The sequence below is a fragment of the Ixodes scapularis genome, unplaced genomic scaffold, assembly GCF_016920785.2.
Source record: "Ixodes scapularis isolate PalLabHiFi unplaced genomic scaffold, ASM1692078v2 PGA_scaffold8__174_contigs__length_109621045, whole genome shotgun sequence".
NCBI lineage: Eukaryota > Metazoa > Arthropoda > Arachnida > Ixodida > Ixodidae > Ixodes > Ixodes scapularis.
Window position 1 is genome coordinate 5,987,120 of NW_024609883.1, and position 71,610 is coordinate 6,058,729.

A 71,610-nucleotide genomic window follows, 5' to 3' on the forward strand; every position below is an offset into this window, starting at 1 on the left:
GCACATAGCACCTAAGGTGCAGGCGCCAGCTGCGGAGCTCGGGGTCCGTGGAGACGCCACTCTCCAAACACCTGCTTTCACAAGTGCTCCCTGCGGGGACAACATTCATGAGATTATCTATCTAAAACGTAGGCTGAATGAGCTAAGAAAGTCGACTAAAAGTCACTCCTAATTTCAGAAAGTAACAACAAAACATTGAGATCACTTACGACACTTCAGATTAAGAAATAAAAAGTATTTTTTTAGCAAGAGCTATGACCGCACTATGCACGAATATATCAAATCCTCACCCATACCTTCTCAAACTATATAAATAAAAGCATAAAAAGACCTACTCTAAGGAACCTACAGCAAAATTAGTAGATATAAAATGAACTTTGCAGCTGATAATTTGAACGAGAGATTAAATGCACACCCTAATAGCAACACTGTCGAGGCATTTGGAAACTTAATAGCTCCCAAACAGGTCCGTTTTGCGCTTATACTTGAATTAGATATTTAAAAAAAATGAAGATCCTCATGAAAACGCTTATATGAGCGAAAATGTATGCTGTAAAAATTAACAAGCACTTAAGCGCGAAACACATGTACGACGAAACCTTCCGATGCGACGTGCGGACTGCCGGAATGACCTTGGGGGGCGAGGGTTTTCGTAGCATCGGAGAGCGTTGAAAACCCTCGCCTCCGACCGTCGTACTGCGTGGTCGGACGTCGGATCGGACGGTTTCGTCGTACATGTGTTTCGCGCATTTTCAACGAGAGTCTGTGCCTTTCTATGGCGCCGGCGGAATACAAAAATGCATTAGTTACTTTTTTCCCCACGAATTCGGTGACAATTTTGCTATCTTAAAATTGCATGAACGTATTACGTGTACGTGCTGCAAACTCCTCAAATACATCAATTGTAAATTCGTGACAACATTTAGTGAGAAACACAGTATCATGTACACAGATAAGCACAACTCTAGAAAACTGCCAAACAGTTATGAACCTAATCGAACATCTCCACGAGCTAACCGTAAAAGATAGATGAATGCATTTTTTTGTGCATTTTAAATGTTATTTCAACCCGTTTCATGCGTCAAACCTTACGAACAAACCGGAATGTATTGCGAATGAAAACCGATGATAAAATGAATCAAAGGCTACGCTTGAGGTGATAATAAAATACACGGTACTCACCCACGCTGCGTTGTGTTAAGATGTCAATGTCTGGAACCGGAGTGACGTTTTAGCGCCCTTTCATTCTCATCAATTGCATTGCTAATGATATCCATAGTGTGTATATCACCGCGAGGTTCTACTAGCCTCCGATGATCATATATGAGGCATAATCTCTAAAAAAGGGTTATAGGCCAGCGTAATGACTGGCAAATGGCGCTCAGTTAACGTAGACTAACCTTTTTTTTTCTATATGTTTGGCGGAAAAGGCAAAGGGCATTACTTTTGGCATCCCAGAAAGTCTTAATCGTGTAAACCTGCTTAGAGTCAAGCAATATATTGTGATAGCGTTTTTTCTTGCAGCCGAGAAGGACCGGCTGAGAAAAAAACGGTCTTTAAGCTTCTTGCGACTGCTTAGGAGCTGATCCACGTCAGCGTATCCGGTCCTAAGCAGTCGCAAGACGCCTGAAAATCGGTCTCGTCTCAATCAGTCCTACTTGGTTGCAAGTGTGAGACCGGGCCTATAAATGTAGCTAAGCCCATGAAAAAAAAAATATGTTAAGAGAGCTTAAAATGTTTCATTTGTGAGCTGCAGCCCTTTGCATAGAAATCCTCGTAAACGCCGTAAAAAGTATGCTAATATAGTTTAGTAGGGTACGTTGTTGGGCTAGTTGGTTCATCTTAGTAAAACATATAAAATAGCGCAACAAAAAGACAAGGACAAGAAGTATACAGGACACGCGCTAACTTTCAACTAGTTTTATTCAGGAAAATTGAACACATATATACACACGTCAGACAAAGCAGCACCACGTAAAAGTTGATTAATTTTTCACCCGATCACTCAAAAACTGAAATTCATTACAATGAAGAACAATAGAAGTGTCGCTGACACATGCCGTCCCACTTTTTTTGATAAAGAAAGCTTCCAATAGTTCTCGAGCGACCGTCTCTCGGCTTCTTCCTAGTATCCGTATATGCTGAAGTTGCGGAACACAGCCACAGGTGTTGCAATGTATTGGCAAATGCGAGCCATATTTATTTTTTACTGATAATGCGTGCTCCCGTGCTCGGTCATTGATGCAACGCCCCGTCTGGCCAATGTAGACCTTTCCACAAGTCAGTGGGATTTCGTAGACCCAACGTCCCAACGAGGCAGAGAACAAAAAGACCAGAAGTCATTCCGTACATCCACAAGGTTGCACACAATCTGAAGAAAGTTGCAAGCAAGTACGATGTTCTCGTTGTATTCTCTGCCCCAAAGGAGTTGGCTGGGCGTTGCGCCCGCATCTCTGATGAGAAGGCAAAAGCACCGTGTGATAAGAAACACGTCACCCCTTACGTGGACTGCACAGTGGGTGTGGTCTACGAAATCTCACTGAGTTGTGGAAAGGTATACATTGGCCAGACGGGGCGTTGCTTCAATGACCGAGCACGGGAGCACGCATTATCAGCAAAAAATAAATATAGCTCGCATTTGCCAATACATTGCAACACGTGTGGCTCTGTTCCGCGACTTCCGCAGATAAGGGTTCTGGGGAGAAGCCGAGAGACGGTCGCTCGAGAACTATTGGAAGCTTTCTTTATCAAAAAAAGTGGGACGGCATGTGTCAGCGACACTTCTATTGTTCTTCATTGTAATGAATTTCAGTTTTTGAGTGATCGGGTGAAAAATTAATCAACTTTTACGTGGTGCTGCTTTGCCTGTCGTGGGTATATATGTGTTCAATTTTCCTGAATAAAAGTAGTTGAAAGTTAGCGCCTGTCCTGTTTACTTCTTGTCCTTGTCTTTTTGATGCGCTATCTTATGTTTTACTATGCTAATATAGCTGTTCTTTTTTAAAGTTAATGGCGATTACAACTCCCTGTAAATCTGAATTAGAGCGCAGTTCTTGAGGAGGAGGAGGAGGGGAGGGTATTCGTTTAGGTTCCCGTTTTTGGGTTGAGCGGCGTCGATGTCGGCCTCGGCGTAACCGGGCGTTGCGTTATGGGACATTCCCCATAATGACGTCACACGTGACGTCACACGTAAATTTCCCGCTAAATTGGGCGGAAAACTTTTCCCGCTAAATTTAGCGGAAAAGCCCCCCTCCCTAAACTTAGCGGGATAATGTTACCCTCGTGACGTCACACATGACATCATGTGTGACGTCACGTGACGTTTCGCCGACGCCGCTCAACCTCGAAACGTGCACATAAGAGTCTAACAGAAACATAGGTACTATCAAAAGTGCTTAAAAATAAGTCATTTGGTTCACCAAAGATTAGAAGGTACGGAATTTCACAGAGGGCGTCCCAGGAGAGCAGGCCTCTTTTTACCATTTATGATGGTCAAAAATTAGGGCACCTCAAATTGTCTGCCACTCCACCAAAATATTTTAGGTTCCTGTTTCTCGTTGTTTTATAAGAAACTGGAATAGGCTGTTTGCACTTTTTGATTTACACTAGTTTCATCTGTCATTTATATGAACATCGTTTTTTTGTCAATTCATGGGTTTGAGTGTTGTTTACTATTTAAGACATTGTGATGGGCCGTTTGCATCCTCGTTCGATAATCTCAAAATTAACATTTTTATTGTATCCCGATTCCTATTATAATCCCATTATAGGATGGGTGGCATTGTTAACTAAATAAACTTTGTGGCGAAATATGCTCATAAATATGAGGCAGTAGTGTTTCCTACACCGTCGAATAAGCACCAAAACTGTCATATAAAAACAAACAAAAAAACCTCACTACGATGATTTTAAAATGTTTGCGTTCAATACTTTGCTCCTCTTCTATTCACTGCTTCTCCATGTCAGCAAAATCTGCAAAAAAAATAATAACAATTCGCCACAATTTTTTTTTATTCAACACGATTTTTAGTTTTGCTTGAATGTGTTTCCTAGAACGTTTTAAATCGTGAGGAACCTTTTTAACGCAATAAGATCAAACAGCAACTATTCAAACTATATTGTTTTCATAACTTAAATGTGGGATGCTCCATCATGTCAACTTATGGACTCACTTAAAGTTTAAACAGTTAAAAACCATTATCGTAAGAAAATAAGATACCAGTTTTATTCCAACAAGACACTGCAATGGTGAAATTATGTCTTCATGTAGAAAATTCCTCGTTTTCTTTTTTCTTTATAACTGAAACTGGGGAAAAAAAAATAAAGACCATCCTGTGCAAGCCGCGATCCTTGTCCATGGGGTTGTGAAACACTTTCTGAGCATGGGCAGGGGCTCTCTCAGCCTGATTATCGATGCCTCTCATTATTTCACAGCCCGTGATCAGCGACCATAAGCTCTGTACGCTTCCAAATGCCTTGGCTTCCCGTAAGCTATATAGGATTAAATTCTCGCGATTTTAACACTCCTCAAATATTACGCGCTAATAAATGATTCCATGACCGCCTTTTTTGGTATCTGAGTTAGCAGAACACCTTATCGCTTTGGAATGTGTTGGGTCGATCATAACGCGTGTTCACCTTCGAGTATCGATAGATAACGCGTGTTGTCGACATTGTTGGGCGTCTTGCAACACTGCCTTGTAACGAACGCAATAATCTTAGCCATTCAATCAGGGTTCATTGTGCCGCCACCCACTTGAAATAGCGTATAAATATAGGCCCCTCCAAGAACGTTCTTCACAACCTTGTCACCTCTACGAGGGGTTCCAACAGCCACTGAAGTCAACATCGCCGTCGTCACACGCCCGGTTAGTACCCAAAAGCTTTTCTTTTCTTCTTATCACCAGATATTCTACCTATCTCAAGTTGCAAAGCAAACTGAGAAAAGGGTCCGAATTGGGTGATCGGCATAAATATTTGGATGGAAGGGAACCGTTCAAACGAACCTCACCGAGTAGTCAGCTGTAATCTTCTGCGGGAGTATGCCTAAAAACTAATCTCACTAAATGTGTTTCTGATAGCGTATCAAACTCGTTCCTCAAAAAAGATGTCTACAAAAAAAATCGCAGAATTTTGGGTGTCGAATTGACGCAAATGTTTTCCGTGCAATTTCAGAACATGAAAGACAGAATTTTCCCGCTTATTAAAATAGCTGAGAAATCTGGTTCAATTACTGATGATCTGCTACCTTCCGACGAGAGCCTCATTTGATTGGTTGACGAGAGCTACTGATTTAATTGGTTGCCATTTCCGAAGCAGGGATGCCATGTGTTCTCGCAATCGTTGCTACATGGAAGCTCTCATGATCTTGCTTGAAAATGCGTTCATTGATGCTACACTGGTACAACCGTCAGTCTTGCACACGGTAGTCAAATGGTCAAACGCTACTGTCTGGATAGGCCTTTAGCAGAAAAGCGAATTGAAGTCTTTAGCACGTTTCGTTCATACAGTCTTGAACAATAAATTTTGCTGCATGAGTAGATTTCATGAAAGTCTCACATCATAATCTCCATGTGCGCCGCTGGAAATTGACAAGCAGGAGGCACATGGTGCTAGCCAGTGCTGGCGATGAGACGCGACACTGGCCCAGTGACTTCGTCCTCTGTGGGTTGCGACACATTTACCAAGTCGCCGGTTTCCGTGCACCTGAAAGTCCCTGCGCCGTAAAACTGCAGCTCGTTAAACAGCGGGAGAATCGAAAAGACCAGCAGACGGCGACTGTTCTCACACTCCTCAAGCGACAGGGTCTGTGGTAGGCTGGCCCCCGTCGCTTTCGTAAAGCAGTTGAGCGCAAGAAGTTCGCAGTCGTTGAACACCTACGTTCGTTCAGCAAGTTTCTAAAACGACGCCGTAACACAGGAAGGTTCTTGTCTTCGCCGTGGTGCAGGAGACTATCGGTTCCGAGGACAAAACTGGCAAACTCGGTGAACAATGTGCCACCCACCGTAACACCCAGATACAACCTCGAGTCTCGAGGAAAAATCTCGAGATAGCTCCGAAGCTGCCTTGAGATTTTGGAGGAAATTATTCAGTATTTCCTCGGTCAAGTGGAGTTTCAAGGCGAGTTCGAGCCGTTCTTAATGAGATTTTTGAGTGCAGGGGGGCTAAGCTCGCCTCCGGCGGGAATCTCTCCGATGCCACGTCACGAGGGAGGGGAGGAGCTTCTTTTGACTCCTCCCCGGCGAGTTTCCCACTCCCCCTCTTACATTTCCGACCCCCCCGGCGGCGGCGAGTTCCCCAGCGTAGCTCCGATTTTTCCCTACGCTCCGCAGTGAAGGGTTTTTATTTTATTTAAATCGGGGGATCGGTGGCCGGCTGGGCTAGCGCACGCCAGCTCGGAGCACGTCGAGCGAAAGGACCGTTGCAGAACCCAGGATGCTGGGTTCAATCCCCACCCCTGCCCGTTTCGATGCTGATGAGCATCGTACCGGCGTGCAGTCGTGTAACACTACTGCGGGATGGACGTTAAAGACCCCAGGCTAGCGATTGTACGGCACTGCATGGCTAAATTTCTCATCTACAGCTGGGAGAACCTTCCCCGTTGAGGCAGAACAAGTTTTAGGCAGTATCAACATACATACAGCCCAATTTTTTTTATTTAAATCGTAAATGACAAATAAGAATAGGTAACAGCAGGGATGCTAATTATACAAACATTGCTTGGATGTGAGCTAGTTGACTAGACATTGTGATGGTTTGCTGCGCCACGTAGATGCAAGAAAAACGCACTTGATAAAGATATAAACTAAAGCAGAGTATAGACGAAAAACAACATACAGGAATGGCGCAGACTAACAACTGTGTAATTTCTTTCTCATCTTTCTCCCCCCACACCGCCACACAGCCACAATATATTTTTTTTTTTTTTTTTTTTTTCAGAATAGGGTGCACATGGAGCGAAAGCTCGCGCTGCAGAACACAGGATCGTGGATTCACCCCCACCCCTGCCCTTTTCGATGTTGATGAGCATCGTACCGGCATGCGGTCGTGTATCACTACTACGTGGTGCACGTTAAAGACCCTAGGCTAGCAGTCATACTGCACTGGCTAAATTGCTTATCTACAGTAGGTGACAATTGCGCAATGTTCTGGCATGTTCTCCTGCTGTATAAACAACTAACGGCCAATTTGTTTGTCAAAATACGGTGTGGAAGAAGAAAGATGAGAAAGAAATTATACAGTTGTTAGTCTGTGCCATTCATGTATATTGCTTTTCTTCTATCATCTGTTTTAGTTTGAATTTTATTAAGTGCGTTTATCTTGCATCTACGCAGCACAGCAACCCATCAAAATAATTGTAAAAGCCTGTAGGTAATGATAAATTGCGTTCCTGGTTGCAGATTACCGTAAAAACACATTTGTTTCTAGGATTCACTTTGTGGAATTTAGATGTAGGATTCACGACGGGGGCGACGGTTCATTCACGGCTCCATCGCCTCAAGCCCGGTTCGCCACGCAGTTAATCGCACAACCGCCTTACCACGTCTTTCAAGAGGCGAAAGTGTTGTTGAAAATGAACGTCGTCCATGTCAAACACATTGGCGTGGTTTAAATACCTATGCCGACGGCAAAACACGAACGAAAACGCTGCCATTTTGGACGCTTCTCCCTGATCTCGCGCCCAACTCGCCCAAACTCGCCTAGGTCGGAGCCGGCAAGCTTTTCCCATCGGCGGCGGCTTCTGCCACGTCACAGTGACGTCACCGCATCTCGCCGCGAGTTCCGAATATGCAACTCTCCGACCGCCTCAAACCCTCCGTTTAACGTCACGATCTAGGGAGTGTCTGCGCGTGTCGTCATGCAGGGCGCCGACCAATCGCGGCGGTCGGAGAGTTTGGCGGAGAACTCGCCTCGATCTCGCCGCGCCGAGCTTAGCCCCCCAGTTTCGAGTCTAGCAGCATTTTTGATTTCGGCCGTGAGCATGGATTAGACCGGTGCCTGATTGGACGCGAGAACCGCCTCAGCGTTCGGCGTGAACTCAGCTCGTGTCTGCATCCGAGAACTCAGTTCCAGTTAGACGCTTCGTGGCTAAGGCAGGGGGCTAAGCTCGGCGCGGCGAGATCGAGGCGAGTTCTCCGCCAAACTCTCCGACCGCCGCGATTGGTCGGCGCCGTGCATGACGACACGCGCAGACACTCCCTAGATCGTGACGTTAAACGGAGGGTTTGAGGTGGTCGGAGAGTGGCATATTCGGAACTCGCGGCGAGATGCGGTGACGTCATTGTAACGTGGCAGAAGCCGCCGCGGATGGGAAAAGCTTGCCGGCTCCGACCTAGGCGAGTTTGGGCGAGTCGGGCTCGAGATCAGGGAGAAGCGTCCAAAATGGCAGCGTTTTCGTTCGTGTTTTGCCGTCGGCATAGGTATTTAAACCACGCCAATGTGTTTGACATGGACGACGTTCATTTTCAACAAACCTATCGCCTCTCGAAAGACGTGGTAAAGGTGGCTGTGCGATGAACTGCGTGTCGAACCGGGCTTGAGGCGATGGAGCCGTGAATGAACCGTCGCCCCCGTCGTGAATCCTACATCCAAATTCTACAAAGTGAATCCTAGAAACAAATGTGTTTTTACGGCAATCTGCAACCAGGAATGCAATTTATCATTACCTACAGGCTTTTTCAATTATTGTGGTGGTTTGCTGCGCTGCGTAGATGCAAGAGAAACGCACTTGATAAGATTTAAACTAAAAGAGAATAAAAGAAAAACAATCTACATGAATGGCGCAAACTAACAACTGTGTAATTTCTTTCTCATCTTTCTCTCTCCACAGCGTATTTTGACGAACAGATCGGTCGTTAGTTGTTTATACGGCAGAACATGCCAGAGCATGGCAACATTGTTGCCTGTAGATAAGCGATGTAGCCAGTGCGGTACAACCGCTAGCCTGGGGTCTCTAACGTGCACCACGCAGTAGTGATACACGACCGCACGCCGGTGCGATGCTCATTAAGATCGACATGGGCAGGGGTGGGGATTGAACCCAGGCGACCCAGGCCCCTGGGTTCTGCAGCGCGAGCTTTCGCTCCACGTGCACCCGTTTCTGAAAAACATATTGTGGCTGTATGGCGACGTGGGGGGAGAAAGATGAGAAAGAAATTACAGTTGTTAGTCTGCGTCATTTCTGTATGTTGTTTTTCGCCTATTCTCTGCTTTAGTTTAAATCTTTATCAAGTGCGTTTTTCTTGCATCTACGTGGCGCAGCAACCATCACAATGTCTAGTCAACTAGCCCACATCCAAGCAATGTTTGTATAATTAGCATCCCTGCTGTTACCTAATCTTATTTGTCATTTACGATTTAAATAAAAAAAACTGGGCTGTATGTATGTTGATACTGCCTAAAACTTGTTCTGTCTCAACGGGGAAGATTCACCCAGCTGTAGATGAGAAATTTAGCCATGCAGTGCCGTACAACCGCTAGCCTTGGGTCTTTAACGTCCATCCCACAGTAGTGTTACACGACTGCACGCCGCTACGATGCTCATCAACATCGAAACGGGCAGGGGTGGGGATTGAACCCAGCATCCTGGGTCCTGCAACGGACCTTTCGCTCGACGTGCTCCGAGCTGGCGTGCGCTAGCCCAGCCGGCCACCGATCCCCCGATTTAAATAAAATAAAAACCCTTCACTGCGGAGCGTAGGGAAAAATCGGAGCTACGCTGGGGAACTCGCCGCCGCCGGGGGGGTCGGAAATGTAAGAGGGGGAGTGCGAAACTCGCCGGGGCGGAGTCAAAAGAAGCTCCTCCCCTCCCTCGTGACGTGGCATCGGAGAGATTTCCGCCGGAGGCGAGCTTAGCCTGCCAATGAGGCTTGATGGGGTTTCGACTTGTGTACGTTCAATCTCATCCTTTCTGCTTTCTAGGCTTCGTTCCTTGACACTGCACCATGAGGACAGTACTTCTAGTGCCATTCTTTCTGGTCGCCGTGCTGGCGAACCCCACCCCGGAGGACAAGTGCGACCCGGAGAAGTGCAGAGCGAGCGACAACTGCGTGTGTGCCAGCACCGACCCGCCCAACAAGATGAACGTCCAGGACACGCCGCAGTTGGTCATGGTCTCTTTCGACGGCGCCATCCACGAGGGAAACATGCCGTTCTACCGCCAACTTCTAGACGGCACCCAGAAGAGGAAGAACAAAAAGAGCGAATGCAAGATCGGAGCCACCTTCTTCGTGAACCATGAGTACCTCGACTACACCGCTGTTCACGAGCTCCACAACAGCGGCAGCGAAATCGGACTTCGATCCATCACGTACGTCGAAGTTTTTCCTTTAATTGTTGGCAGGCGACGTGCGCTACCAAACGCGTCGTTGTTGTTGGTATTCAATATAGAATGCCTCAATGTTTCTGCTGGTGGCCCTCGTGGAGTGGGTACACCTTTGTCGTCACCCACTTATACGTAGCCGTTTATGAGCTATTTACGCAGTCGTAGAGAATTACCACTTGTGAAGTGACGCGGAATAACCTTAAAAAACATCTGATACCCATGTTACATGAACACAATTAACTGCAATTACGCTAAGCCAAAGTCATGCCACTAGACTTTTGGACAACGTTATGTGGCTATGCGGTGAGAGCTATGGCGGCATGTGCTGTTGGGCATCTTGAGCGCCCATCAAACTGTGCATCCGCACTCTTCACTACTTCTGAAATAGCTGTCCGAGAGTAAAATTTGGTAATTGTGGTAACGCGTAACTGTAGTTAAATGGGATTTAACTGCGGGTTAGTGCGCTCGTGTTACATGGGTATAAGTGGGTTGGTTGGTTTTCGGCACCACGTCCAATATTAACGCGGTGATGTGCGCACGACTGCATTTGCGACGCTTCATCGTATTGCTGAGGCGAGGGGTCCAGATACTTATAAAATTTATGATGTCCTCGAAAGCACTTCTTAATTCGATTATTTTTAAGGGCAGAAGTCGATCCACCGGACTCAGGTACTCGCAACTCCAACGCCCTATAGGGGGCGGGGCTGTAGTTCCAAGATGGCGGAAGAGACGGGGGTGATTTCAGATAAGATCGACCAAAGGATGGCTAGTCGACATTTTCAAATCAACTGATGTTTTTATATGTTATTGTCTAGTGTCTGGTATGAACGAATCCAAACTTAGTTTTGACTAGAAAAAATACTTGGGGACAGGAAAAATCGTAAGGCATGAGGTGGTGGACAGTTGCATTAACGCGCACTGATGGAGGGGGCCCGTTTGAGAGTGAATAACTAAAGCGATAACATTAGGAGAACTCTAATACGTTTTAGGCGCAAACTATGGGTATAGCTTGCTTGTAATATAAAGTAATCATATTTATTTAAAATTTATTTATTTTTCTAAAAATTGACAAACATGCCTGCTCGAACGACAAATGGCAAACTTTGGAGGTCTGTATCTCATGAAATAATTTAATCATTATGATATAATTTGCAGATATTATTCTACTAATATATAGCTAATATTTAAAAATTAACTAAGGTATCTGTGTGATACAATAGTTAGGATATATTTAGTCAAACATGGAAAAAAAATCAAACAAAGAAAAATTCCGATGCGAATAAAAAAAAAACACCACCCTCGATTTTTTTAAAATTTAGGTAACCTGTTATACTCTATTTCGGCATTCATTTCAAATAAAAACATGTTGCATCATTTTATTGAGAAAGAAGATACAACTCCCCAAATTAGGGTCCTTTTTCAAAGCCTACACTTAGCAGTGTTTTATACAAGAACTGACTCTGAGTTCCAGTTTCATGAAACCAACACACATCTTTTATATATTTTTATTCAGATGAGGCCAATGATAACTAAAGAAATCGTTCACACACTTAAATTAAGGAGAAACTACTGTGTACAAAGAGGTATCATATTACGGACTAGTGATCCGAGAAAAGATCATGCAGCCATCGGCCACTAGGAACTTTGTTTACTTTATTCTCCCGCGACACTATATGCTATTCCCTCTTCCGCTCTACCTTCATCTCTCTCTCTTTCTCTCTCTCTCATATATATCCCTGATATATATCCAGAACAAAAACATGTTCAAGCATTCCCTTTCTGCGTGGTAGTGTTCTGCGGCTAGCAAAAATCATTTCCTAGCTAAGCTCACGATTATGGCAAAATAGTTGCCGGAAACCGCAGACGACACTCGTCGCTAGTTCTGGCAAAACGGCCGATACAATCTTTTTTTCGCATTTCCCCGCTCGCTGTCAAGGACAAGGGGGTTCGCTTCAACCAGCAAAACATGGCCGCCGACGCCTGTTTACTGAGCAGTCATGCCTGTCGCCACCTCACTCGCTGGCGTCACGGGCGATAATATCAGGCACAAAGGGGCACACCAACCGGCAGCATTATCCCCAAATACTCGAGCCTCACGTAAATACATAGAGTGTAAACGCTGTCGCCATGTTATCGTAGTAAGACCGCCCCCCCCCCTCCCCCAACGGGGGACTGCAGTACGCGACGGCGTACTAATACAACGGCGACGATATCGACATCGCGGGCTCCGAATTTTCCCATAGTTCTACTCCACGGGCATTTCTCGAAACGCTTGATATTGCGTACGCCCGCCTGGAAGGATTTCAGGCGCGTAGTTAAGATAAGGCGGTTCTCCGCGGCAAAAGAAAGCAATTTCACAAAAGCTTAAAAGCGGCGGCGACGCGTGTGCGGTGAACGCTTGTAGTTTTGTTGTAGACAGGGTGTGTGTGTTCTCGTTGTTGACACCAGCCGGCGATAAGGCACTGCAGGCGGTAGCTCAATACAGCAAGGGCTAATCCGAGTGACCATCAACGTAACCCCACCGCCAACCCCTCGCGAACCGGTCGCCGACATGGCTCAGGCTGTGTCATGAACCACGTGGTAAAAGCTGGGGTGCTTTCATATCAGCGCGTGGAGGGATGACAGTGCGATTCCGGAAAGTCTTTTTTGAAGGCCTCTGACCACAATACTTTGTCTGGAGACTTTCCCTCTTTCTTCCTTTGACGTGGATCAAGCTTTGCCGACAGCCTCAGTTGTGACCTCTCTTTTCAAATGTACGTTTGCAGTGAGTGAGCTCCTCAGCCTCGGACTTGTCACTTGTGCACCCAGTAATTCTTTCACTTGGCAATTATATGCCATCAGTTGGGGTTTAATTTCTATTATTTATGTATACATTATGAAGACGTCCTGGAGCTCCGAACGAGTGTTTTGTGCAGATTACTTTTGCAAACACAAAAAGACTATACCAAAGCAGCGGAATTTTCGAAGTGTTGGCGAGTTGGACCTAAACTCGTTGAAGCAAATTCTTCCGCCTGACTGTTCCACCAAAGTGAGTGCGACGGACTACCTGAGCTACCATTGCTTCATGCACATCACTAAGGAGATCTCGATGCGAAGCTCAGAGCAGTGCCCTGACATATTTGTGCCAGCTGAAGAAGCAATTGAAGATCTAAATCGCAGCATACTACCTACAGATGTGTCGCCGCTGAGACAACCAAGCGTCGTAAGAAGTCGGGACAGGCCTGCCTATGTCAAGAGAAAGCAGACAGAACTGGAGCAGGTTGCTGTCAAGAATATACGCTCAAGGCTACGTATTGCGTACGACAGGGACGCACCATCGGGGTCGTCCGAACCAACATGCTCCACATGCACTGAGTGGGTGGACAACTTTCGGCAGGCCTTTGGAACCGCCACCTCTCTCCGGGAACGTTGTCAACTGCTTACACTCCTGCCGTCAACACTGACGAAGAATGAGGTTCAAAAGATGATTCCACGGGCCTCAATGTACCTCATCAGTAAATCCCGAAAACTCAAGGAAAAGCATGGCGTGTGGTATGAGCCGGATCCTTACACGAGGTGCAAGGTGAACCCTGAGAACATGTCTGCTGCCCTAGAGTACTTCACGAAAGACGAGCTACAATGTTCGCGCCAAAGTCCCAACCAGAAGGACGTCATCTCTGTCATGCTCAACGGAGAGAAAACGTTCGTGCCAAAGCGCTTCATGACACGCTCAATACGAGAGGCCTTTCGTATATACAAAGACAAGCATCCCGATTCCGGCGTTGGGCTAACGAAATTTTATTCGTTGCGCCCTAGATGGGTCCAATGTATTCCACACCAGGAAGTGTGCGTTTGTGTGCGCTGCGCCAATTATTATCTTTGTATTGCCGCTCTAGAGAACGCTACAGGCTCAACATTCAACACTGGTGAAATGAACTCGGCATTTCTGTGCGACCCAGCAACAGAACTGTGCCTTCAAGGAGACTGTGATCACAGCCCAAAATGCCAATTTCTTACACTCCAGGAACTTGATATCCCGGAGGATGAAGAGATTGTGCTTGCAACATGGGAGTCCGGCGACCTTGTGAAAAAACCTTTGGAACCTGAGACTTTCCTAAAAGTCATCCAAGTGACGGTTGGAAGTTGGGTACTTCACAACCATATCCGGCAAACGCAAGGTAAAGCGATCTACGATAAAAAACAGTGCATGCAACGCGGGAGCATTGTCTTTCATTTTGACTTTGCTGAAAACTGGACCATCGTGCTTCCTGACGAAGTGCAAGCATATCACTGAAAAAAAAAAACAAGTTTTGATATTTACATGTGAAGTGACGACAAGAAAATCTACAAACAGCTTTGCCATCATCAGTGAGGACCTGTGTCACGACACCGCTCACGCTTGCTTGGCTCTAGAAAAAGTGAAGGAGTGGGTTGAAGACAACGTTGCGGTATACTCGTACGTGACGTACGTAAGTGACGGCGCCGCCAGTCATTTCAAGAATCGCTACCAGCTTTACCAATTTGCAAAGGAAGATTGCCCACAAGCCCAGTGGTTATTTTCTGCATCTGGACATGGGAAAAATGCATGTGACGGAGTTGGCGGACTCGTGAAGCACCAGGCCACGCTGAACAACCTGAGAGAACGTTCAGTAAGCGCAATTCAGACGGCCAGGACAATGGTGTGCGTTCTATCAAAGAAACTGAAATGCGTGCATCTTGTATATCTGGACGAAAATGAGGTTGTTCGGTATCGTGAACAAAAAAAAGAAGAGTGGCTGACGGTGCGCGCCTTCCCTGGCATTCAGTCTTGGCACGCGTGGCGGCTCAGCAAGTCATCAACAGAAGGGACCTGTGACGTATATGTAGCACGGACAGTCGGATCTGCTTGGAAGCAACTTTATTAAATGGGTACAGCGAGGAAAACCTTAGCGCAAAGTGCCGAATTCGATTTCCCAAGGACTGCTCATTTTGAATGCAGGGACATCTTATTTATCACATTTTTCTTCACGGGGTATTTAACCTACTGTTTTTGTTGGTGGTTACTAATAATTTTTATCTGATCACTATAAAAAAAGTCCCAAAATGTTATCCTCGAGCAGGATAAGATATATCGGCTTGCCACGATTCATTTATACACCGAGAGCATCGAAGCTGCTCCAGTTAGGCACTATGGCATCCGTCACCTGAAATTGTTTGTAATCGTAAATACACAGCCAACCTAAATATCTTACTATTATATCTTTGTTTTTGTGTGTGTGGAAGTAAAGTTATTTAATTTACTCTAGATGTAAAATATACCGGAAGGTACAACTTCACACTGCATCATCTTTTCTCAAATCATTAGTCTCTATTATGATACCACTTTGTACGCTTATGTAAAATGCTGTATATAGTTTCTCCTCCCTTTTACTGTGTGACCGATCGCTCTTTTTATCAATGACCTCATCTGAATAAATGTATATAAAATATTTGTGCAAGTTTCATGAAACTGGAACTGAGAGTCACTTCTTGTATAGGACACTGCTTAGTGTAGGCTTTGAAAAAGGACCCTACTTTGGGGAGTTGTTTCTTCTTTCACAGTGCAATGATGCAACATGTTTTTAATAGAAATGAATGCCGAAATAGAGTATAACAGGGTACCCAAATTTAAAAAAAATCGAAGGTGGTGTTTTTTTTTTATTCGCATTGGAATTTTTCTTTGTTTGATTTTTTCCCATGTTTGCCTAAATATATTGTAACTATTGTGTCACTCAGATACCTTATTTATTTTTTCAATAATAGCCATATATTAGTAAATTAATGTCTGCAAGTTATGTAATAATGATTAAATTATTTCATGAGATACAGATTTCCAAATTTGCCATTTGTCGTTCGAGCAGGCATGTTTGGCAATTTTTAGAAAACTAAATACATTTTTAATAAATATTATTACTTTATATTACAAGCATGTTGTACCCATAGTTTGTTTGTAAAAAGTTTTAAAATTCTCCTAATTGTATTGTTTTAATTATTCACTTTCAAACTTGCCCCCTCCATCAGTGCGCGTTATTGCAACTGTCCACCTCTCCCTGCCTTACGATTTTTCTTGTCTCCAAATTTTTTTCTGGTCAAAACTAAGTGTGGATTCGTTTATACCAGACACTAGACAATGTCATATAAAAACATCAGTTGATTTAAAAATGTCGACCAGCCACCCTTTGGTCGATCCTATCTGAAATCACCCGGGGATAGATTCTCCAGGATATCCCGTGCGCCTGCTCGCGCTGACGCTGTTCAGCGCGCTTAAAATGCCTTGTTTGTCCACAAATGCGAAGCGTTTAGGGAGGGATCATATTACAGGTGACGGAGATGCTAATGCACGTTAGGAAAACGAGCATGTTATTATTTAAAAGTTGCAAAAACCTCAAATTGCGAAGCTTTGTGGTGAGCGAGCGTGTTTTAGGCACCGGCCACGTTACTGTTTGTGGCAGAATATTTTTGAGGGTGATGAAGATATGTTTGCGCTTTGCCTGGCCATTAGTGCTCTAAAAGGAGAGCCGCGAACGGTGACCGCCAAGCTTCGGAAGAGCAGCGTTCACTGTATTGGTGTCTTCGCGTCACAGCCTCAGAACTCGCTGCTCACCGTCTCGGTTTTAGTGTATTGCAACACGTAATCAAACTGCTCTATGGTTATTGATAGAAAGTTTGTACCATTTTGTTACCTGCGGTAACAAAATGGTACACCGCACAATATACCGTGCGGTGTACCAATACAACCGCAAGCTCGCGCTGCGCCTTTGAAACGCTATTTTCAGTGCGCTCCAGGGGCGTTGCCGTGCTCATCACTCTAAAGAAAAAATGTTGTAGTTTTTACACCCCTTGTCACATATTCGACACCTCAAAACTTCAGGTCGCCGTGCAGCCCACTGACGTCAAACTGACGCCCCCAACTTTTACGAGAGGCTTGACGACGGCGCAATATAAGATATTAAACAGCTGAAGTACGCATCAAAAAGTACCGAAAAAAAAAAAAAAAAAGAAACACCAAGGTTCTGCAGTAGGGGAAAAAAAAAAAGATTCCTTTTTTTTTTGCGGTCATTTACATTTACTTAAACTCTTTTAATAAGTGGCACAACTCGGCTTTCAAGCCGCTCGTGAAAGTTGCTATAGCGCCGGTTGAACGCCAGTGCGCTGTACGTCTGACTGAAGTTTACAGGTGTCGTGCGCTATGCGAATACTGCCTATTAAAATAATCGGCGTGCTTAGGGGTTTTATTTATTGCTCTATTACAAATAAATATTTTAATTTACCGTACATTTTTTGTACCGTGTTATTGGCAACATTGCGGCCCCTCTGGCCAAAACTGGGCGTTCTAAGCTCTCGTCACGAACGGCTGGCTAACACAGACACACTTAAAATGCTTCGAGCATTTCTTTATTTGCTTTGTAATTACCTGAAAGCAAGTACGGGTATTCTGCCTTTTTAAAGTGCTTGGAATAAATAGTCATGTTCCTTGTAACGGCCTTAAAACACGAACCCATTCCCAATGCGTATTGCTCTACATATTGTGCGACGAGTTTTCTCCTACTTATGGCAAAGAATAGACTTTTCGTAGACTATACTATAGAGTTCTTCATCATTAGCGGGAGCGTTTTCCGTCACGTTGAGCACAGATTGAGCTGGCGGCCATGCACAAGACCAGAAATCCGCAGCGTATGCGATACACGAAAAGTCCCTAATGAAATTAGACATCCCGGTCCTTTGTGCAACGCTGTTGCAAGGCGGAGCACAAGAATTCCTTTTTTAACGCGCTCACTTTTGTTCGTTAAAACGGCTTCGCGCATCAAGGCCGACAGTCCCTGCCACCGTTTCCGCGCCGCCGCCGCCGCTGCTGTCCCCGGTCCTCTGGTTCTCCGTTCGTCCGCGGGAGGGCGAGCGGCGCGCTGGAGTTGCGAATACAAGGCCAACATACGTATCAGGGAAGGCAAAATCGTCTACGCGGCCGGAAAGTAAGCACTTGCCCGCCGAATGAATATTACCACTCTGATAAGGCGAAGCCAGCGAACATCATTGAGGCACTCTCCATTCCCGATTGGTAAAGCTATATCATATTTTGTTGGAATAATTTTGCTTTCATAGACGGAGGCGGAAGTCAAAACGTTGACGGTGTTGGTTGGAGAACGCGACAACTCCAAGCTTCCATCGTTTTTTTTACAGAGAGCGTGGGACTTGTAGTTCGGAAATGATGATAAGTAGCCAGGATCGCAACTCGTTACGCCACGGCAAGGCAAAACCGGCCTGTGAGTGACGTCACGAACGGACGGCAACTATTACAGCGCGGCACCAAAATATCTTGGCCATCTCGGCGCTAAAGGTCGGTGACAGCCCAGTAAAGATATGCTCCGCTTCGAGCGCGAGCTTCCCGCCTTTGGTAACATTTTATCGCACGAGAAGCCAAGCCTGGCGAAAAGCAACGAGCGCGTGGTGTAAGCGGAGCATTGAATTAGTTCTTAAAGTTGTCATCGGGGCCATAAAATGATTTTTGACTCGGTCCTTCTTAGCTTTAATCCTCAACTGAAAAGCGAATTAAAAGTGGTATGTGTAAGTTTATACAGTCGGAAGTGAGCCTGCTTTAGCAGGCGTCTGGTGCCTCAGGTGTAGATGAGCAACTTAGCCAGTGTGGTACAAACGCAAGCCTGAAGTCTTTAACATGCGTCACACAGTCATACACGATCGCACGCCGGTGCCAAATACTTTACTAAGAGGAATACATCCTACTCTGCTCATTTGCATTAGACGCCGCGCCTATTGCATGAATTACTACCCTCGCGGCTTGGACGTCTCGCCACGCCGGAAAAAAACACATTTTTGCTCTAAAAATGCTTAGAGAACGAGCCCCGACACACATTGAGCAAACAATTTCATCGAGCGAACGGCTAGCGGCGCGTCCGTCGTCACCGGCAGCGAATATCTGATAACCGCGACTTTGATGGCAGTAGGTGGCGCCTCCCACCACTCCCAATTCAATGTTGAAAAACACAAGGTTGCTGGTCATCCAGCCATTCAAACTGCGCGAAACCTGTCCGCGCCGAGGCCATTGTATCAACGGGGAGTAGGATGTAATCCCCTTTTAAAGTTTTTGTCGGTTCGATGCTCATTCAGATCGAAACGTGCAGGGGTGGGGTTGAACCTGTAGGTTGCCTAGGTTCTGCAATGTGAGCTTTCGCTTCAGTGATCTGAGTTTGTGTACGCTAGCCCACTCGGCCACTGATCCCCAAAGTGAATAGACAAATCACGCGGTCTGATATGGTTGGGCACCGCTGCGATTACTCCAAGCTTCCATCGTGCTCGTTAAGCAGACTATGGAACTTGTCATTCTCATGTGATGATAAATGCCGTCAGGGCCCTTTGGCCAGGAACGCGAAGCCACATATTTGTCGAAAGAATAGTTTCTGACGAGTGCACTGCCGAGTGACGCAGTTCTCATGTCCAATGCGTGAGCTGGAGTCGACTGACGTTCTTTGGGTACTGCGTATGTTTCACGGCGAAAAGGCGGAGTGCTTTCAAAGGAAGCGAGGCACAAAAGTCCGCTATATTATCAACTGTTTATGCCGAAAAGCAGTTTTTCATTTTCCTTCCCTTTTTTGGGGGGTCACTAAGCGATATGCGATTTGTCAAGTCCCAATCTAAAATCATTTATCCCAGCCCAGAAATTAATTTCATGGACCCTTTAAAAGGGCTCTGAAAGTGGACGAACAAAACAAAATGCTGCTTGGAAGGGCGCGCCCATTAGTGTCAAATGTGAGCGTTCAGTGACACCATCCATGTAGAGTGTCGGATAATGACGACATAAAATTCTAGTGGTAGGACTGGCTGAATAGGTGCACGTGACCCCTCTGAATCTTTTCAAGCGCCTGATTCTCACTCAACGTTTTGCTTGGGACACCCGTAAATTGGTGGGGCGTTCACAACCTCATAACTGAATGTTATATCGAAGGGTTAGGAACATCGTTTATAGATGTTGAACGCTCTTCTCGGTACAATAGACCTTTTGGCATAGTACCCAAGCATCAAAAGGAATGCCGGGTACGTAGGTACACGCGCTGCGCGTGCTGGCGTTTTCAGTTCCAACTGTTCGAAAGCAAAAATCTAAAACAAAAATGTACTTCGCACACGCTTTCCACGAACGCGTTATTTTGGTTATTTACATCAAGTCATTTCTATAGGGAAGACGAGAACGTGCAGCGTGAGTACCTACGTTCCCAAGATTCTGTTTGATGCTTGGGTAATTTAGCGAAAGGTCTACTCTCTATTGGTTCAGACGAATGACGTCATCAACATTAGAAAGTGTGCTCAAAATTCAAAGCTTCTTTAACCTATTATGTTCAAAATTCATCACATTTCTTCTTTAATATATTTTAATATGTTTCTAAAGTCCCACACACTAGTTCGAGCGAACGCGATGCAAATTAAAAACAAAATGGCCAAAAACGCTTTGCAGGGCGACAGGCCTCAGCCAAGTCTCTGTTCGTGCGGGCGAGTCCGTGCAAATGCAACCTTGCTACAGCTACGCTCACGCGCACGCAGTACGAGCTTGCGCACATGGGGCACCAGCAGCATTACTGAACCACTCAGTTGGGAAACTACCATAGAGGTAGCTCTGAAAAAGTGGCCCAGATCTGTCCTCGAGAACCGAGCTAATGGCAAACACAACGCCGCCATTGCTCCCGCAGCGGCCACTCGAGGAACCGCACGTGGCTTCTATTTTGGGGTTAATCCGCCATTTTGGCGCCGAAACAGATACAGTGGAAGAGGTTGTGCCACCCCCGTTTCCCCAGCGGACGCGCCGCGTCTTACTACCGAAGTTAAAATGGACCTAGGTCGGGACGCGCTACCTGAAAGCACCGCTGAGGCATGGTTGTATAAAAACAATATTTATTGTGCCGCAAAACCTTGCAATCTAAAGATTTTAAAAACATCACGCGCCCTTTATTTTGTACTAAACTACAATAAATTTCATACAAAAAGAGTCTTTTCCGTTTGTTTTTATGAAAAAAACATGCTTTCTATAAGCTCAAGGTAACCACAGTTCAGACAAATGATAAAGAGTGGCGCTGTTGTCGTATTTAGCTCGGTCTCGGTGGACGCCAGCGGCCCAGGTTTCGACGGCGAATTTCCCAACCGAGTGTTTTAGTAACGTTGGGCACCAGTCACGGCGCCATGCTTGCGCCGAGAATAAGGCTGCGAGTGTGTTTACACGTGCTGGCCGTGCTGGAGTCTACAGTAGAAATTGTTATAAAGCAAAAGCCTAAACAAAATTCATCTTGCACTCGCGTTCGTCAACGCCATATTTTGTTTAAACATTTCGACAGAAACCCCGAGACTGGGACAAAAAGGGACCGACAAACACAAAGTCTCAAACACAGCTGAATTTGATTTGACAAGGAAGGGTGCTTATATAGGCGTCAAATCCTACACAAATCAAAAGAGACGAAGGAAAGAGAGGGAGAAACCTTCACAAACAAAAGAGACAAAAAAAGAAGAAAAAAGAAAAAAGAAAACCCGTGCCACAAGCAGTACAACAAAAAACAAGCATTACAATAGAACTGAAAAGTTTATACAAAAACAAAAGCTAAGTAGAAGGACTAAAGTGCATTAGTCCCCAAGAGACCCCAACACTACAACAGGTCGTTTATACAGAAACAAAAGCAAAGTAGAAGGACCAAAAGAACAAAGAAAGTTTTTACAAATTTGATGTCTGCACGTCCTGTCAATCGATGTGTTGAGGCCTTTGTCCGATTTTAAGTCTTTTCGCTTTGTTGTTTCCTGGTCGTTGGTTCGTTGCGTCCTTCCTGTTATAGTGTTGGGGTTTTTTGAGGACTAATGCACTTTGGTCCTTCTACTTTGCTTTTGTTTCTGTATAAACGACCTGTTGTAGTGTTGGGGTCTCTTGGGGACTAATGCACTTAAGTCCTTCTACTTAGCTTTTGTTTTTGTATAAACTTTTCAGTTCTATTGTAATGCTTGTTTTTTGTTGTACTGCTTGTGGCACGGGTTTTCTTTTTTCTTCTTTTTTTGTCTCTTTTGTTTGTGAAGGTTTCTCCCTCTCTTTCCTTCGTCTCTTTTGATTTGTGTAGGATTTGACGCCTATATAAGCACCCTTCCTTGTCAAATAAAATTCAGCTGTGTTTGAGACTGTGTTTGTCCGTCCCTTTTTGTCCCAATCTCGGGGTTTCTGTCGAAATGTTTAACCACCACCAGCTCGTTTGCGCCCTTACCTTTTGTTCACCCATAGTTTGTTTATTTACTTCATATATTTAATACGGGAGAGGCGAGCGCGTGCGGCTCGTAGACCTTCATTTCTATGATTCTTCGTACTGCTCGGTTAAATTAGCAACAGGTTCATCGCTTCTCTTGGTTCCAAAACGTAGGAACTCATTTATGTAAAAAGAAGCATTGTTAGGAGTAACCAATGTTGACCTTTTTTGATCCGCCTTCCAGACTCAATGGTACTTCGGACTATTGGTCGAAACTTGACACTGATGGCTGGAAGGCTGAGATGGTCGGCGAGCGGGACCTGCTGGCAAACCACGCCGCAATCCCAGCTTCAGACATCGTCGGGATGCGGGCACCGCTCCTGCAGACCGGTGGCGACAATACCTACGATATGCTGAAAGAGAACGGATTCCTCTACGACTCGTCCATTCCGCACAACCGCGTCAAGAACGGCAGCACGCCCATGTTCCCATACACGCTCGACTACGGACTTCAGACTGAATGCATCATCGCGCCCTGCCCCGAGAACAAGTACCCCGGCCTGTGGACCATCCCGATGAACATGTGGTTCCAGGAAAACGACATCGAGGGTCTAAAGATGCACTTCCCCTGCTCTACCATCGGTGGCTGCGTACCACCGCCGGATACCGCAGACGAGACCTACGAGTTCCTCATGTAAGTGACCCAGGAGGCTTTGAGGGGGGCAGGACGGGGCAGGACGGGGCGGAGCGGGGCGGGGCGGGGGGGGGGGGGGGGGTAAAGGGGGGGCGGGGGGATGTTTCGCGACGTTGGAACACCGATTCCGCTTGGAATGTGAATATAATTTTCTGTTTGATGATGCGCAGCACTGTTATAACGAGGATTCTACGACAATTATCGCCATGGTCACCCTCTAGACAAACCACAAGTGCACGTACTGACACCATAAACCATGGTGCATTATCAAGGACAGTATGAGCGGCAATGAGCCTTCATCCTTTTTGTCGTGCACGCCGGTTTTCAAAAAAGAAAGCTTTGGGCAAGACAGTTTCATGAATCGTGAAGATTGGGTTCCATTTTTTTTAACTCTAGCACTCTAAAAAAATCTGGTCGTAAAATAACTATTAGGATTTATCCGGCTTGTCCATATTTTGCACCCTAAACAGTTCTTTTTAGCACTCCCAAAAAGGGTTCTTCGTTAAAAACCTCTAAATGGTTTTTTCAAGCTCCTTTTTTGATGCGAAATACTTCTTGATATCCCGGTTTCCTTTCTAGTGCAGTATGAAGCTGCTGCACTAGACTTTCAGTTCTTAACGAACTGAAAGACTTTTGAGGGCGTCAAAAAATCTTTCAAGAGCGAATTGTTTTTGAAGCAGATGGTCTAGAGATAACGGAAAGTTGTGGAGTTTGCAGACGCAGTAAAAGGCCGGATTCGGTTTTGCAGCCTACATTGTTCGCGAGGGTACTGGCATACACCCCGGAAAACGGGTTCCACATACTACATCCTATTTTGTGTAGGTTCTCCATTTAATTTTGAAATTATTTTACAATATTTGGGATACTCGCTCTGAAGTTCTGACTCGAACGTGTCCATATAGTCAATCCATCCCCCCTCCCTTTATACGGTACGCAAGTTCATCTGCTACAAAAAAAAAAAAAAAAAAAGAAGCGCCCAGGTGCATATGTTTCCCCCCGACCTCAACCAAGTACGGCGCGAGCTTGGCTGCTTTGTCATCGCATCTTCTTTAAACGTTAGCTATGTTGTTTTTTGATTGGCGAGCCCCTCTTTGCATTCCGACGCGCCAAAGGCGCATTTAAGAACACTTGCGCGTTGTAAAAGTCAATATCAACCCTGTTACGTAAACTTAAGTCAATATCAAAATCCATGAACTTAACACAGGTATGTTAATTTCAACCAAATAATTATATTTAGGTTTCCTTGTTTCGCCCCACCTAACTACAGTGATTTTATTCGTAAAGACAATTACCCTGATTTTGCCGTCTTCTAAGTGAGGGCATGCGAAGCTTCTTGGAACCTTGGAACCCACCGCACATGGGACACCGGTGACGTTACGAAAGCCACGTAGTTCCCAAAACCAATTTATCCTTCCCACATCTCTTAATACCCAGGGCTAACTTCAAGGAGTTCTATGAGAACAACAGGGCTCCGTTCCCCATGTTCCTGCACGAAGGATGGCTCCAGGAAGGAGAGAGGAGGGAGGGATTTCTCAAGTTCATCGACTGGCTCCTGACCAAGGACGAAGTCTTCATTGTCACCCTCAAGGAGGTCATCGAGTTCATGAAGAACCCCAAACCCGTGAACTCCTACAAGGAGTCTCGCTGCTTGACAGACGTCATGCCAAGTGACAAGTGCACCAGGCCTGAGACCTGCCTCTACCGCAGAGTGAAGATTGGAGACGATATCGGAGACCGGAAGATGAAGACCTGCGTGGACTGCGCTCCGCACTATCCCTGGGTCAGCCTGAAAAAAACAATGAGCCCGCCCCAGTCCGAATAAGACCCCTCCTTCACAGTCTTTCAGCGTTGATATTCAGCGCTTACTTACGTTCCACATGGTTCCCAAAAGAAACAAGTGCCAAGCTATTCCCGTCTGAGATGTGGATTATTACTGATTTATTCTTTTCACCGAATAAAAGATACCCATCTCTGGTGGCCCACCTAAAACTTATAATCACAATTGCTTGCATCGAGGCCGCTATTTTATTTTAGAAGTTACCCTTATCGCGTCGACTGCTACGAGATGCTTTTCTCTAGCTTAACATTACGAAGGGCTACTTTGGCTTTGCCTAAAGCTCACCCGGAGTAATCCAGGCATATAGCACTGCTGGGGCTCAAATTACTTCATTCACGCCACCCTCATCAAAGAATTGATCGCTCAGAGGGGACACATTTAGAGGTTCTCTGTAACATATTTACGAATAACGTCCATAATGTTTTGCAAGAAGGTGTTTTTCTCAAAACGTTCGTTTATTTTTCAATTTGTTTTTATTTCTATGGTTTCCGCTTTATCATGGCCACCTTGAATAACCTGGTAGGTTTATTTATGTATTCATTGATTTACCCATTCCTCGGTTTCATAAAACGACAGAAGCTGTTTAGAAACGCCGTTTTGAGGACTATTGCAAAAATACCTCGAAGGTCGATATGCTTGTATTAATATACCTGTTGTTGCCTCAGTTGAATATTTATAACACTGATGATTTTTTCACCCTCTTTATGCAGGATGGAAATAAAATAAAGGTAATTTAAATCACGATCATTATTAGGACTTAGATCATACTTTTAATCGCACTGATTTTAAGATCATAATTTTAATCGGACTTTTGAAGTAAGAAAAAGCAACATCAACTTGACTTTTTGTGCAGCTTTGACGACTGTAATTTTTCTTTGGTTCTTAAATCAGTTTTTTTTAGATGTTTTCAGGACTATGAATTACGCCATTTTTTTTTACAAAATTTTACAGTGCTTAATTATATGTATGCAAATAAACCGACAAAACCTGAAACTAAGTTTCTGTTTTTTTCAGCCTTCGAAGATAGGAACATACCTCGGCATTCTTACTCATGAGTGCGATCACTCACGATCACCGTCAGATTTGAGGTGATCGTGAGTGAGGCCGCGGGTCTCGAAAAATTGTGAGTGTGAGTGTGATCTTGAGTTATGTAAACTCATGAGTGTGAGCGTGAGTGGGAGTCCTGAGAACTGATGAGCGTGAGTCTGATCGTGAGTGTGATCGTGACTTCTGAAAACTCTTCAGTGTGAGTGTGAGCTTGAGCGCTAAGTGAAGTACTTATGAGTGTGAGTTTTTAGGTCTGCTGAGTGTGATTGTGAGTTTCGAGGCTCATGAGCATGAGCCTGAATTAAGACGTGAGTCTCAGGGTAGATATCAGTCCGGTGATCGCATTAGTCTGCGTGATGACGTGAGTCTGGGAACCATGGCCATGATGAGTCGCGGTGAGCGCTGGTATTATCTTAGCTGGGTTGGTCACGGGAGCTCCCGGGCCGTCTTAGTGGGCGAGGAGACTTTCGGTTCGCAACTACTGCGTGGGATTCAGGCCTTCAGGGTTGTTTTGGGTGTCGCTCGCCTGCTCCTTCAACATGTAAACGCGCCGGTTCCTGTAGAGGGCGGAGGAGAGGGGGGGGGGGGTGCTTGTTCTTGCAGGCTCCTCCTTGCAAGCGCCCTCCGCAATGTCTCAACCAGCTGTGGAGTGCAGAGGGGGTTTGGAGGGAGGGGGGAGGGGGTGTTCGCTTTCGTCTCTCCTCGGCGTTCGCTCTTCGCTTCACGGCAGACGGCGAGAAGCCAAAGGAATGATCGCGCCTGGAGACGGCGCGGCAACGTCGGAGCTGGGGAAGCGCTCCAAACGGTTAGCGCTCCTCTCTCCATAGAAAGGCTCGTGTGGACTTTGGCTCCTGTTGCCGAGTTGGTGCTAGTGGGCACATAATGTTATGATTGCTTCAACTACAACGCACGCACGGCTGCGATAAAATTAAGTGACTCTCACGATCCTCATCAGGACCCACAATTTTATCTTTCCGCGCAACTCACCCTTTCGCAAATGAGTCATCACCCAGGAAGCGCAGCAAAGGCGGTGTCATGATCGATCGAAGCTCCGAGTGAGGTCTTTCACAATGTGCGATATCATGATTTAAGTGTCGTTTGGGGCAAGATGGAGCAAGTGCATAATAGCCAGCCGGCAATGGCCAGGCGGCGCTACGAGAGTGATGCATTCAGCGCCACAAGCGGAAAATGTCTCTGTTAATGGGTCGGCCAGTCTGCCCGTCGGGCAGTAGCGAGCGGCGGCTGCGGCGGCGAGCCCGATTTCAGCAGTCCCCGCGTGTGCTCGTGCGCGCCATGTCCCTGGTTCTTTTATGCGTTTTTTTAAGACCATCGGGAGCCTTGATAGGTCGAAGTGTTTAGAGCATAATGTAGAGTTGCCATTTGGACACCAGTTTGAATTGTCTTCACCACTTGCGGGGTCGCTCTATAATAATCGCCGCCCGATTGGTCTGTGATTCGCTTGTCTCCCAGGAAGGGACTCAAAACAACGAGAAAGCAGCGAATGGTTTTACTGTATTTCCCGGTTGCCCGTCTTTGATAGCGGGCAGTCCGGACCCGGCGACCCTAGTTGTCGCCCGTCGTTCATAGCTCGCAGTTGGACTCCGTGTCCACGCCTAGGGATCGTCCTTCCCACGCGCTGCGTAGGCTAGCTGTTCCGGGCTATCACAGCTAGAGTTTCGCTACGGAACTACTCCTGGACCGTCATGGCCTAGGCCGATAAGGTCAGGGCTCGCCATTTCCGCCGGTCCTGATCCGAAGCTCGCTGGTAGAATGCTCCGGGGATCGACATGGGCCGGACCAGCCAGAACGGCTTTATTATTCCTGCCCGGCCCCAGCCTCGTGCAGCACGCTCTTCCTCTTTCCTCGCCGGCTGGCCCCCACTCGCGCCTCGCTCGACCGTCCTCTTCTTCTCCCGACGCCCCCACGACACTAGAATAAAATGCGGGTAATTAGAACAAAACTCTGCATCATGGGTGAACCAACCGGGGCAAGGGGGGCCCTTGCCCCCCCCTGTTCGCAGAGTGGGGCGGAGGGGGAGAGGGGTAAGGCATGTGTTTTGCTTCCCCCCCCCCTCCCCCTGAAACGGCCGCCACTGGGCAGGGCAAACACTGGCCGGCGGCGCCCAAGGAATACCAAGGGCACTGCCCCCCGACCCGCGCGGAAGTATTTTTAACCCGCAGGCGATAGAAACCCTAGCAACGGCCCTCACGCCAGATTGGCTGGTTTGTGGAGCCTTGCTATAGACCTTTTCACGCAAATTACTATGGGCGCCGCCATCTTAAATCACGTGACCCGTCCGCCATAAGGTTGCTTCATTTTCCGCTCCGCACCCCTCCACTCGCCTCCGTATGCCTTGTTGTCCTGCTGCCAGATTCATTGTTTCCACGCTTCTCGTCCTTCTTTTCCTGTAAATTACATTGTCCTACGTTCTCTTTTTATATAATTGTGTTTTGTTATTGTGCGAATCGCTTTTGAAGTCTTTTTTTTACGTTTTTCTGCGTTCGGAGTCGTCGGTAATTCTTGCGACGCGATTACCGGCCGCGATGGCCCTTCCGTGGGTGGACGAACTGAAGCTTTGGCCGAAGATTCAGCGCTCATGTAAGTATCAAAGATGTGAACTGTGTTAAGTGTGACATGACTGAAACGGGTAGCATTCCAGTGATAGGCTGAGAGCGGTCGACGCCGCGATAGCGAGGTATCACCTGCGGACTCGGTCTTGTTTACATTGCTTACTGGGGTATTCCGCTCGCTCGCTCGCCGTTTTAAAGTCAGCGTTGTAGGTATTTGAGCGGTAATTGTGTCAAACGTCGTTTCTGTGTGGCGGAATAGGAGTGTAAATGTATCGATCATTCGCGGTGTGCCCGTACACAACGCGACACTGTTAACGCGTCAAGCAATCGCTGGTTTTTGCTGTCTTTTCTCAGAATCGAGACGCTCTCATGACAGCGTCTCGATTCTGAGAGAAAGACAGCAAAAACCAGCGATTGCTTGTAGCGTCTCGATTCTGAGAGAAAGCCAGCAAAAGCCAGCGATTGCTTGTTCGAGTTAACGGCGTCGCGCTCTGTACGTACGCACCGCAAATGATCGATGAGCGGTACATGAGTTATCACCTGCGGACTCGCGGTCATGTTTACATTACTTAGTGGGGTATTCCGCTGGCGCTCGCTCGCTGTTTTAAAGTTAGCGTTGTAGGTATTTGAGCGGTAATCGTGTTAAACGTCGTTTGTGTGTGGCGGAATAGAATTGTAAGTCTACCGCTCATCGATCATTCGCGGTGCGTTCGTACAGAGCGTGACACTGTTAACGCGAACAAGCAATCGCTGGTTTCTGCTGGCAGCTAGCTGTCTTTCTCTCAGAATCGAAACGCTGTCATGAAAACTACTGCCGCCATCGAAAGTGCTCATCTGGGGCACTAATATAAGCGGTAAAATGTTGTGGCCACTAATACCATTTCGAAGTAAAATTCGAAAAAGCGTGTATCATGTTGGCACTGACAGTGTCGCGGTGTGTACACATAGCTACACGGCTTGCGCGGGCACAACGCCGACGATTTTCTTTTAATTTTGCTTCACCCCGGAAACAAGGGAGGCAAAGTTTTACCGCTTAAGTTGGTGCCCCATATAAGCCCTTTCTATCACTTGACAATTTTCGGCGGTAGCTGTTCATTCGTCAAAGTGAAGTGAAAAAATCCGGCTACGGCTTGTTCGTGCTGTGTCGCACTGTGTACACTACATGACTGTCTAGTGGTGTTGCTCCGCGAAGCCACGCGTGAAATTTAAGGAAGGGTAATAATATAGCTAACTGGACGAGACGGTAGTAATTTGGTGATATGAAGAAATTTAGATTCTTTTAAGTGCATGACTGAGTTTCCTGCTGAGCTAGTATATTAAAAGCGGTCAATTGTTCTGTTTACTTCATTTGACTGGTTCCGCACACAGCTGTAGAAGCTGGGAGCATAGGCACATTTCAATGCTATCCACGTAATGCCACATCTTCCAGTGCCCCTCATGTAGTATTAATTTGTTGAGTTATGCAGCACTTTGATTTTTTATGTGGTGCATGCTTCTGAGACTTGAACGCTCTCATGCACTGCCCTGTGAAACAAGCGCCCGAGTTGCAGGTTTAGTGCCCTAGAGGCTTAAAGCTTATCTCATTTTGCTTCGTTTCTTAGCAAAATTTAAAATGTACTTTGAATTTGAGCTGCTTGATTAAAACACCCTTTTTTACAGTTATCTACGAGTACATGATTACCAGGCAAGACATTGATGGCAAGCCATCGCAGAATTTCAAGGGATTTGTCGAGGCGCTGAACTTGTTGGATTCCGGCCACGTCGGAGCAATCCTCGTGCGTCAAGAAGCTGGACTCTGTGAACTTCAATCCCAAGTCAGGTCGTCACAGACAGTGTCTAAACTGTACGAGACACAGGTCACCTTCACAGACAATGTGATCACAAGCATCGTCTGCTCCTGTATGGCTGGGCAAGGGCAGTCGTGCTCACACGCAGCAGCACTTCTGTTCAAGGTTGCAGAAGCATCAAGTAGAGGGCTGACTGGGTCAGCATGCACCGATGTACAGTGCAAGTGGAACGCTTCCACTGCAAAGAACGTGGTACCCGCACCCTTGGAGGTCATCTACGGACTCAAGTCAGGCAAGGCTGGGTTCCCCCAATTTGACAGTCATAGGGCACTCCAAGAACATATCAAGCGCTCTGGCTTCAGGAACATAGAGGGGACCATCCTGGCATCTGTGATGGGCGCCCAACTGAAGAATGCTCCCCTTCAAGTTGTGAGAGGTAATGCCAAACAATTTAATTTCTTCCTTTCATTCCTTGATGCCTTGTGTGTGAACAACTTTTCAGGCCCCCAGTCCCATGGTTGCCACTCCGGCGAGCTCATCTGTGGCCCATGCAAGAGCTTCTACGACGCCAACGCGGCACTAACGGCAGCAGCGATAGCTTCGCTGGAGGAGCAGACCCGGGGCCAGGACAGCAGCCAGTGGCAGACTGCACGAAAACGTCTGAACAATACCTTTCGTGGGAACGAGAACACAAGGCATGTATTCAGGTTTATGTTGGTGCTGACATGGATTATTCGAGTACTCTCAGAGCAGCAAAACGCTGAATCATGTGAACAGAACAGCGCACAAAAAGACAAGGACAGGGAGTAAGGAACATGCATAACACAAAAGCACTGACTCGCAACTGAATTTATACACAAAAGAAAGAAGAAGAGGACGTTCTGAAAGACTTGCATGGCACACAGTGCGTGTCACACGCGACACAACACCATTTAACTACAATGTGTTTGCCCCATAGTCCGATCTAAAAACAAGGTTTTGGTTTGTTTTTAAACCGAAACCTTGTTTTTAGATCAGACTATCAAACCGAACCGAAACATTGTTTTTAGATCGACTGACTTAAATTCGAAACTCTAACCAAAGTTTAATAAAAAAAAAAAAAATTCCCCGACGTTTCGGGACCAGCTTGGCCCCTTGGTCACTGGCGACTTTGAGTTGAATGGAAGGGGGGAAGCCGCTTATGTAGGCCGGTTGCGATCGGTGCGTCCGGGTTTTTCCACGAAGCGACGAAGCCCCCGACACATATTTGCTGAGGAGACTGCCCGACAACCTATTGATGTTACCTTTTGTTGTCAAGATGTACCAGGATTCTAAGTGCGAACGTTTACGCCGGTGTCGTTCCGCACCCTAGACCTCGCTTTTGTCGATGGACACACGGTGACCCAGTTTCGCAATGTGTTCAGCGAGGGCGCTGGCTTGAACGTCATTCTTCTTCACGTCGTATTTGTGGCGGCGGAAGCATTCCGGGAAGTTCTTGGGTTCCCTCACGTAGGCTGCAGGGTAGTACACGCACCGGATGCGATAGATGAGGCCTTGGGATTTCTCCTTTCCCGGTCTGTCCTTGGGGAGGAGAAGTCGGTGACGGATGGTGGACACTGGTTTGTGAGTGACTGCAATTCCATGTTTACTAAGGACGTGTCCGATGGTCTGGCTGACGTTCCTCACGTATGGCAGGCACAGATGACTCGAAGGAGCTGGGACCGTGAAGAGGTGGGGACGGCGCAGCTTGTAGACCCGATTAATGAACCTTTTGAAGTAGCCGTTGTTTGGAAGGTCGGCATTGATCTTGTTGACCTTTTTCCAGAGAGACTCCTCTGTCGAGCACACAGACATGGCACGTCTGAACAGCGTAGTGACCACCGACATCTTTTGGGTGATAGTCAAAGTTCAGGCACCTTAGAATGTGCTAAGGTTCCTGTACACTGAAAAGGCAAGCTTGTCCGAAGTCTTCTTTACACTGATGTCTATAAACGGAAGCCCACCATTTTTCTTGCATTCCACCGTGAACTGAATAGCAGGTTCGACCAGATTTAGGTGTTGGCAAAGACAATCGATTTCGGTCTTTTTAACGAAGCAAAACAATCGTCTACATAACGAAGGAAGATCTTCGGCTTTGGCATGAACAAAGCAAGGGCTTGCTTCTCAATACACGTTTCTGGACATCAGTGTAAAGAAGACTTTAGACAAACTTACCTTCTCGGTGTACAGGAAGCCTACGCTCACCGGAAGGTACATGAACTTTGACTCTTACCATCCCACAACCCACAAAATGTCGGTGGTCACTGCGCTGTTCAGACATGCCATGTCCGTGTGCTCGACGGTGAAGTCTCTCCGAGAAAAGGTCAACAAGATCAAGGTCGACCTTCAAAACAAAGGCTACACCAAAAGGTTGATTAATCGAGTCTATAAGAAGCTGCGCCGTCCCCGCCTCTCCACAGCCTTGGCTCCTTCGAGCAGTCTGTGCCTGCCATACGTGAGGAACGTTAACGAGACCATCGGACGCGTCCTTCGTAAACATGGAATTGCGGTCACTCACAAACCAGTGTCCACCATCCGTGAACGACTTCCCTTCCCCAAGGACAGACCGGGAAAGGAGAAATATCAAGGCCTCATCTAGCGCATCTCGTGCGCGGAATGACCTGCAACCTACACGGGGGATACCAAGAACATCCCTGAACGCTTCTGCCGCCACGAATAAGATGTGAAGAAGAACGACGTTCAAGCCAGTGCCCTTGCTGAACACGCAACGAAACTGGGTCTCCGCATGTCCTTCGACAAATGCGAGATCTTGGGCACGGAACGACACTGGCGTGAACGTTTTCTCCTAGAATCCTAGTACATCCAGACAACAAAAGGTAACATCAACAGGTTGTCGGGCAGTCTCCCAAGCGTCTGTGTCAGGGCTTCGTCGCTTCGTGGAAAAACCCCGACGCAGAAATCTCAACTGGCCAACATAAGTGGCTTTCCCCTCTGTCCAACCCACAGTCACCCGGGACCAAGGAACCGAGCTGGTCCCGAAACATTGGGGAATTTTCGTTTCTTTTTATTAAAATTTGGTTAGAGTCCGAATATCAGTCAGACTATTATTTTCCTAACCAGAGAGATTTCTGTTGAAAAGACTTTTTACGTTCAAATGTTTTTAGATCGGGCTACGGGGTAAAGACATTGTAGTTAAATGGTGTTGTTTCGCGTGTGACACGCATTGTGTGCCCTGCATGCCTTTCAGAACGTCCTCTTCTTCCCTTTGTGCATAAATTCAGTTGAGTCAACGCTTATGTGTTGAGCAAGTTCCTTCTCTCTGTCCTTGTCTTTTTGTGTGCTGTTCTGTTCACCATGTCATCATAGCAACTTTCCCAGCTTACAACACTTTTGCTGAATCATATGCTTTCGACATGCTGCAACAGCTGCACTCATATAACCGCATGAACACCAAACGGAACAGTCAGTTGATGCTGTCTGTGTCAGACCACCAGACCATCACTGCATCAGCACATGCTGATGCACTGACGGTCTGGTTGTTTAGCTTGGTGTTTTATTTTCATTAAACATTCAGTTGAAGTTGAGCGCTAGTCCTGTCCATTTCTCCCCTGTGTCTCCGTTTGTTTGCGCGCTGCTAACAGTTTGAAATCGTGAACCAACTCGCCTGCATCGCCACATTGATCGAATTTGGCAGGACTCTCCTAAAGCTGCTTGCAACATTTCATACTATTCAGCACCAGTTTTCCCGAGGCGGAAACAGAAATTGATGCGCACACGCTGCTTAGCTTTCTCTTCCTTGAAGTGCTACGCACACTGCAGGTAGCCATTCACTTACAGGGTTCTGCAGAGAAAATGTGGGGAGATGACGGCTTCCGGTTATGCAGGCAACACAGAGTTGTCATCTGTGCTGCCTTGTTGCCACTTTACTGCGAGTTATAGCTTCCCCGAAAGAAAATCAGTCCCAGAATTAAATGATCAGCCCTCGTAACTAGCAAAACCATGAGAAATCAATACATGTCAAGGATTCATAAAAGAAACTAAAATCATCTCAAATGCAGTTGGGCCGAGGCGAGAGCGCTGGCCTACGGATCCCCATATGGCGGGTTCGAATTCCGGCCGAGATGCTCGCAATCTGACGGAGGCTAATTGCGGAGAAGGCGCCGTGTAACCGAGCTTTCGGTTGCACGTCAAAAGATCCTCAGGTGGTCGGAATTAATCCTCAGTCCTCCGCTGAGGCATGCCAGATGCCCGTCGTTGGTTTGGCACGTAAAACTCCCAAATTTGACTTTGATTTCAAATGCACTTGGCATGGGAGTGCAGAATGCTTGGGTACAGGAACTAAAACCGATTACTTCAGCATGAAGAACACTTCAAAGTGTCCGTGAAAAAGGTTTTTACAACATGATGCCCGTTACAAAGTAGCCGTCCGACTTTTCGGACCTTGATGCGATTCGAAATAAGTGAATAATTGGGCAGTCTGAACGGGCCTCAATGTTACCGACGGCTACATGCCAATATTAGAATAAGCAAAGCAAGCATGTCCGAAAAATGAATTCACTGCTTTACTTCGTTCGCTGCTAGGCTAATGTGGTGGTGGAAGAATTCATAAAAGAAAAAAAAACATTGTAGATGCATTGGGCATGGGAGTGCAGAATGCTTGGGTGCAGGCACTAAAACTGATTACTTCAGCATGAAGAATGCTTCAAGGTGTCAATAAGAAAGATTTTTACAACATGATACGCGTTATAAAGTAGCCATCTGACTTTTCGGACTTTAATACGATTCGAAGTAAGTGGATAATTGAGCAGTCTGAACAGGTCCCAGGCCACGGACGGCTACATGCCAGTATCAGAATAAGCAAGCATGTCCTAATAATCGATTCGCTGCTTTACTTCGTTCACTGCTGTGCTAATGGAAGTTACGTGCTTGTTGGACCAGTTAGCCAATGGTTTTGCATTGTGTCTACGCATACTCACGCGCAGGGAGCAATGTCAAGCCTTCAAAAGAAGGCAATCGATTAGTTCAGCGACCGTGTTGCTTTCGTTGCCCTGTCAGCTTGGCGTCGAAAAGTGCAGAGAGCGTAAGCAGTGGTGCTGATAAATTTACTGTTTTGTGTTATGTGTTGGCAGACATGGCAAGAAAACCGAGCCGAAAGCCAGGGCCTGGTATGAAGAGGACCAGGACTGCGTGCTACGGCTCTGTGGCTTGACCGTCCACGAAGGAAACCCATGGCTGGCGGCCAGCCCAGATGGCCTGAAAGCAGCTGGCAACGTGCTAGTTGAGATCAAATGCCCGACACCAGACACTCTAAAAAAGTATGGCTCTCTAGAGTGCCTTTTTGCATCTGGCAAGTATGACGTTAGGTATGATGGCCCAGATCTTATACTCTCGCCCAAGGGGAAGAATGCATATTACACACAAGTGCAGCTACAGCTGTACTGCTCTGGGCAACACTCATGTAACTTTGAGGTATTTGCAGAGAAGAAGGGCTACATTGCCAAAGTGCCATATAACAAGGCCTTCATTGAGAGCTTGCTCCCAAAACTGAAATCACTTTATTTTGAACACTACCTGCCGGCACCTGTTGACGAGCATGCAGGTTTCTGAAATGCCAAAGTTTCAAAAAAGTAAACATTCACCAGAAGGACCACTGCTTACGAATGACATTTATTTCAGTCTTCCTGAATAAGCGATGGCTGCAGATTGCAGATCCCTGCGATGACAGTCAAGGTGTTGTCAATACAATTGCTTCTTGCAAAGATTGACGAGGGTATATACTTCAAAAACCGAAAACACTTCACGCGGCGAATGGACCTTTCTACATGAATGCGCAGTTTAGACAAGCGACGCGAGTAAACCACTTCAGCATCCGAGAGCTGCTTTTTCTGCTTTCTGAATGAAGGAAGTGACAGTTTAAATCCATAAGGCAGCATGTCTTCAATGGTAAAGCCTTTATCTGCTAAGATTTGATCCCCTGGCAGAAGATATCTCAGCAGCCTAGAGTCTGAGGTTATGAACCGGTCACTTGCACGGCCTCCAAAGGCTTTTGAGATAAACATTATAAAGCCATTTGGTGCGATCACATGGAGAACTTTGGCTGTATTGTGACTTTTGTAGGGGCTGTACGTCCGCCCTCTCTTTAGCATGTTTTGTGCCCTGTCAACAAATATTTCGAAACAGTCGATTATGCATGTTGTACGTGGGAAATCTGCGAACACTGACGGACGTGTTGAGGCTATCGTCTCTTGTGGTAGCCACATAACCAGGTACTTGCGCGAAATATCTGCAAGTACTTGAATCCAAAACTTGAAAATCTTGCTTGCCAAACCTACAGAGACCTGGAAGCGGAATGCGAGATCTACGAGCAACAACCCTAACCTAAGCCTTATGAGAGTAAGTAAAATCTGGTCATTCACTGCAAGCTTACAAGTCATTTTTGCCTCTGACGACGCAACTCTGGTGTATTCTTCAAACAGTACTTTTGATAGACCTGTGAAAAACCGGAATTTTTCAGCAGGCAAAGTGTCACAAACTGAAAATGCCGTTTGTGTGGCACGTGTAGCTCTGGTCACAACAACAGGGGAGATTGGTGTACAGTACGAATGGTCCTTCTGCTGTCCAACTTCGCACTGTATACCAACTTCTACCTTCCGGATGCCCCTACTGCAAGTGCATTGGGGGGCAAGAGTTGAGCTTGGTGATAGTTCATGTACGTCAATATCCTCCCCTTGAGGGGCACCACAATCCACAACCAAAGACGGTGGAGCTTGAGGTGGAGATTGGGGCGGAGCTTGAAGCAGAGCTGGCGGCAAGTTGGACAGCGCGCTGCTTGAGTGCACACCAGCGGGTGTAGCCAGTGCTGCATGTCCTGAGAGTGGGCGCCGGGGTTGCTTGCGCCTCCCCCTGTTTTTTGCGACCTTCAAATAAAAGATGCGAATGATGTTGGAACAGTTATATCCACACAGAAATGTGAAGAACCACACTTAAGCTTGGACTGGGGAGAAAAATGGAATACAGGCAGTGAAAAGATCAGTGCTGCCTATGTCCACATTCTGCCTCGTCGGTGCCTGCTTTTATGCATCAAATTGTTTTGCCAAGATTTAAAGTGTTTCCAGCACCCCCACACTCAAATGTCTGCAATTTGCACATGCACGCTTTGTTTTACCAAGTGGCAAATCCTGGTGCTCTGAATGGTAATTTATTTGTAGATAGACATAATTCATACAGTACAATGTTTCATACCTCAAGCATGTTTTACAGTACTGATCCACTGTACCTGTGAAATAGTTGAGCCCTAATATTTTTCATTAAGCGACTTTTGATGGCATGCTTTAAAAGGAAGTAGTGTGTCCATATGACTCCAAAAGTCAATTGTCACCGGAGCTTACCTCATTTGAAGTCCTCAAGTTCAATGTCGGGTATGGATTTGTCTCAGTCGGCCTACCGTCAACGAAGTGAATGGAGCAAACCTGTTGATGTGAACATATATCAGTTATAATATGAGCGTACCGTCCAAGCATTAATGTTAGCATGGTGGATAGGTAAGTTATGCTATTATCAATGTACTGTTTACACCTGACCTATTTGTGGAAGATGTTGACAGAGGTTAAATCAAAGGCGTTCACAACATCAAGCATATACAAACTTTGAAAATCGAATCGAGGCGCATGCGGGGATTGTACTAGGTACGCGCGTTGGCTTTTGCAGCAGTATTGTTTGAGAGATCCCCAGGGTGATTGGGAAATTCGCAAATAATCTCTTCACGATTCTAGGTCTTTAATTCACGAGCGAGAGGCTCGTGCTGGCGTTCGTGTGCACGCGCGTTCTGTACCGGCTACCAATACCTCCCGAACCAGCGATGTCTTAAAATAATTAGGAACATGATCCCCCATGAGATGGCTACGGGTTCATTTAAAGTCTGTTTGCCTGTTTCGACCCCGCCCCCAAGAGCAGGGTCCGTCTACGGAAGCGGCGGCCGCGGCGTCGGGCAAAGTCCGTTAACACGAGCCGTACTAACCTTTGCGTGCTTGCTGGGGTTCAGATTTTTCCGCTGCAGGTTTGCGACCCACTTACGTCGAGTTTCCTCGTTTTTCTCGCCTTGGGGAAAGCAGTACAAGGCACACGGCTGCAGGCACGGGCAGTCTTCAGGTAGCAGCGGCGCATGTAGTTCGCACGTGGAGGCGTTCCACGCCTTCAAAAAACCTCCGCAATTTTTGCAGCCTACGACGGAACATGTCTTACCGGCCCGGTACGAGCTTTGTTTCTTTCCTATGGCACTCATGTGCTGTTAGAGGCCGGGAAAAGGCGCTGAAACGGAATGCTCTCCACACAACCCCACAGCGCAACAGCAGCAACCACGCCGATTTGAAGCAACCTTATGGCGGCTGCAGCGCCAGCGCCCCTGTGGGCCGGTCCGAGAACTACGGAAATGAAAAGGTGTATACGAACAAGGCTCCACGGTCCCCTTGCGGAATCCATCCGCCAGGACGTAGGCCCTTTCACAAAATAAAGTTTTGCTTGCTTGCTTGGAGATAGGTGCTGCCGCCGTCAACATAGGCAGCGGATGCAATGCGAGTTTCCGAAGAGGTAGCATAACTTAGTGGTGAGATGTCTGCATCATACGTATCAGACCCGGGTTCTATTTATGGTGTGGGCTTACTTGTTTTTATTTTTTTTTTCCTCGAACATTTTGTTATGTCGAGGCATTCGGCGATATTCACGACATTTTTTTTTACCATTAACACTAAAGAAAAAAAAAAAAACGAATGTTGTTGACGAAACATCGCTGAACTAAATCGTATGGGACTCTATTTACGGAAGTGCATGGGGACAGCGGGGCTTGGGTTGCCGACTGGACGCCGCAAAGCGGCGTGTACGGAGGAAGGGGGGGTGCGAAGTGGATTAATAGATTTGTAATTAGCAGCCGCACACTGTCGCCGCGAAGCTGCGTGACCGCAGGCGCGGGGGTGGGTTATCGCGCTTCGAGTGATACACGCGCCGTCTGAATCCGAAATTTTAAGTTCCCGCGCGTTGCCGAGCAGCCATTCCGGCGTGAGCGTCGTTGGTAGGGGGTCTATCGCCTGCGCCGTAAAAATAGCCAGTAAGGAACGCACCCGGTGCGCATACACAATTGGCCCTCTCCTCCCCTCCCCCCCCCCTCCCCCCCCCCACACACTCTTTTACAACGCCTACACGCGCACACGCCGTAAAAGTTAGTGATGGACCGAATCTGCCGAACTCCAGATTCGGCAAAGTTCCGCACATGCCAATATTTTCAAGGAAAGTTCGGCAAAGATTCGGCAAAAATTTGCCAAATGTCTGCGCACGCGCACGACCGCGACGGGGCCGTGAATCGCAAATGGACGCCGCGCAGTCGCGCAGTTACGAAGATCGGTTGCGGCGAGGTGTGGAGTAGGCGACACGGTAACTGTGCGCAAGCTTTTGCAAGTGTGGTTCTCTTCAGTATGTTCTGCCTCAAGAACAGAAGGTCGACCAGTAATTTACTTAGTCCACTGCGCAAGCGAAAAATGATGTGGTGCATTCTGGATAACGTGATTTTGATTTGACCTCTCCATTAATGAAACGAGGTAGTTGAAAGATTGACTGACAACTGACAATTACGATCAGTGTGCGCAGCCCACTGCCGACAAACGGGGCAGAGTCAGGAGAGCTTGCCAGAATGTATGGGATGCATCTGGCATCCTCGTCATATTGTGATACATGTTTTCTCGCTTGGTTTCTTTCCTTTTTACATACTTCCTGTAGCGTGCATATTCTGTACATTTATTTGTCTGTTTTTTTCATATGTGGTGGCGGGCTGGCAGCAGACATGTACAAGCTACTATAAAAAGTAATTAAGTTAAGTTACTGAGTATTAGCCTCAAAATAATTTGAGGAGAGTGGAAATTATTCAAATGAAAAGTAATTAAGTAAATTACTAATTACCTTAAAAAGTAGCGAATTAATTTTGAAGTTACTTTTTTTTTTCTATGCTAAGAAGGAGGTACTTACGTAGGTTTTGATGAGTGAGCGAAATTCTGCTAGCCGAATATAAAGCGGCTAGTGTTTTGACAGAAATGCTTTAATTGCTGGTTCTGCTTCTGCGTGCCTAATTGTTGTGTACTTCTTTTTGGTCAAGGATGTTCTGCGGATGCATCATTGCACCTTTGAGGTTCAGCACTGCCTGAGCTTGATTTTGCAGACATTGGTTGATTGCTTACAGTGTTGCGTAAAGTATGTCTTAAAACTACTTGAACGTTCAAAGTACATGACAGGTTATGTACTTCAAGTAAAGTAGTAAGTACACCGGGTGCAATGTACTTTAAGGAACATACTATAAATACAATGAACTTCCAAAGTAAAGTGGAAGTAGTTTTTAACACACTCTTTCAGAATGGCCTTTCATTCCCTACGCACCGTTTTTTTTTGTTTTTTTTTTTGCGGTATGCATTTTTTAGGGGAAATCAGTGGTGCATCCGTTTTTTTTCGGACAGGGCGGCAAATCGCAAATGCATCCGTTTTTTTTTTTTTTTTTTGAAATGGCGGTGACTAATACGTCATAGAGTGATTGCTTTACTCTCGCTGACGAACCATTTAACACAATCGACTTATAAAACACATATTTGTATCGGTCTTATAGCCGCCATTTTTTCACTCAGAAAAATAACCAGATGACGTCTCGAAAGACAGCACAAACTATACAGGACAGGTTACCTTCAGAGCGGTTGCTGCACTTTGTTACCTCCCTTGAGTGAGGATGCAGCGTGTGCACCTCCTGTAGTGGACGAGAATTCCTACATTCGGGAGAAGCGGGGACAAGCCCTTTCTTCAAATGCGTCAAGTCTCCTTGAGCTTCGGGATACAAAGAATTTGGAGCTAACCCCACAGTTACTCGGCCTCTCTTGCATCGTGTCTGTTCGCTCCCCGCGCCTCGTAGCAGTGTTGTAGCAGTGGGGGGCTCGTTGAAATTTTGGGAGGTTTTGGACTATCCAAATCACTTTCTTCCTTCCCCCCCCCCTTTTACGCCACATGCTTCCTCTTCTGCAAATATCAGCTGATCTTCCAACATCTTATATCTGTTGATAGGCAAAACAACTACTAAAATTAGAAAGTAATTTGTAATTTGAGTGGAAGTCACTCAGAAAAGTAGTTAAAGTAAACTACTAATTGCCAGAATAGAAATGTAATTGAAAGTTACTAAACTACCCAAAAACGTAGTTAAACTACAGTAACTTGAGTAAAGTAGTTCAACTACTTGATTGAAAAGGTTTACTCCGACTTAAAGGGACACTGACACCCCCCCAAAAATTATTTTTATTTTTTTGCCAGGCGCTTTATTATGGTGTCGGAGGACTACCCAATTAATATTTTGCAACAGAGTAGCGTATATTTTTTTTAATAAAGCCAAAAGACGCAACTGCTCGACACCGAAACCGAAACCCGACGGAGGTCGGAGAAGTGGAGAGAAGAGACTGAGTGGCGGAAGTCACGTGGCTACACCCGACCGTCCGTTTGTTTGCTTTTTGTTTTCTCCTCTCCGTAGCAGACGACACAATATGCGGAGTGCGATGCGGCGTGCGGGAACTGCTTGCCGTGCGATTCTTTTGCAGTTATGTCTGTTCCGCTCGTTGTTCTGTACTCCAAGATGAGTTGTTTTGTACATTGAGGAGTTGGAGATGAGTAGTGAGTGCCCGTGGTGAATTTCCATGATCGGCTCCGAAAAGAATGCACCCAAGATGTTGCGTGAAGAGCTGGCTCACATGTCCTGCGTCCGAAAAGAAGTGGCATTGTGCGACAGAGTTTCCGAAAGATCAACGGGATCGGGACCCATGGCTGGCTGCAATTCCTGTAGAACATATACGGGCACCTCGGAAAGTGGACGCTACCTGATTTATATGCTCCTTGCATTTTGTGAAAAGTGATTACATTCAGTTCGCAGGTGTCAAAACGGAAATACCATACCATTTAATTCAGCGAAGTATCGTCCACAACATTTGTTTGTTATCTTTTTATTTGTTTCTTCAGTGATGATTGTAAAAAAAAAGAAAAAGATATGTAAACATGGAAAAATGTTTGAAAACAAACAAACAAATAAAGTATCACGGGGGATCGAACCCGGTCCTACCGCGTGTGAACCGGACGTCTTTCCCACTGAGCTACTGGGGAATATTTTTTTCTGGTGGATCTCTTTCCTTAGTAATAATTCAGCCGGTAAACTGTAAGTTGGAAAGTTTGCTGTCGATTTTTCTCTAGCAAAAGCACTCCCGGGTCGAAGTCGCGATGCACCACGCTTTGAGGACATTCGCACCTAGTAGAGAAATCGTACGCGTGCATATTCAACTCGAAGTAGAAACGTCGTGCTTGACGTGTGCGCGAGCGATGTCTTCAGCCACGAGAAGGGAGCGACGGCTCGGCGACGTCTTCGTGCAAATCGGCTTGGTGGCCGGGCGTGTCGTACGGGATGAATACCAATTCTTTTGATCAGTCCCAAATTTCTCTTTTAACGGTAGACAGAATTCGCCGGTACCGCGAACGACAGTTCTGAAATAGAGCTAGGTCCCACGCCCGTCGTCCGCTACCATTGCCGTCCCCGCGAGTCCCACGATACGCGAAACGACGAACGCACAGAATGCTTCCGGTTGTCTGTGGAACTATTTTTTTCAATCAACGTATTTACAGCTTTTTAGAAGCCACAAAAAATGGGTTTCATATTTTTTTCTATTTTTAATATGGAGTGTGTGCCTTCAGTGACCCACGACTTTGATAAAATTTGGTGGTCGCATCGATACCTTAGAAAACGGCCCGTGACCGCGAAAAAGAGAGTGAGCGAGACTCGAACCGGCCAGTTCTTGATCGGCGGTTTTCGGGCGGAAAGAAACCGAATTTCGAGCTGCAAATTCTGTTCTGGGTAGTTGAGCTCTCATATGTCACGTACAACTAAAAACCTCGGCGAGCATAAATACCCTGTCAGTGTCCCTCATAACAAATTAATAACAAAAGGTACAGACGTTTCGCCACTTATGCAGGTGGCATCTTCAGTACAGACTGACACAAATAAGGTGAGGTCGACCAGTCTACTTATCACACACGTCCCCGTAAACGTCCGGCAGGGGGCCACGGTTGGTGTTGCACACCGATGCGTCACGGCGAATGAACCAGGACTCGACGAATTTTCTTTGCCCCCACCTTTGTTCTCGGGCCAGCGTCGTCGCTTTGTCCAGGTCGAAACTGTGTCCTGTCGTTCAGCAGTGTTCGACAAGTTCCGTCTTGGACCGCGTGGCATGGGTGGCCTTGGCAACGTCCCTTTTGTGTTCTTTTTTGTAATTAATTTTGTTATTAATTTGTTATGTTAAGTCGGAGTAAACCTTTTCAATCATGAAATCACCCGGCTTTTGGAACATTTTTGCAGTTGAACTACGTACAAGTATGGCTAGCAAGCGCTTTGCGTAAGGGTTTTCACTTATCTGCCTAGCCCCACACACCATCACATGGGTCAAGAAAGGTGTAGTTTTACTGCAGGGGAGAAATCAGCAGGGTCCAAGATGGTGACAATGGAGGATGGGGGACTGTTGCAGTTGTTGATGGCTTGAGGAATAAATGACCGGTTGAAAGCGTTAGTAGAGCCAGAAATGCGTTTGATCGTGCAGACGTTGTTGAGGCGAGATGTTCGGTCGGGAAATAATAAGAAAGTGGTTTTGAGGTCAGGAAGCTGGTAGTAGAGCTTATGAATAAGGCACAGCTTGGAGACTGTTCTGCGAAGCTGCAAAGAGGACATGGATAGTTGCGTTTTTAGCGCTGAGACACTGAAAGAAAAGTCATAAGTGGATGAAATGAAGCGAGCAGCTCTGTTCTGAACTGCCTCTAGTGTATTGATGAAGTACAGTTGATGGGGAGTCCAGATGGTTGAAGCATATTCTAATTTCGATCTGACGTACGTGTCAAAGGTTATCTTACAGACAAAGGGTGGAGCGCTTCTTAAGTTACGTCTGATTAGTCCACTAGATGAATCGGCAGTAATGGCGTCAATGGACTTATTCCAGGAAAGGTCAGATGTTAGTCTTACGCCAAGGTATTTATACACAGTAGCGGTCTCAATCAGATCGGACTCCAAGAATTAATTAAATGACAGGGTTTTTTTTTCCTGGTGAAGTGAATTAGTTTGCATTTAGTCTTGTTTAATGACATAATCCAGTCTTTGCACCAATTGTTAATTTTATCTAGATCTTCCTCAAGCTGGTTATTATTTTGCACACAAGTTACTTTGTTATAGATGACGCAGTCGTCGGCGAAAAAGCGTATTTTTGAAGAAATCCCAATGGGAATGTCATTAATAAATATTAAAAGGAGTAAGGGCACAAGTACGGTCCCCTGGGGAACACCAGAAGATACATTTATTAAGGAATATTCAGGATCATTATGGACGTGAGCTGTACACGGGAAAAAAGAGTCGGGAATCCATGCAAACGGTTATTGATCGAGGCAAAGAGATGATAGTTTAGAAAGAAGGCGTTGATGAAGGACACAATCGAACGCTTAGGAGAAAAAAAAAACAAAAAAACTGCGACAGTCTGGACGTGACATTCAAGTTTAGTGTGCAAGTCATGGATAAAGTCGCAGAGCTGTGTTTCGCAGGGAAGTACGTATTCAAAACCGTGCTGCCGTTTAAAGAAAAGAAATGGGATGATAGGTGCCTCATGACATTAAAGTAGAGGATATGCTCAAGTAGTTTGCAAGAAATTCATGTCAAAGAAATAGGGCGATAATTAGATGCGGAAGAGCGGCTGCCCTGTATAAAGACTGAGATAACCCTTCGCACATTCCGGTCAGATGGAAGGCAGGTTTGAGAAAAGGACTGATTAAAGATGAGTTTCAAGTACTCACTACAAATAACACTGGCGTTTCTTTTAAATTTTAGAGTTGATGTAATCGGTTCCAGCGGACGAAGTAAGTTTTAGTTTATCAATCAATTGTTTAACACCGGCGGAGTTAACGTTAATAGGATGCATGGGATCGTAAAGCTCTTCAGGGAGAGTGGGGACGGAGTCCAAGCACTCGTTAGAAAACACCGATGAAAAGTATTCGTTAAACACAGAACCACCATGCTCGACGTTGCACATCCGACATTCCTAAGTCTCCCCATCTTCCTAAACGTCCGTGTGTGTCCTAACACCAGAAACCGGAATTTTAAAGGTTAAAACGGCACATTGCGAATATGGAACGCGCACTTTCATGCAAAGTGACGTCAAGTGACTCAAATCGAAAAAGATGCATAATTACGCTATTGTTATCTCTTCTGGTCAAGGCTCAGCAACCGTTGCATCTGTTTTCGTGCACGAAACGGTGACTCTCAGAGAAAGTAAGGACGCTGTGATTGACTTTATTTTAACAATGTAAACACACTTGCAGGCGTGCGCTGATGAAGCCTCAGCTCTCGTAACGTGATTCTTGTCTGCGCCGGCTACTACCCAACCTCGTTGTCACGCTACTTACTGCAAGCAAACACTAAAATTGCCGGTAAACACACAAAAGCATCATCGACACAATTATCTTTTAGAATATCACCTCCTTTCGTCATAACTGTTTCAATAGCTACTACATGTATTTATTTTAAAAAGAAAAAAAAAAAAAAAAAACATCTTGTCAGAAAAAAAGGAAATATCAATGTTAAGTCTGGTAACATTATAGTTTTGCCGAATCATTGACAAAATCTGTCCTTGCTTTTTCGTAAAACTTGATCCATGTATCTCTCCTACCTTGGCTGCCCTACGGCGGCCGGTAGTATAAAAATAAATAAATAATAAATAAATATTTAGAAAAGATCGGCAAAAGCTGTGCCGATATTTCGATTCGGCAAAAATTCGGCCCATTACTAGTAAAAATATGCGATCGAGGGGGGGGGGGGGGGGGGGGGAGAGAGTCTCGAGGGGCTGGTGGGACAGTTCTGCCATAGTTACATGGACGATATTTTCATCTACAGTCGCGATTTCGACTCGCACTTGCGGGACATTGAGTGCGTCCTGCGAAGGTTTCAGGTGGCTGGGCTGAAGTTGGGGACCTCGAAGTGCCAGCTTCTGAGGCAGGAGGTTAAATATCTCGGACACATCGTATCCGCGGAGGGGGTTCGGCCCGACCCAGAGAAAGAGGAGGCCGTACGAAATTTCCCAAGGCCGACCAAAGTGAGGGACGTGAGAGAGTTTTTGGGAATCGTTGGCTGTTATCGGAGGTTTATAGATAACTTTTCCAAGATCGCCAAACCCCTGACTGTGCACACATTTAAGTCGGATACCTTCCAGTGGGATGATGATCAGCAGGAGGCCTTTCGGGAACTAAGAGACAAACTCCTTGCAGCACCGGTGCTTTGTTATCCAGACTTCGGGATACCCTTCGTTTTGGCGATGGATGCTTCGCCATATGCACTTGGAGCTGTACTCTCACAAAGAAATAATGGAGTTGAAAGACCCGTGGCCTACGCCAGTCGACAGCTGAACCGAGCCGAGCAAAACTTCTGTGCAACAAAGCGGGAGTGTTTGGCATTGGTTTAGGCTGCGCGCCATTTTCGGTGCAATTTGTAAGGCCGCCGCTTCCAAATAGTAACTGACTGCAGGCTTCTGCGGTGGCTAATGAATGTGAGAGATCCCGGCTCTCGCCTAGCTCGGTGGAACCTGCAGTTACAGGAATATGACTTTCAAATCGAGCACAAGTCAGGAAAGGGAAACACCAATGCGGACGCCCTCAGTCGAGCGAGGGCGGCCTTTACGACGGTAGGCGCCGTTGAGAGTTTTGTGGCGGTCATTGAGAGTGCTCATATTAAGGAAGAGCAGGGAAAAGATCCGGACCTCGCGAAAATTTTGGACAGGGTGGCAGACGACACCGCCGACGAACGAGACTATTTCAAGAACAGCATAGGTGTCCTTTGTAAACTCAAACTAAGAAACAATGAAGGTAGGGCGCAGGACAGGGTTGTGATCCCACCAAGTTTGGTTGACGCGGTGTTGCGGGCCTATCACGATGCCCCATTCTCGGGACACTTTGGAGTCAGAAAGACATTGGCAAAAATTAGTGCGAAGTACGTTTGAACGGGAATGCGGGGGACGTCAAAAGACACTACGATTCCTGCGAGTCATGTCAGCTGCGGAAGACGGAACAGAGGAATCGAGCGCCTATGGAGTGTTTCAGTGAAGTCAGGGAGCCCTTCGAGAGAACAGCAGTCGACATAGTGGGACCTCTTCCGACCACTACAAAGGGGAACAAATATGTTCTCGACTTCGTTGATCATTTTACGAAGTACGCGGAGGCCCTGCCCTTGAAGGACCAGTAGGCGGAAACAGTAGCTAGAGCCTTCGTGGTGGAAGTCGTCCTGCGGCACGGTCCTCCACAGCAGCTTCTTACGGATCAGGGGATGAATTTTGTTTCCCGCACTAACGAACCACGCTGTGTAAACTGCGGTGATCCCCACCCTGCATACTCTCGATCCTGCAGAACGTGGAAAGAAGAAAAGGAAGTACTTAATCTTAAAGTGAAAGAAAATCCATCGGACCCAAAGGCACGCTGTCGCTTTGCATTCTTGCGCAAGGGCAGCTATTCGCAGGTGATGCAGCGGGGACCTGCACCACTGATGGTAGCATGCAGTGGCGACCCAAACGTCCTTTCTGGACTATCGGAAGCCACGGCAGTCTCCCACGCCCCAGCTGACGATTCAGCTTCCGGGGCATGTTATCTCGGCTGGGCGGTCTACGGACCTTCCAAGTTACAATGCGAATCCTCGCGCTCCAACAGGGCAACAGCCTGTGTCTTCTCAGGCTGTTTCCCAAACCCGGGATGGGCCGGTGGCTGCCGCAACCGTCCCTTCTCCGCGATCTCCTTCCAGGGAGAAGGGTCGACACTCTCGCCCACACTCCCTGGAGAGAGCACCATCGAAGGAGCGGCATGGCTCTCGTGCCACTCCTGCAGCGCCTAAGGGGTAGGAACGGGTGAACTCGGGCGACGCTACGCCCAGCACCTCCTCCGCCCCTTTGGTGGGGTCAGGTCGTGGACGGGGCATGGCGCCCCATTCTCCAAGCCAGCCCAAACCTGCAGCAAAGGCCTCGCTCCAGGAAGCAGAGGCTATGGATGAGGGTACAGAAGTCTGCACTCATGCGTCTGAGCAAGACGACATGGAGTGGCAGACTTCTAAAACTAAACACAAAAACAAAAAATCTGTAATCCCTCCGAAGTAATGTTGTACATTCTTTTTGCCCTGCGCGGCAGAGTTGAGGTCTTTACTTTTACACATATCTTACTACTTTTACTGATTTACTAATTTTTGAACTTTGTTTTAGAATAATGGCTAAATTTACTTTTATGCAGTGGAATTGCCGCGGCCTTCTACGTAATATTGACGACGTTAACTTTTTTATGGACGACCTCCGTCCTTTAGCTCTCTCTTTACAAGATACGCACCTTAATGACCATCATGTGTCTGTTTTACGTCGTCACCAAGTTTTTAGAAAGGATCGTTCCACATCAAACTCATCTGGTGGAGTAGCGGTGATCGTCCAAAGTGGAGTTGCTTGTTCTCAGATTCCTCTTTCTACACCCCTTGAGGCTGTAGCTGTACGTCTCCTCTTGGACCGCTTTATCGCCATTCTTTCCATCTATATTCCACCAAATGTTCCACTGCATATTCATGATCTCCATGATTTAGTTACTCAGCTCCCTCACCCTTTTTTACTTTTAGGAAATTTTAATTCCCACCATCCCTTGGGGGGTGGCACACGCCAGGACTCGCGTGGTGGGGTCATTGAACGGTTTTTACTGTCATCTAGTCTCTGTCTTTTGAACAGCAGAGAATCTACCTTTTTTAGCGCAGCTCACAACTCATTTACGTCCACTGATCTTTCCATTTCATCTCCATCCTTGGTGTCTTGTTTCACATGGAGCGTTTTAAATAATCCTTTCGGGGCGACCACTTTCCGATTACTCTGGAGATCGTAACATCTATTCCCAGTCTCATGAAACGGACTCCGCGTTGGAAGCTAGAAAAAGCAGACTGGGCTCTTTTTAGCCAAAAATCCGAGCTTGTTACGTCTATGTTCTCTTCGTTAACTCATGACGAAGCCACAGCCTACATTACAGAGCCCATAATTGGCGCTGCTCTTTGCTCCATTCCTCAAACTTCTTCAAACATCCCCAAGAAATGTAAGCCATGGTGGAATGAGGATTGTTTCGCCTAAAAAAAGAGCTAAGATAAGGCTTGGGGTGGCTTTCGTAGATACCCGACGTCTGTGAACTTGATTGAATTCATGAGACGCAGAGCTTGTGCCCGCTGGACTCGGAAGCAGGCCAAAAGAAAGTCTTGGAGAGGTTACTTCTCCTCTGTCAGCAGCTATGTTCCAGCAAAGGAAGTGTGGGACCGACTTCACAAGGTCAAGGGGAAATACCGTTGTCTTACGATCCCCCTTTTTCCTTCTTCTGGAGCCTCATTGCTAGAACAGGCTAACGTGTTGGGCACTCACTTCGCTGCTGTTTCAAACTCCGCACATTACTCTCCAGCGTTCCTGAAGCGTAAGGCAAGCATAGAAAAGACGAGGCTCTGCTTTACAGGAGGAGCGTCTGCGCCCTACAATCAGCCATTTACAATGGTTGAGCTTGAAGTGGCTCTGAACTCCTCCAAGAATTCAGCCCCCGGTCCTGATGGATTGATTGAAATCTTGTCTTTATTGATGAGACAGGTTCGCCTGCCTATGGTCTGGTGAACCTGAGGCGGGAGGGAGGGGGTTGAGAGGGTTGTAGGGAGAGGGGATTATGGTGATGATTAGGCTAGATGAATTGATGGACTCTGGATGTCCTGATAAAACGTATCAGTGAATCTAGGATTTGCTTTTTGTGTTGTGCCTGTCCTTTTGGGTGGGTCCAGGCTCCTAAATTCTTTGGTTTCGCCTCATTCGTTAGCGAGGCCCATGCGTCTTGTCTGAATTTCTAAACTCTTGCAGACCTGTTGTCAGCAACCCTCCTGCGATGCATTTCTTACACACAGGGTCGATGTCTTCATTTCCTTCTTCCTTTTTTTGTAGATGTTGCTTTTCTTGCCGTTGTTAAGGTTGTAGCCGTCCTGATTCTTCGTAATCGTACATTCTCCCACCTCGTGTACCCTTGCGGGATTGGGTCTTCTACTGTCAGTAGAAGGCCTTTCAAGTAGAGTTTGCGTTCTTCCTTTGCCAATTCGGCTCTTTCCTCTGGGTCAATGGGAGTTTCCTCGGTTGCTTCTTCCCGAGAGGTTAGGCCAGTTGCAGAGCTGGTGCTGCTAGCTGCCTCCGCGGCGGCCTGGTGTGCCCTCTCGTTGCCCAGGATGCCAGTGTGCCCGGGTAGCCATTCAATTATCAGTGTAGAGCCTTGTTTTTTTAGCTTCTTCATGTCATAGTGAATTCCTGACGGAATTCACTATGACATGATCCGACACTTATCTAGAGAGTCACTCAGTGCTCTTCTCACCGATTTCAATGGCCTGTGGAGTGATGCCTACTTCTTCTGTCGAATGGAAGCGGGCTGAAGTTATACCGCTGTTGAAACCTGGCAAGGATACTTCCCTCCCTGCAAGTTACAGACCAATAGCATTGTCAAGTTGTCTGGGGAAAACCTTTGAAAGATTAAATAACAGGCGTCTTATTTATTTTCTCGAGCAGCATAATATCTTGGATATCAATCAGTGCGGCTGTCGGCCTGAACGCTCTACAACAGACCAGTTAGTGCGGCTGGAGACCTTCGTGCGTGAGGCATTCGTCAACAGGCAGCATTGTGTATCTGTTTTCTTTGATTTGGATAAGGCCTATGATACCACTTGAAGGTATGGCATCTTGCGTGACCTTTCTATGTACGGAATACGCGGTAGAATGCTTCAGTGCATAAAGAGCTTTTTGTGTATACGCACTTTTCGAGTTCGATTGGGAACAACCTTATCAGACTGGTTCGTTCAAAAGGATGGTGTTTCTCAAGGTGGAGTCCTAAGCGTCTCACTCTTTGCAATAAAAATTAACTCTATTAGTAAAGTCATTCCTCCTTCAGTATCTTACTCGCTATATGTTGATGACATTCAGGTATATGTAGCCGCATGTAATATGTCTAGCTGTGAGCGGCAGCTACAACTGGCCATAAATGAAATGATTACATGGGCTGATGAGAATGGTTTTAGGTTCTCTCCGGAGAAAACTGTTTCCCTCCCTTTTTCTTTAAGGCATGGCCTCTGTTTAGATCCTACACTTCTTTTGAATGGAAACAACATTGCTGTGAAAACGGAGCATAAATTTCAAGGAGTTACTTTCGACCGTAAACTTACTTTTGTTCCGCATCTCAAACAGCTCAAGCAAAAAACTCTGCAGGCATCAAACATACTCAAAGTCCTTTCGCACAAGTCGTGGGGCTCGGATAAGAAATGTCTCCTTCGTCTATATTCTTCTCTCATTCGATCCCGCCTTGACCATGGTTCAAGTGTCTACGCCTCCGCGAGACCGTCTGCCTTAAAAATGCTCGATCCAGTACATCACCTTGGGCTTCGTTTGGCATCTGGTGCTTTTATAACCTCCCCTGTGCTTAGCTTGTATGTTGACTGTCATGAAATGTCGCTTGAAAACAGGTGACAGCTGCTTAGCCTCACCTATGCTTACAAAATTTTGTCTGACCCCAGCCCCCCCGCTTATAATTGTATTCAAAACTCTAGGTTTTCGCGCCTGTTTAACCATAGGCCAACTGTTGTGCGGCCTTTGAGCCTTCGTGTCGAGAGCCTTCGCTCCTCCCTACATCTTGCTCATGATTTTAACCTCTAGAATGGTTCATACCATACTGCCCCATGGAATGTCAAACCTATTTTTTGAGACTGGTGATTCACGAAATTCAGGAAGCAAAGAGTCTCACCTTTAATTTTACAGCAGGACTTTTTTGCATTGGAGGAGAAATACAAAGATTGTAATCATTTTTACACTGATGGTGCAAAGTCGTCACTGTATGTTGGTGTGGCTGTATACTTTTCTCGTTTTTCCAAAGTCACTCGTCTAATCACTCTTGCCAGTATTTTTACTGCCGAGCTATATGGGGTCATGATGGCGCTTGACTATATAGTTCAGAGTAAAATAAAGAAAGCCATCATCTTTGTAGATTCCCAGAGTGTTGTTGGGGCTGTATGTTTTGTTTTATCAACAAAGAATTGGCTGACCCTAACTGTGCGTGTTAAGGTGCAGTAGGGCCTACAGGATGGGCACGACATTATGTTTTGCTGGATTCCTAGCCATGTGGGCATTGCAGGCAATGAGGCTGCAGATAAACTTGCCGTCTCTTCGCAAAATCTTCCAGTGTCACATGTCCGCATCCCCCATCAAGGCTTAAAAATGTCTACAAGACTTGCAGTCTTGCAATCGTGGCAGCCCAAGTGGGATGTAGAGGTTAACAATACGCTTCACACCATCAAGCCAGGCCTTGGTACCTGGGAAACATCTTACAATAAAAATAGATTTCACGAGGTCCTCATATGCCGCCTGAGAATCGGCCACACCTTCCTCACTCATAGCTACCTGCTTACTGGTGAAGAACCCCCATCCTGTGAGCGCTGCGGTGAACTTTTGACTGTTCTTCATATTTTATTTCTTTGTCCTGGTCTTCGGCAGCAGCACAAATTCTTTTTTCCTTATCTTTTCAAGTATCGAATTTCATTTCACCCTGCCTTGCTACTTGGTGAGCGACCACTAATCTCATTCAAACGTCTCTTTAATTTCTTTGGAAACACCGGATTTTTAAGCAAACTATAGAACTATTACCCCATAGTTTAATTCTACTCACCCCTTTTTATTGACTTACTTTGTTTGGCGCAGTATGGCCATTGATGCTCTTGCGCCATTAAAACCGCAAACAACAACAATCTATTTCCAAGGCTCATTTTTTCGCGTGTTGCGTACTGTAACATGTGGTTTTAGTTTTGCCAACTTTCTTAAAAGGCAAATGTTATTTCTTGTTCCTTGTTTATATTGCTTACAGAGGCGGAAATCATACATTTTTGTTTTAGGCATTACATTATATTTTGTAAAAAGGGATTGTGTGTGATAATGATTAGGCACCTTTTCTATCATTCTCAGAAACCTTTTTTGTAATATACATATTTTCAGAAGATTTTCGTGTGTGAACGAAGCCCAGACTAAATGACAATAGTTGAGGCTTCAAGAACATAGGGAATTATATATTAAGATGATAATGTTACGTGGGAGTATATACCTATTCCGATATGTCGCACCAAGGATCTGCGACAGTTTATCATCTCTGAATTTATATGATTGTCCCAAGGCAATGTTTCCTGAAATATGACGCCTAATGTCTTGAGAAAGAGCACAATACTGACAGGAGAAGATTTCAAAGTAAATGTTTTGCTTGTGAATATATTCTTGTTTTTACCACAAAATAAAATTGCTTTTGCCTTTCCAACATTTATTTTTAAACCATTACCTTTTGTCCAGTCTTCCAGCCTAAGTAGAGTCGAATTCGCAAGGTCGATTATTTCAGTGGGTAATTTGCCGGCTCAAAGTATGCTGGTATCGTCCGCATAATTAATAAATTTGGCACTAGAAGAAATACTTACGACATCATTTACATACATATTGAAAAGAAAGGGGCCCAAAATGCTGCCCTGTGGTACGCCAGAAGAAACTTGTAGAGGGTCCGGTAGAGAGTCACCCAAGCAAACAATTTGGTTACGATACTGTAAATAGGATCGAATAAGGGATGCTGCTATTCCTCGAATACCATATCGCTCTAGTTTTTTTATTTATGAGAAGTTCGTGATTAATATGATCGAAGGCTTTCGTAAAGTTTACAAACATACCTGAGACTAGATTTCCTTTCTCTAAATCGGAGAGAATGTTCTCTTTCTGCGCAAGTAGAGCAAGCTCTGTAATGAGGTTTTTACGAAACCCCTACTGAGCGTCAACTAGCAGGTGATGTTTTGTTTCAAATTTATTAAATCGTTTAAGAATAACTTTTTCAAATGCCTTTGAGAGTACTGGTAGAATTGAGACTGGTCTGTAATTTCCCATGTCCTCCTTGTCACCTTTCTTAAAAAGCACTGTGACCCACGCAACCTGCATTTTTATTGGAAAGACCACCTGACTAAGGCAAAGATTAAAAATATGCGTTATGCATGGTGCAAGAGTGGAAACAGCATGTTTAAATGGCTTTACCTGCATACTCTCAATATCTTCAGCATTAATATTTTTTTTTTAAATTACTAAATATATCGATGACTTCCTCTTTACTTAACGGTTCAAGAAAAATTGAGTTATCATTGTGTGAAACATGTCTAAGGTCGGTATTTAACGTTAGTTTATCCACAACGTTTACAAAATAATTATTAAAGCTATCTGCAAGCGGTTTACCGGATGCTTCAATACCATTTAGTTTTATCTTATGAAGAGAGTCACGGGACGTTTTATAATTCAAAACAGAATTAAGTCTTTTCCACATCTGATCAATACACCCAGAAGCAGAACCAAATAAATTTTAAAAAATGATCACGCCTCGCTTTTTTTTAAGTTTTTATCTAAGCGATTTCGATATGACTTGAACTCCTGAAGTGTTTTCGGATCTTTAGTCTTAATAAAAACGTTGAATAGAATGTTTTTCTTTCTTATTCTTGCTAAAAGCTCCGCAGTTACCCAGGGCTTTCGTGTTTTTGTATATTGTTAACCAGAGGCACACGTGTTTTTGTATTTTGTTAACCAGAGGAGGAGTAACGTCAGCACATTCTCCCGACTTTCCTAGTGTGAAGGGAATTCCTTTAGAGTGCCTCTGGTTAGCGGAGCGATCGGTTAAAAATTTCTGGAGGCCTTAATAGGCCTGCATCTTTACTCTTTAGAGTTTCAAACATTCATTCCCCATAGTTTTAATGGAACTACCTACTATAGGTCTTTTCAGTATTGCCTTTAACTTACCCTGTGCTTGGCACACTATGGCCTTAGTTGCCGCTGTGCCGTTAAACACCTAATTTTCTTCTTTTTTAAGTCCGGTTCTGTCTTTCATGCAATTCCTATTTCTAGTGTAAAATTGAGGCAGTACCAGCAATACCCCCAAGTGTCTTTTGTAGCCTGGTGTTGAGCTCAACTGACCGTGCTTAAAAACTGCGACACCGACACGATCGGCCTTCATAATAATCGGTGGAATACTTTTTTTTTTTTTGCAACGCTGTCTATTTCCTGTTACCGCCTGCTATAAGTTCCCCAATACGTCCTGGGTATCTGTGAAACAATTCAGGTGTCTGGCAGCGGCTGCTTTCAAGTTCCAAGCATCACCAATCATAGTCAGGGCAGTCGTTTTCGTGCTTTATTTTTAAATCGCTTGCTTTCATGGATAGTTTTGATGAAATTTTATGAACGGGTGAGTAGGCGTGCCATTTTGGTTCACTACCAGTGATGCGAGCTGGTCTCTCAGCAGTTATAACTTCAGCAATCGTCTGAACGTTCACGACAGTAGTTGTGACCATTTCGACAATCGCCCCGTCACGGAATTACACAGTAAAAAAAACATTTATCAAAATATTTCATCTGCAAGACAGCCTTAATTATTGTTAAGTAGCGTTTTCCAGGCCATTATTTGAGTAAATTCTTCTCAAAACGCGTTATCGACTGGGAACTCTGCCAACGAAGCTATCAGTGTTGTCGAGTTGACGGCACAAATGCCGAGGTCACAAAATGCCGAGGGGCTACCGGCCGTTCGTCGAAAGACAATTCGTAGCAGGCCAACTGGTCGCGTAGGGCAATTCGTCATAGGGCTGTTCGTCGCTAGGGCATCTAGTCAAAAACTGTGTTCTAAACGTTCCAAAAAAAAAGATAAATAAGAAAAGAAACAAACTATTTCAACCATTACAGCTTACCGGAAATCGGGAAGGGGAGGGGAGGAGCCGCCTCAGTGGCTCCGAGGCGAGAGCGCCGGCCTCCGGATTTCCATGTGGCGGGTTCGAATCCCGGCCGAGGTGACCGCAATCTGACGAAGGCTTATTGCGGTGAAGGCGCCGTGTAACCGAGCTTTCGGTTGCACGTCAAAAGATCCCCAGGTGGTCCAAATTAGTCCTCAGTCCTCCGCTGGGGCGTGCCAGATGCCCGTCGTTGGTTTGGCACGTAAAACTCCCAAATTTGCCTTTTTAGGGGAGGGGAGGGAGGGGGATGGAACGTGTATGTATAAAAGATAAAGTTCAAAAGCCTTCTCAGAAAAGTTCAAACACCGCCTTGTTGTTCGCGTTCTTTTGGAGTTTCGGAAAGGTGGGAGGCTTTTCTTCTAAACATGCATGCTATGTTGTATCCTGTTTGGATACTTCGTGATTCTTTGTACGGTTTCTGTTCGCAACTCCAGGGGTACTATTCTGGTCGCAAACGGTCACGTTCGTGTTTCTCGAAAACTCCTCCGCCTACCAACCGCTCGCTCCTATTGGCCACAGCGCGCATGGAGAGCTCGCGCTGTCGCCATGGAAACATTCTAGAAACTCGAACACTTCAGCCCGTCATAAGCAGTCACTTTCGCCTTCGGCTGATGACGTCAAAATGACGTATGACTGACGTTTCACCATATTATCTGCGGCGCTAACATTTGATAGCTGAACCAAATAAGATGGCCGCTTTTCTCGTTGTACAACGTTGGCTGGACCAAGGCGCACAACAACAGATATTAAGAAAACACGCCAATGCTTTCGCGATGCCGGAAAAGACATTTCGGTGTCAGTACCGGCTGTTTAAGAGCACAGTGACTCTGCGATCAACGTCGCGATGAAGAGGGAATACGGCGCCAACGAGAGACGGAGACGACGATGACCATTGAGCAGCAAGTTCTAATCGCGCTTCGGTTCTTCGCCACGGGTGGCTACCAAGGTGCCATAGCTAAAGCCTGGCTGTCGTTCAATCGACGGTCAGCCGAGCTGTGACGGCGGTGGCAAACGGCATTGTGAACCGGCTGGGAAGGGACGGCTGGGTCGATTTCCCAAGGAGCGCGGCGGCCAGGGCAGCCGCCAAAGAAGGCTTCCGTCGCCACCACGGGAAGCTAACCAACATCGTGGGCTTCGTCGACAAAACCTTCGTAGCTATACTTGGACCAAAGGAGACCGACACCGTCGTGCCGGCGTCGTATTGGTGCCGCAAGCATCACTATGCCATTAACGTCATGGTGGTAAGTTTATGTTGCGTTTCTAGTACATGTGGTATTCACTGGCGGCCATAGCTGAGCTCGCTGCTGCTGAGCACGTGCTGGTGGCTGGCTTCCACAACGCTTCCAGCGCGCACATTGCACGTCATCAAAATTGTTCTCCTTGGGAGACTATAAATAAGAACTGATAACGAGCGTGTGTTGTGAGCAGTAACCTCAAATATGGTGTCCAGTGAATACCATCTATACAGTCCATTTCTAAGTGCACACAATCGCAATAAGTGGATAGTGCGAATACTGCATGCGTAAATTTTCAGGGTAATGATTTACACAGCACAGGATCAGAATGACCCCCCTCCCTCCTTCAGCCTCTCAACGACAGTTATTTCGATGGTGTGGAATGCACCTTTCGGAAGAACTGCGAAGGAGCATATTTATATCCTGTGGGACCAGCGCGCTCTCAACAGCGACGACAACTAGAGGGGCTTGTACACACGCGCTGGTGTAATCTGATGACATCTAAAGGCCGGTTCAGACACTTGCGTTTGAGTGCGTTTGACTGCGTTGCGTCGAGCGCGGAAAGCTAGTCACCGGCACATATGTTCTTCGTATGAAGCGTGGAATCCAATCCAAGGAATCATCTTGGCACGCGATATAAGCACCAGGGATGTCCTGGTTTCTCGCTGCCGCAACGCAGTCAAACGCAACTGTCTGAACCAGGCTTTAGTCAATTTAATTCCCGCCCGTTTTCTTTTTTTTAAGTTCCTGCGGTCCGGCGTTTGCCAACGCACGCGAGCATTTGGCCAGTGCTTCGTACCATTTGATCGCACTAAACATTGTTTCGGCACCCGCTGGTCCCACCGGATATAACAATGGACAACTTAACCGGGAAATGGACAGACACCCAGCCATCCTAATGCCCGTGTCCCACTAGAGCGACAGACGGAAGTAAACGACAGCGACAAGCCTCAAACCAGAGTCTTTCGCGATTTGAGGGGCTTTGTAGAATAAAGGAGGCTATGCTCAAACACGAGCATCATGCACGCGAGGGTATCTTGGCAGACTTGCAATCGCTCGTGCTTACTTCACGAGCATCGTACGACTAAACGCCTGCCAAAGGTACCATCACGAGCTTGCTCCATGGGTTTGAGGCTTGTCGTTGCCTTTTGTTTCTGCCTGTCGCTCTAGTGGGACACGGGCGGAACAACCACAACTATTGCTTCCATTGAACACCACCTGAAGTGGTGGTCGTCTTTGCTGAGCACGCACTAATGCCCGTGTCCCCCTAGAGCGACAGACAGAAACAAAAAACAGCGACAATCCTCAAAGCCATGCAACATGCTCGTGATGGTACCTTTGGCAGGCGGTTAGTCGTTTGGTGCTCGTGAAGTAAGCACGAGCGATTGCAAGAGCCAAAGATACCCTCGCGTGCATGATGCTCGTGTTTGAAAGCCTTTCAAATCGCGAGAGACTGGTTTTAGGCTTCTCGCTGTCGTTTGTTTCTGTCTGTCGCTTTAGTGGGACACGAGCATAACTGCAGACTAAATGCGAGCCTCCGCAGTGCTTCCGGACGCCCAATACACATCATCAAGATAGGCGTCCTTGGCAAACTAAGATGGGGAAAGGAGCGAGGGGGCTCGTTTTGAGATTGCTACATGAACACCGCGGATCACTATGGCGCCCAGTGACGTGAACACCACCTATAGCTGCAGATGAGTCGGGGCAGACACACCGATTCGGCTTCATCTCTCTAGTTCTTAGACATTCGGCCGTATGACTGCACAGGAGCTCATAATGGGGTCTTTTTTCATCGGAGCTGTTTATTTTTTTTAAAGATTTGCGATGCCGATATGCACATCGAGTACATCGACCCCACAATGCCTGGCTCAACTCACGACTCTTTCGTGTGTAAGAGTTCCTGGCTCCGTGGACAGCTGATGCAAGGTCGAATCCTGGAACCAGGCGAGGCCCTCTTGGGTAGGTAATCTAAAAGGCGCTATCACACGGAGACAGCTTTCTTAGATAACGTAGTCGAACGTGTGGGCACCCGTACTCCGTGAGTGATGGTCAGTACTACGCACGGGCTCCCATAGAAAACATTACTAAACAATGTGACCTATAGCTATACTATGTGCGAGCACCATCACATAACGGATAAAAGTGAAATGTGAGACACGGTATAGCTTCAGCGTTAGCTAACGCAGCACTAAAAAATCAAATAAAATCTGGACGTTGCCATTTTAGCCACAAACCGCGACAGAAACACGACGAACGTTATGTCAATACAGTAATTACATGAACAGTATAACAAATGGCGAATACGCTAGTACAAATACCCCGGCATGCAGTCACTTGTAGAAAGTGCGACAGGTTCTGTAGTGCACATGAAGTAATTGTATGAAAGCAAAGTATCTTAATCGTCCGCCATTTACTGGCCCGAGTATTGCGGGAAAAGCGATCGTCCTTCATGCAGAAGACACGGCTTGGAGGAAGTACGCCGATTATTAAACAGTGGCGCAGCTCGCGCATCCGGCCCTTGTGCCTTCAACACGAAAGCTTTGAAAGTCGCGCACCCGCCGATCTCTTCGTCGCCCGCTAGTCCAAGGTCGATGACGGCTAGCAGCCTGGCAAGCGGAACCGCTTTTTGTTGTTTGTAAAGAGTCAATCTATTGGGCCTACACCGTATATCTCGCCCTTATGCTATGGTATAAAAGTATATCACAACATTATACACACTTGTGGGTCTGTCAGTCTTTTTAGACATGATACAATTGATACCCTAATACCACAGAAAAAGAAGAATGTACTGTCACCTTGCACGATATTTGATTTAGGCTGGCGCACGCTTTTGGCAACAAGTGGCTACATCTGCGAATGGCGCTGCAGGGTATATTGAAGATAGAGCTGAGAGGCGTTTTGCATCTCCATACAAAATAAATAATTTCGCGAGAGGCGTGAGGGAGTATGCATTTATGTATGTCGTCTTTATTTCTGCATGCAGGCGACAGCGCTTACCCCCTGGAGCCATGGAAGCTTGCGCCTGTCACCAACGCTCGGGCCTGCAGACAGAGCCGTGCAATACGGCGATATAACAGCCGCCATGCGTCAATGCGTTCCGTGGTGGGACGGTGCATTGGCCTGCTTAAGCAACGGTTCGGCTGCTTGCACAAGTATCGGACCTTGTTCTACTCGCCAAACATCGCCGGCACCATAATCTCGGCATGTGCAATTCTTCACAACGTCTGCCTGCACGTTGGGGCCCCGGAACCACAGCAGGAGCCTGAGGACGACAAGAGCGAGACCCCTCGACCAGAGCCAATCGCTAACCCTCCAGCTCCAGCACAGTTTGGCCAACTCTATGAGAGAGCCCAGGCTGCGAGGGCTTCCCAGGTGGCCCGTTGTAAGAGGCCATGAGTCGTATACAGGACAGAGACCTGCACCCCAAGCTTTACAGCACCGTCAAACGCTCACACTGAGGTGCATAACACTTTATTTTTTGTGCCAATTGTCATACTCTTACTTGTGCCTCTAAACATGGACGAGCGAAAATGCAGCACGTGCATCTGGTCATCTAATCGCTATCGGAGGTCACAAGGTTATGCCCGTATGACTGAGCATCAAGAACAGGTCAATTTCTCTTTGTGTAAATATCGGTTACCTATAAAACCTTGCTTTGATTAGCCATCAGTGGATAGCTTCGCATTTTGAGCATTTGGTAACATCTTATCTAGAATGATCCAAGTGGTTTGTCATATGTCATCTGGTCGCAGGATTGTTACTTTTAAGAGGTGCGACCGATTGCATGCTGAAGTAATATTGTGATTGAGCGAGTCCCAAGAAGCATAAGGAATGAATCCAAAGAGCTTTGGCCGAGAAAAACGTTAGTTTGCATTAATATTAAACGATCCATTTAATGTATACGTAAATGTTATGTAGTTCCTGTGTTGTATACGTCAGCAAACAAGATTCAATATTGGGAAGGTTTCCTGTTAAAGTAATTTGATAGAAACCTTGGTTACCGTTACATTTTGAGGCTCGCAGTTCCGACAGTGTTGATGACAGGCTCCACGAAAACTGGTATTTCTGTCTGGTGTGGCAGAGAACCAATTCTACCTAAACACTCAAAACACAGAAACAACAATGTTTACTTACAATAATTTTTCTATTTTATTATATTTTTCTAATATGACATGTTCTGTCTTCACACGTTGTTATGCCGTGCTACCCTGACTGAAAATATTATTTCTGATAGCGTTGGTATTTACGTTCCTGTTGCCGTGTTTCACAGTGATGGGCATTGTGACGCATATTAACTTCCTGTGCTTAACTCGTCAGTTTTTGTTATTTTGTCCTGTACAAGAGCCTCGCATTCGTTAAAACGGCTTTCACATCTATTCTGCGTAGCAGCCCGAGTGCCAGTTTTGTCGCGGCTTTAGAGGTAATCCAGAAGATTTTTGCAAGAACCTCATAAGATACAAGATGTGCCCCATTAATAATCTTGTAAAAATAAAACTTGCTTGGTTCAGCTAAACACTGGACACTAAGTATACATATCTTGCTGTTCGAGGGTATGCATGGGCCCTATAACTGCATAAACACTGTATATCACGCAGCAATTTAGATGCCTCTGTCACGATTTTCGATACACTTACGATAAACGCATTGTATTTATCATTGTGTCTCATGTGGGGGCCACGAGGAATCTGTATAGTCTGAGAAGTCTTGTCAGTTATGCCGAAAACCAAACATATTTTATTGTTTTACTCGGAATAAACTACAGGCTTTTCCAGGGGTCCCCCGGTATGCGACAATCAAACAAGGCAATTCTTTACTAGTTAGTGCCGCAGGTGTATGGTTGACGTCAGTTTCTTTTTTTATTTTTTTATTTTAGTGTCATATGATAGAATAGAAGACAAGTATTTAAAACCATGGTATATCACTGCTACTGAAATAAAGCTCTAAATGGAATCCAAAAGTTGAATAAACAAACAAAAAATGGAGGAGAGCAGCCTTTTTATTTAATCTGAGGAGGTGGATTGTTGTAGCTACTGCTGCAACCGAGGGAGCAGAAGCGGCATCAGAGCTTCCACTTGGCGAAGGCGGCGTAGTAGTTCTGCTGAATTCTATAAGGAAGGGCGCACATGTTACAATTGTGAATTCGAAAATCACTGTGCACAGGTGTCGGAAGAGCTGGGAAAGGGGGGAGGGAGGGACAATTACGTCTCCTTTAACAATCGCACCCCCTCCGCCCCCCTCCCCCTCTGCCCACCTCCCCCTTCCCTCTGTCTGGACGCCACTGGGACCGTTGCAGTAAGACCTCCGTCCCCACCTGTGCTTGCTGCTCTGCCTGACGCTATTAGCCCCAAGAAGTTCGCGTGGCGCCCCCTTACGGCGAATTGGGGTGACGTCACGGCGAGGAGAGAATTTTTCCCCGACTCGCCCCGCTCGCCCTGTGGAGGCTGGGACGATGCTAGCTGTCGGCGCGCTCCTTTCTATTTAATATTTTTTTTTGGCGTGTTTTTCGTGGGAAGTGTAAATTTTTATATGCGCCTTTATTGAGGTATGGCCTGTAGCTACAGGCGAAACTTTAAGCAACATTTTAAGCATGGTTGACAGGGCTGGCAACGTATGAATCGCAGCTGGTATATGAAAATAAAGTATGGCCACAATTGCAGGAGCATCATGCACTATAGATTTACATCTCGCACAGTAAATGCTGCTAATGGTCTGAATGAATTGGCAGGTTATGTGTACTATATATCTGCTTTTTTACACGATCGCCGAAGCAGAAAAGCTGCATGCTGCTCAAGCAACATGCTAAATACAGCCTGGACCATGGGGAGAGAATCACAAGTAAGGCAGCCGAAGTGCAGGGGCAAAGTAAAAAAACAAGAAACATTTATTATATACATTGCTCGCACTTGACCTTTGCTGGATTCGGATAGTATTTCAATAGACTACACGAGTGGTATGGGTGGACTTGTTTATATCAACCCTCAACTAATGTATAACAAGCGTAAGCGAAGGTGTCTAGCTCGTTATTAGTCCCTTAAGCCCTAAAACTGATATTTTACTTAAATCGAATTGTCCTGAAGCTAAAATACCAGAAGCTTTTCTCACGCAGACTGTCGCCCTTCACAGGTTCCACATTTTCTGCTGCTAGTGCTGCATCTACTACTGGACAAACGTTCGACTGCTTGCTTTTACTCCTGTTTTCCTCTGTTGTCAGAGAGTCCAGCTGTAGGGAGTTTGGAGGTTAAGGAAGCTCTTGGGGACCTGCAGCAGTGTCTTTTTTAATTGGAAATGACAATTCAGACTAAACGGTGTATTTTCCGAATACCCAAGACTGGAATAAAGAATGTCACGAAAGAAGTATAAACATTCCGAATCACGGCACTATTGCTGTGCATACTTTGGGCAGTTCGATACATATCATACAGGCAACTGGGAGCAATTCGGCCGTTTTTGCTGCTACCATACAAACTAATTTCCAGTAATTGTGCATCTTCTACGATATATGCCTGGATACGTGTATAAACTATATAATTAATGCATGAAGAAACTACATTTATGTAAAACAACCCTGTTCCACGAGCACTTCAAAGATAATCAGACACGGGGCCTTTAAAATATCTGCGAACCAGCGCATGCAGAGTGGCAGCGCAGAGTCGGGGTCGCGAGCTAAATTGCCGACCACCCAAAGGCCCATGATATAAATGCCACTTCAAATGCCTTGAAAGCGGGATGTAATATCGTCCTAAATCATGAACATGCAAGGAACAGAATTCCAGCGTCTGAAACACTTGCGCCACCGCTTCACCGACCCCTCGCAAGATTGCCTTGTGTCGTGTGGACGGACGGGGAGGTTCATCGGCGGAATTGCCTCCGCCGATTGCTTTCGGGATTTGTAACCAAATTTTAAAAGTAAAAGCGACAAGCAAAGTTATAAAATGTATGGAAGCACGTCAATATCGGCCTAACTCAACGTCTTGTACTCCGGGTGTACGAAGTCCAGCTCTTCGAAGAGCTTGCGGCACACAACGCCAAACCGGGAAACCGGTGCTGGGAAGCGAGCCGACGCAAGATCGCGGAGCGGAGTCCTCCCCCTGACGTCACGGTACACCTCACCCAATCAGGGCGCGGCGACCGCGGCGACGCTTGTGTTCGCTCTCGGGGCTATATTGTAGCTGTTGCTGTCGCTGCTGTCACTGCAGCTGCAACATGGCTCTAGCCGTCTCAGCTAGCTGTTGTGAGGCTACTACGGCTGCCACAGCTGCATCGCCTGATGATCGGCCCACGCGGGCGATGCTCGGGGGAAAAGACCGGCGGCGGGCAGGTCTCGGTGTGCCACCTGAAAGCATATAGACGCGGGACACATGAGGGGCTGTATGATATTGAGGTATATATCACTAGTTGAAGACCTGTAGCCTTAACGTCCTCTGTTGTATACCTTGGCAGAAAAGCAACATACCGTGCTTGCTGCATACTGTTCTTTAAAAAAATAGCGATCGATCTGGAATCGTGACCAACAAAATGGACTTCGTAAAGTGATAAAGAAAATGGCAGGACACCAAGGCAGGCTAGAGCCAGGGAAACGTGAATCGAGCCGCAAACGCTGCCAGCATGAACTTTTGAAGCGGTAACTAGTAATGTTGTGAAACAAACATTTGTACAAATTTCCTACTCTTCCACTTCCCTGAAAATCTAAGTCGACATACAGGGTGTTTTTATTTTGTCCTTTACACAATAAAAAAAAGTGACATCTACCTGGATGCTGTCTTCATTGTGCTTGCGGGGTTTGGCAGACATCAGATGATACGATAAACGTCACAGTTTTTTGACTAATTAACCGAATACAATAAATCACCTTTTAATCAGCAGTTTAATTTCCATGTCAGAATTGAAGTTTTAAAGGGAGCAATTATTAAAGCCCAACCGAAATGAAGCCATTTGTAAAAGGCGACGAGCTTTGTGATGTTCACCGTTAAAATTTCGCCGTATTTTGCTTGATTCAAAACGGTGCTCTGAAGAGTGCGGTTGATTATAAGCGGTAGAAGAGTGACGAATCACTTTAGTCTGTCTGTCACTATCTTGGAAGTTTGACGCCGGCTCATCCACCAAAGACACACTGTCAAGATAGTGACGGGGGGCGTCACTCTTCTACGCATCAAACGCGCCTTTCAGTGCGCGGTTTTGATCAAACGAAGGAAGGCAACATTTTAACGATGAATATCTCAGGATGGGGGGGGGGGGGGGGTCATTTTATTGTGAACTGTCTAAATTGAATTCGTTTTTAATATTCGTTCACTTTTATTGCCCGCCACGCCCTACAAACATACAGTGAAGACGGCATCCACGTAGCTATCACCTTCCCTTTTTTAAATTCTGTAATTAATTAAAAAAGAGCTCTTTATATTCCCATCTCTTGTTTTAATAATGTTTACGAGTTCACTACTGTATTCCTACATTCCTAGAAGGCTATGGGCCCCCCCGCTCCCCCCCCCCCCCCCCCCCTCCCCGAAACAAAACCCCGGCTACGTGCCTGCCACTTGAGGATGATAAATGAACAAACAGATAAAAGAAAATGAAATGCCGTGGACGTAGTGTTTCTAAAGTATCCCCTGTGCGCGCGTGGATAAGCACGTGCACAAGACTGAATTGTTGCGGGCACAATATCTGGCCATAGCCACAAGTATGTTCCATCAACTTATCGAGAGTAAACTATCATCATTTCTGCCTCACCATTCCTTGATTGCGGGGGTGGCAGGTCGACATCCGACGGCTCCGACGCGCCTGAATCGAGGGTGCCCGGCATGTTGACGCCGGAGTGCCCTGGCAGCTTGACGCGGAAGGGCCCCGACAGGTTAATCCCGGAGGGCCCCGGCAAGTTAATACCAGAGGGCCCCGGCAAGTTGATTCCGGAGGAACTTGCCCGGGTAGCACCGGAGGGGGCTACGGGAGGCCCGGCGTCCAACACCTTGGGAACAGCGGACAATAAATTTTGTCATAATTTTTCAGGCAGCTTAGGGAAAGTTACTCGCCCAGTATGGCTTCTACAGTGCTACAACGAGCGGTTGGTTTGCCAGCGCCTTATACAGAGAAGAGATGAAATCAGCAAGAGCAGGCGCGTGCACACACATGACACAGCTGCTGTCAGCGTCATCAGCTAGGCCACCACGGTCGACCAGACGACGCTGAAAGAGACTCAGTAATTTATGCGCATTTGCATATTCTGTTCGATTTCGTCCCTTGGCTTCGTGATATGTTTCCCGGCCAGTCGGCGCTCGCGTGAGGTTATTAAGATCGGAAGCACTCTGCTTGCTTGACGTATCAATTTGTTTAATTTGACGCTGTAGTCTTTCTTTCGTAGTTAGACGCATGCTTACCTCTGCGTCTGGAAGGGGCAGCGCATGGGTTGCACTGCCCCGGATGGCGTTCAGTCCCAGAAGTGAAGCGATCTGCGCCTCCAGGTCTGTGAGAGGACGCACGATGTTCTGTCCCCCACCAGTCCGTTAGGCGTCCAGCTCGACGTCCCTTGCACGATCTTTAGCGTGCTTCTTGCGCTCGCACCAGTACTTCTTCCAACCCCTGACATCTCTTTGAGGACAGCCTGCTCCGTTGAGTAAAGCCGCCAGAGAGCACCATAGGCTGTTGAGGGTCTCAGAGGTGTCATGGGCCCCAAGTTCGTGGCGGCGTGCACCAGAGAGCTGTGTTCTTCCATGAACGCTACCAGAAGTTCACATTGAACTTGAGTCACGCGTGGTCCTGTTGGCCGGGCGATGCGAGGGCGCATGGCTGCGTTAGCACCGTCCATTTTGATGTTGATGAAGTACGGCGGACAAACATTAGTAACGAGTCTAGCAGAGAAGGAAAATTGCGTCTGACGTGGCGATCTGACGTGTTGAACGTGACGTGGCTTTATGAAGCTCCTCTCGCGGCACGAAGTACAGCGCAATGTCAGTAGCTTTCAAGGATTCGACCTCGCGCTCGTAGCTTTTGTTATGCTACAAGTTAAAAATAACTGGCACACTGCGCTCGTGACGGTCGATGAGACACCTGTCAATATTCACGTGCCGATTCTTAGAAGTTCCGAATTCCCGCAGCGCAAATGCGGAACAACCAACATCGTTGGACGTACTACATGCCTATGATGAAGTACACGAGTAGCATTTCAAGGGTTCCAACATTGGTGTCTTTTGTGTCTTCAATCGTGCAAGGTGCCGCTGCTTTTAGCAGAAGACACACTTTGCTAAAGCCCCACATTGGCGAGAATGAAAATGAGGCGCTTGGCAATATGTTTCCTCCGAAATAACTACTTGCAATACCATTCGAGACATGACGTTATGTGCGCACATCAAACATACACACATCAATCTTCGTGCCTTGATAGGCCGCATTACGTTCCACCAACAAAGGGTGAACTTTCCATTTTCTCTTTTTCTCTCACGACCAAAACGCAGATCTGTAGAAACGGGGTTTATTATCCAGGTTCTACGTCGTTGACGCATTACACAGAAGCTACAAGGAAGCCCGTTACAAGCTCAAAACATGCAGTCAAACAGGCTTGCAATCACCCCCATTGGCCGTTTGAGCCAAAACCTCTCACCACGACAGACACCACCGTGAGCTTACCGTCATGCCTCGGTGTTTCGTGGGAGCGGTCGCTGACGGTCCTGGAGGCGACTAAAGTCATCGGACCACACGAGCCACACCCTCCTTTGGTCATGTTCTTGTTCGCGGCCGGCTTCATAACCGTTGTATACTCGAAGACAACGCGAGTTTTATGTCCCCGGTAACATAGCTACTCGTTGATCAGCACCGTGCCGTAGTCAGTGGTCGTTGAAGCCAACTACACCATTGCAATAAGGCTGGAGAAAAGCCTCCACACCACACTCCCATTAATGTATCCTACATCCTTTGCGGCTTGCGCAATGACCGGCTCTGACTAACGTCGTCAACGTCGTTCTTACTGTTACAGAACCAGCGACGAAAAACAACATCACTTCCATCACAGCTAAAAGTAGGAACCGAGTTACCATCTTGCCAAGGATAACACAATCGATTTTTGTCGACACCTCACTGCGCACTTGTGCAGCCGCTGCCATCGCCAAAAGGAGTCGTCCGGTGGCAAAAGAACACGTTATCTTGCCAGACGTGGTCGTGCTCGTGGGTACAGCCAACGTCGCTTATGTCTCACAGCCTAATAGCTTAGTAGAACAAGAACGCCGCCATCTTGTTTGTTCGTGTTTCCAAACTCGCCAAAGGTAAGGTTGTCGTGATTTAGCGCCCCAAATGATCGAGTTTGGGCTAGGTCATAAGTCATTTTTCCGTTACGGGCAAAAGCCGAATAGTGACCGTTTAGCGAGCAACTGAGGTGTTCTAGTTTCTAAAATATTTCTATGGCAACACTTTAATGTTTCCATGCCAACAGCCCTACATCAGCACGCATGGTGTAGCCAATAGGGGCACATGGTACCTCAGTTTAGAAAGCGTTTATTGGCCATAAAATAAGGGTGAGGGATGGGGGAGTACGTCGGCGGCTGCGAGGTCTGGACGCTGACAAAAAAAGAAAGGATTAAAACTAGAGGGAGAATGGTTTGTTTGTATGTTTGCTTTTTTTCATAAAAGCGGTAACTTTAAACGTTTGTTCGGCCTATGCTCTCGCCCGTGGCTCTCAAATGGTGGTCCGCGGGGGGTCTGAGAAGGAAGTTTTTAGCTTACCTTATCGTGTCAGGCGAGCTGAGCAATAAAACTTTGTTGTTCCATCTCATAAAACGTTTTCTGGATGAACAAACACTTTTTGCGATACCTTTTTACTGCATGTAAATAAATCAAACCTAGTTACTTCAATATTTACAATAACATTTATTGTCTACTGTAAAAATAGGTTTGTCTTATAATAATGAGAAAACAATTCGATCTTGATGGAGCTTACCGATATCCTCAACCTGCATCAATCGCTTCTCCGAGCACGAAGTTCGGTCGGCTGTTGTTCGTGATCTACCTTTAGTCGAGTGACAAATTTCTTTATAATTCCCTCGTCGTGGTCGGGATCCCCAAAACGACTAAATGACAGAGTAAGCTATCTGATCGCTGATATACAACTTGTTTCGTTATTGGCAATGGTCAGGCATGTACCGCACTACCCCATCAATGAAGTCCACAATCTAAAACACACATCTCTCTAGCGCCTGACCACCCCTATCGTGTACGTTGAAGTTTTGTTTCAATGCATGCAGGTGCACTTTATTTCCTTAATCCTTTCACATTCCCAACTGCAGTTTTAGTGAGATAGTGGTAGTGATGCAAGTACAGTAGCGCCACTAACCTAGAGGGCGCCACGTGTTTCTTAAGTTCAACGAGGTCGAGGGGCTTAGAGTGATAAACCGGAAGTTCGGAAGTGGCACCCCCCCGGTTGCCGCCATGTTTTACGCAAATGTGACCACTCGTCACGTGGCCTCACAAGAGCCGTGACGTCGCAGGTAAGATGGCAGCGCCCACAGCTGGTGGATGGGAGCCTGTTCGGTGCGCGGCAGCTGTGATGTGCAGCGGCTTTCCGACAATTTCGGGCTTTTTCGTGCTCGCTGACAAAGGTATAATGTAAAAGTATGAAGGAATGAGACTTTATACCCTTTTTGCGCAAGATCGCTCTGGATCATCTGGATATTAACAACTGTGAGACAGCATCAGCCGTATCGCCGTGCCGGTGCTCGGATTCGGGATCTGTTCAAGGATCGATAGAACTTTCAGTGGTTTTAGCATAAAATTTTCGCATTCTCTTAGCTTTGTTTGAACGTTGGAATGTCTGAGAATCGACGCGAAAGGTATACGTCGCGTTAGGGCCTAGGAGAAGTTGTTTCAGGCGTGCGTCACCGAATAACCATAGCAACTTTTAGCGAGGAAGCTCCTGCGATCTTTAACCCTTTGTGCTAATCGACGATTCTACATTCGATAGCTTTTCTTCCTTTTTTGGTGAGTGCGAAGTGCACACTTATTTTCTGCTACGAGGATGACATTTTATTGAGTGTGGAGATGAATAAATCGTGGTAGGCACCTGCTTCAAAGCTATTCGACTTGCAATGAGAACAACTGTTTTGGTGTATGCATAGATGAACCACACCTTTTTCTCTTTCGTAGGATTTATTGCAGCAATAATTTTTTTTCATCAAGAGTGCATTGTATTAGTCGGTCAATTATTTACTTGTTCTAATTACCTGGATAAGATGATTCATATTTGTGTTCATCCCTTGCCTGAAGAGCAGTCTTGTTGAAAAATGTTGACCATTCCTTTCGGTCTCCTATATAGCCTTTTTTGAAACGTGTGGGTTGCCTATACTTCGTATCATTGTAACCTGGAAAAGGGCAACCGCCACAGCCCCCTCGAACCAATCAGAGAGACAGGGCGAAGGTGTGTGAAAAATCTGTGCAGACGAGCACTCTGAATGACATGTTGTCATGTGCCTCTCTCCAACGTGCATATTGGCTCACCGAGACTGTAGCCTTTACTGTTTGCTAAATTGTAATGACACGAATTACAGTAGCTACTACTCTAATTACCCCAGGCTTTCATACTTTGGTCATTTGTTCGACAAAAGTGTTATGTCCGCCATCACTGTGAACTCGGCTCAGCGCCTAGTGGACTCAAATGCTGCATTTGCATTCGACATGAACTGGGGCCCATTTGTGTGCTTTATGCCGAAAAAAATGTTAACAGTTGTGTTGCTTGATGAGGTTCTGCAAAGGGTCTATTGTGTCATACGTATAGGAAGTGTGTTCAGGAGAAGTGGAATAAGTGCAGCCCAATGCAACAAGTCTGCCAGTCTGGTATGTCCCATTAATTCATATTGAAGGGTCAGAGATGCAAGTGTCCTCAAAAGGACCTGCGCGTGTGGTGAGCACAATTCTTTGTGTATAAACTCTCAAGGCGTAAAGGCAAGCGGAAATAGGTTATCTGGTTAGTGTATCAAATATGTTTATTTCCACTGGATTACATTATTATTGATTCTTAGTTAATGGTTC

General features: G+C 46.3%; 3 protein-coding genes across 3 annotated transcripts; 2 read left to right on the plus strand and 1 right to left on the minus strand.

Moving 5' to 3' along the window:
- Positions 1-9,921: 9,921 nt before the first annotated feature.
- Positions 9,922-25,137, plus strand: LOC8043182 (chitin deacetylase 8-like). Its single transcript, XM_029991360.4, has 3 exons — positions 9,922-10,309; positions 22,784-23,233; positions 24,668-25,137. Exons 1-3 carry the CDS (start codon positions 9,945-9,947, stop codon positions 25,053-25,055), a joined length of 1,203 nt encoding a protein of 400 aa, XP_029847220.2. The 5' UTR covers positions 9,922-9,944; the 3' UTR covers positions 25,056-25,137.
- Positions 25,138-28,660: 3,523 nt separating this feature from the next.
- On the plus strand, positions 28,661-36,060 carry LOC115329648. The gene is made up of 4 exons (XM_029991356.4): positions 28,661-28,715; positions 30,347-30,910; positions 30,977-31,169; positions 35,583-36,060. The coding sequence occupies exons 1-4, from the start codon at positions 28,661-28,663 to the stop codon at positions 36,058-36,060; spliced, it is 1,290 nt and encodes a 429-aa protein (XP_029847216.1).
- Positions 36,061-36,125: 65 nt separating this feature from the next.
- Positions 36,126-36,887, minus strand: LOC115329647. Its single transcript, XM_029991355.1, has one exon. It carries the CDS (start codon positions 36,885-36,887, stop codon positions 36,126-36,128), a length of 762 nt encoding a protein of 253 aa, XP_029847215.1.
- Between the last annotated feature and the right edge of the window lie 34,723 nt (positions 36,888-71,610).

Excerpts from the sequence above, each read along its gene's own strand:
- LOC115329648 (XM_029991356.4), top strand. The coding sequence starts at position 28,661 with ATGGCCCTTCCGTGGGTGGACGAACTGAAGCTTTGGCCGAAGATTCAG. Across the intron at positions 28,716-30,346 it reads GCCGAAGATTCAGCGCTCAT|TTATCTACGAGTACATGATT; the intron begins GTAAGTATCAAA and ends CCTTTTTTACAG. Across the intron at positions 31,170-35,582 it reads CGTGGGAACGAGAACACAAG|ACATGGCAAGAAAACCGAGC; the intron begins GCATGTATTCAG and ends ATGTGTTGGCAG.
- LOC8043182 (XM_029991360.4), top strand. The coding sequence starts at position 9,945 with ATGAGGACAGTACTTCTAGTGCCATTCTTTCTGGTCGCCGTGCTGGCG. Across the intron at positions 10,310-22,783 it reads ATCGGACTTCGATCCATCAC|ACTCAATGGTACTTCGGACT; the intron begins GTACGTCGAAGT and ends TCCGCCTTCCAG. Across the intron at positions 23,234-24,667 it reads GAGACCTACGAGTTCCTCAT|GGCTAACTTCAAGGAGTTCT; the intron begins GTAAGTGACCCA and ends CTTAATACCCAG.
- LOC115329647 (XM_029991355.1), bottom strand. The coding sequence starts at position 36,887 with ATGACTTGTAAGCTTGCAGTGAATGACCAGATTTTACTTACTCTCATA.